The sequence below is a fragment of the Synchiropus splendidus genome, chromosome 4 (genome assembly GCF_027744825.2).
Source record: "Synchiropus splendidus isolate RoL2022-P1 chromosome 4, RoL_Sspl_1.0, whole genome shotgun sequence".
Lineage (NCBI taxonomy): Eukaryota > Metazoa > Chordata > Actinopteri > Syngnathiformes > Callionymidae > Synchiropus > Synchiropus splendidus.
In genome coordinates, this window is record NC_071337.1 from 35,113,592 (window position 1) to 35,185,680 (window position 72,089).

A 72,089-nucleotide genomic window follows, 5' to 3' on the forward strand; every position below is an offset into this window, starting at 1 on the left:
ACTAGAAAAACCCTTTCTGCTATAGTCGGAGGTTAAAATTTCATGTTCTGAAGCCTCCCTGCAAAGTTATGGCACAATGCAGAAAATGCGTTTTCAGCTTGAGATAAGGTGGGTTCCGGAACGCCAAACATAAAAATGTTGATAACTTTCGAAAAACACTTCAGACAGCTAAGATTTGATGTGCAACTACTAGAAAGACCCTTTCTGCTATAGTGGGAGGTGAACATTTCATGTTCTGAAACTTCTATGCAAAATTATGGCACAATGCAGAAAACGCGTTTTCAGCCTGAGATAAGGTCAATTCTGGAACGCGAAACATAAAAATGTTGGTAACTTTCGAAAAACACTACACACAGCTTAGATTTGATGTGAAACTACTAGAAAGACCCTTTCTGCTATAGTGGGAGGTGAACATTTCATGTTCTGAAGCTTCCATGCAAAGTTATGGCACAATGCAGACAACCCGTTTTCAACCTGAGATAAGGTTGATTCTGGAACGCCAAACATAAAAATGTTGATAACTTTCGAAAAACACTTCAGACAGCTTAGATTTGATGTGCAACTACTAGAAAGACCCTTTCTGCTATAGTGGGAGGTGAACATTTCATGTTCTGAAGCTTCCCTGCAAAGTTATGGCACAATGCAGAAAACGCGTTTTCAGCTTGAGATAAGGTCGATTTCGGAACGCCAAACATAAAAATGTTGATAACTTTCAAAAAACACTTCAGACAGCTTAGATTTGATGTGCAACCTCTAGAAAGACCCTTTCTGCTATAGTGGGACGTGAAAATTTCATGTTCTGAAGCTTCCCTGCAAAGTTATGGCACAATGCAGAAAACGCGTTTTCAGCTTGAGATAAGGTGGGTTCCGGAACGCCATACATAAAAATGTTGATAACTTTGGAAAAACACATCAGACAGCTTAGATTTGATGTGCAACTACTAGAAAGACCCTTTCTGCTACAGTGGGAGCTTAAAATTTCATGTTCGGAAGCTGCCATGCAAAGTAATGGCACAATGCGGACAACGCTTTTTTAGCCTGAAATAAGGTCGATTCTGGAACGGCAAACATAAAAATGTTGATAACTTTCGAAAAACATATCAGACTGCTTAGATTTGATGAGCAACTACTAGAAAGACCTATCTGCTATCGTGGGAGGTGAAAATTTCATTTTCTGAAGCTTCCTTGCAAAGTTTTGGCACAATGCAGAAAATGCGTTTTCAGCCTGAGATAAGGTTGATTCCGGAACGCCAAACATATAAATGTTGATAACTTTGGAAAAACACTTCAGACAGCTTAGATTTGATGTGCAACTACTAGAAAGACCCTTTCTGCGATAGTGGGAGGTTAAAATTTCATGTTCGGAAGCTTCCATGCAAAGTTATGGCACAATTCAGACAACGCGTTTTCAGCCTGAGATAAAGTCGATTCTGGAACGGCAAACATAAAAATGTTGATAACTTTCGAAAAACACTTCAGACAGCTTAGATTTGATGAGCAACTACTAGAAAGACCATTTCTGCTATAGTGGGAGGTCAAAATTTCATGTTCTGAAGCTTCCCTGGAAAGTTATGGGACAATGCAGAAAACGCATTTTCATCCTGAGATTAGGTCGATTCCGGAACGCCAATCATAAAAATGTTGATAACTTTGAAGAAACACTTCAGACAGCTTAGATTTTATGTGCAACTACTAGAAGGACCCTTTCTGCTATAGTGGCAGGTTAAAATTTCATGTTCTGAAGCTTCCATGCAAAATTATGGCACAATGCAGAAAACGCGTTTTCAGCCTGAGATAAGGTCAATTCTGGAACGCCAAACATAAAAATGTTGATAACTTTCGAAAAACACTTCAGACAGCTTAGATTTGATTTGCAACTACTAGAAAGACCCTTTCTGCTATAGTGGGACGGGAAAATTTCATGTTCTGAAGCTTCCCTGCAAAGTTATGTCACAATGCAGAAAACCTGTTTTCAGCCTGAGATAAGGTGGGTTCCGGAACGCCAAAGATAAAAATGTTGATAACTTTCGAAAAACACTTCAGACAGCTTAGATTTGATGTGCAACCTCTAGAAAGACCCTTTCTGCTATAGTGGGACGTGAAAATTTCATGTTCTGAAGCTTCCCTGCCAAGTTATGGCACAATGCAGAAAACCTGTTTTCAGCCTGAGATAAGGTGGGTTCCGGAACGCCAAAGATAAAAATGTTGATAACTTTCGAAAAACACTTCAGACAGCTAAGATTTGATGTGCAACTACTAGAAAGACCCTTTCTGCTATAGTGGGAGGTGAACATTTCATGTTCTGAAGCTTCTATGCAAAATTATGGCACAATGCAGAAAACGCGTTTTCAGCCTGAGATAAGGTTGATTCTGGAACGCCAAACATAAAAATGTTGATAACTTTCGAAAAACACTTCAGACAGCTTAGATTTGATGTGCAACTACTAGAAAGACCCTTTCTGCTATAGTGGGAGGTGAACATTTCATGTTCTGAAGCTTCCCTGCAAAGTTATGGCACAATGCAGAAAACGCGTTTTCAGCTTGAGATAAGGTCGATTCCGGAACGCCAAACATAAAAATGTTGATAACTTTCAAAAAACACTTCAGACAGCTTAGATTTGATGTGCAACCTCTAGAAAGACCCTTTCTGCTATAGTGGCACGTGAAAATTTCATGTTCTGAAGCTTCCCTGCAAAGTTATGGCACAATGCAGAAAACGCGTTTTCAGCTTGAGATAAGGTGGGTTCCGGAACGCCAAAGATAAAAATGTTGATAACTTTCGAAAAACACTTCAGACAGCCAAGATTTGATGTGCAAATACTAGAAAGACCCTTTCTGCTATAGTGGGAGGTGAACATTTCATGTTCTGAAGATTCCCTGCAAAGTTATGGCACAATGCAGAAAACGCGTTTTCAGCTTGAGATAAGGTCGATTCCGGAACGCCAAACATAAAAATGTTGATAACTTTCGAAAAACACTTCAGACAGCTTAGATTTGATTTGCAACTACTAGAAAGACCCTTTCTGCTATAGTGGGAGGTGAACATTTCATGTTCTGAAGATTCCCTGCCAAGTTATGGCACAATGCAGAAAACCTGTTTTCAGCCTGAGATAAGGTGGGTTCCGGAACGCCAAACATAAAAATGTTGATAACTTTCGAAAAACACTTCAGACAGCTTAGATTTGATGTGCAAGTACGAGAAAGACCCTTTCTGCCATAGTGGGAATTGAAAATTTCATGTTCTGAAGCTTTCCTCCAAAGTTATGGCACAATGCAGAAAACGCGCTCACAGCCTGAGATAAGGTGGGTTCCGGAACGCCAAACATAAAAATGTTGATAACTTTGGAAAAACACTACAGACAGCTTAGATTTGTTGTGCAACTACTAGAAAGACCCTTTCTGCTATAGTGGGAGGTTAAAATTTCATATTCTGAAGATTCCCTGCCAAGTTATGGCAAAATGCAGAAAACCTGTTTTCAGCCTGAGATAAGGTGGGTTCCGGAACGCCAAAGATAAAAATGTTGATAACTTTCGAAAAACACTTCAGACAGCTAAGATTTGATGTGCAACTACTAGAAAGACCCTTTCTGCTATAGTGGGAGGTGAACATTTCATGTTCTGAAGCTTCTATGCAAAATTATGGCACAATGCAGAAAACGCGTTTTCAGCCTGAGATAAGGTTGATTCTGGAACGCCAAACATAAAAATGTTGATAACTTTCGAAAAACACTTCAGACAGCTTAGATTTGATGTGCAACTACTAGAAAGACCCTTTCTGCTATAGTGGGAGGTGAACATTTCATGTTCTGAAGCTTCCCTGCAAAGTTATGGCACAATGCAGAAAACGCGTTTTCAGCTTGAGATAAGGTCGATTCCGGAACGCCAAACATAAAAATGTTGATAACTTTCAAAAAACACCTCAGACAGCTTAGATTTGATGTGCAACCTCTAGAAAGACCCTTTCTGCTATAGTGGGACGTGAAAATTTCATGTTCTGAAGCTTCCCTGCAAAGTTATGGCACAATGCAGAAAACGCGTTTTCAGCTTGAGATAAGGTGGGTTCCGGAACGCCAAAGATAAAAATGTTGATAACTTTCGAAAAACACTTCAGACAGCTAAGATTTGATGTGCAAATACTAGAAAGACCCTTTCTGCTATAGTGGGACGTGAAAATTTAATGTTCAGAATCTTCCATGCAAAGTTATGGGACAATGCAGGAAACAATTTTTCATCCTGAGATAAGGTCGATTCCGGAACGCCAAACATAAAAATGTTGATAACTTTCGAAAAACACTTCAGACAGATTAGATTTGATGTGCAACTACTAGAAAGACCCTTTCTGCTATAGTGGGAGGTGAACATTTCATGTTCTGAAGCTTCCATGCAAGGTTATGGCACAATGCAGAAAACGCATTTTCAGCTTGAGATAAGGTCAATTCTGGAACGCGAAACATGAAAATGTTGATAACTTTCGAAAAACACTTCAGACAGCTTAGATTTGATGTGAAACTACTAGAAAGACCCTTTCTGCTATAGTGGGAGGTGAACATTTCATGTTCTGAAGCTTCCATGCAAGGTTATGGCACAATGCAGAAAACGCGTTTTCAGCTTGAGATAAGGTCGATTCCGGAACGCCAAACATAAAAATGTGGACAACTTTGGAAAAAAACTTCAGACAGCTTAGATTTGATGTGCAACTACTAGAAAGACCCTTTCTGCTATAGTGGGACGTGAAAATTTCATTTTCTGAAGCTTCCCTGCAAAGTTATGGCACAATGCAGAAAACGCGTTTTCAGCTTGAGATAAGGTGGGTTGCGGAACGCCAAAGATAAAAATGTTGATAACTTTCGAAAAACACTTCAGACAGCTTAGATTTGATGTGAAACTACTAGAAAGACCCTTTCTGCTATAGTGGGAGGTGAACATTTCATGTTCTGAAGCTTCCCTGCAAAGTTATGGCACAATGCAGAAAACGCGTTTTCAGCTTGAGATAAGTTCGATTCCGGAACGCCAAACATAAAAATGTTGATAACTTTCGAAAAACACTTCAGACAGCTTAGATTTGATGTGCAACCTCTAGAAAGACCCTTTCTGCGATAGTGGCACGTGAAAATTTCATGTTCTGAAGCTTCCCTGCAAAGTTATGGCACAATGCAGAAAACGCGTTTTCAGCTTGAGATGAGGTGGGTTCCGGAACGCCAAACATAAAAATGTTGATAACTTTCGAAAAACACTTCAGACAGCTTAGATTTGATGTGCAACTACTAGAAAGACCCTTTCTGCTATAGTGGGAGGTGAACATTTCATGTTCTGAAGATTCCCTGCAAAGTTATGGCACAATGCAGAAAACGCGTTTTCAGCTTGAGATAAGGTCGATTCCGGAACGCCAAACATAAAAATGTTGATAACTTTCGAAAAACACTTCAGACAGCTTAGATTTGATTTGCAACTACTAGAAAGACCCTTTCTGCTATAGTGGGAGGTGAACATTTCATGTTCTGAAGATTCCCTGCCAAGTTATGGCACAATGCAGAAAACCTGTTTTCAGCCTGAGATAAGGTGGGTTCCGGAACGCCAAACATAAAAATGTTGATAACTTTCGAAAAACACTTCAGACAGCTTAGATTTGATGTGCAACCTCTAGAAAGACCCTTTCTGCTATAGTGGGACGTGAAAATTTCATGTTCTGAAGCTTCCCTGCAAAGTTATGGCACAATGCAGAAAACGCGTTTTCAGCTTGAGATAAGGTGGGTTCCGGAACGCCAAAGATAAAAATGTTGATAACTTTCGAAAAACACTTCAGACAGCTTAGATTTGATGTGAAACTACTAGAAAGACCCTTTCTGCTATAGTGGGAGGTGAACATTTCATGTTCTGAAGCTTCCATGCAAAGTTATGGCACAATGCAGACAACCCGTTTTCAACCTGAGATTAGGTCGATTCTGGAACGCCAAACATAAAAATGTTGATAACTTTCGAAAAACACTTCAGACAGCTTAGATTTGATGTGCAACTCCCAGAAAGACCCTTTCTGCTATAGTGGGAGGTGAACATTTCATGTTCTGAAGCTTCCCTGCAAAGTTATGGCACAATGCAGAAAACGCGTTTTCAGCTTGAGATAAGGTCGATTCCGGAACGCCAAACATAAAAATGTTGATAACTTTCGAAAAACACTTCAGACAGCTAAGATTTGATGGGCAAATACTAGAAAGACCCTTTCTGCTATAGTGGGACGTGAAAATTTCATGTTCAGAATCTTCCCTGCAAAGTTATGGGACAATGCAGGAAACAATTTTTCATCCTGAGATAAGGTCGATTCCGGAACGCCAAACATAAAAATGTTGATAACTTTGGAAAAACATATCAGACAGCTTAGATTTGATGTGCAACTACTAGAAAGACCCTTTCTGCTATAGTGGGACGTGAAAATTTCATTTTCTGAAGCTTCCCTGCAAAGTTATGGCACAATGCAGAAAACGCGTTTTCAGCTCGAGATAAGGTGGGTTCCGGAACGCCAAAGATAAAAATGTTGATAACTTTCGAAAAACACTTCAGACAGCTTAGATTTGATGTGAAACTACTAGAAAGACCCTTTCTGCTATAGTGGGAGGTGAACATTTCATGTTCTGAAGCTTCCCTGCAAAGTTATGGCACAATGCAGAAAACGCGTTTTCAGCTTGAGATAAGGTCGATTCCGGAACGCCAAACATAAAAATGTTGATAACTTTCGAAAAACACTTCAGACAGCTTAGATTTGATGTGCAACCTCTAGAAAGACCCTTTCTGCTATAGTGGCACGTGAAAATTTCATGTTCTGAAGCTTCCCTGCAAAGTTATGCCACAATGCAGAAAACGCGTTTTCAGCTTGAGATAAGGTGGGTTCCGGAACGCCAAACATAAAAATGTTGATAACTTTCGAAAAACACTTCAGACAGCTTAGATTTGATGTGCAACTACTAGAAAAACCCTTTCTGCTATAGTGGGAGGTGAACATTTCATGTTCTGAAGATTCCCTGCAAAGTTATGGCACAATGCAGAAAACGCGTTTTCAGCTTGAGAAAAGGTCGATTCCGGTACGCCAAAGATAAAAATGTTGATAACTTTCGAAAAACACTTCAGACAGCTTAGATTTGATGTGAAACTACTAGAAAGACCCTTTCTGCTATAGTGGGAGGTGAACATTTCATGTTCTGAAGCTTCCATGCAAAGTTATGGCACAATGCAGACAACCCGTTTTCAACCTGAGATAAGGTCGATTCTGGAACGCCAAACATAAAAATGTTGATAACTTTCGAAAAACACTTCAGACAGCTTAGATTTGATGTGCAACTACCAGAAAGACCCTTTCTGCTATAGTGGGAGGTGAACATTTCATGTTCTGAAGCTTCCCTGCAAAGTTATGGCACAATGCAGAAAACGCGTTTTCAGCTTGAGATAAGGTCGATTCCGGAACGCCAAACATAAAAATGTTGATAACTTTCAAAAAACACTTCAGACAGCTTAGATTTGATTTGCAACCTCTAGAAAGACCCTTTCTGCTATAGTGGGATGTGAAAATTTCATGTTCTGAAGCTTCCCTGCAAAGTTATGGCACAATGCAGAAAACGCGTTTTCAGCTTGAGATAAGGTGGGTTCGGGAACGCCAAAGATAAAAACGTTGATAACTTTCGAAAAACACTTCAGACAGCTAAGATTTGATGGGCAAATACTAGAAAGACCCTTTCTGCTATAGTGGGACGTGAAAATTTCATGTTCAGAATCTTCCCTGCAAAGTTATGGGACAATGGAGGAAACAATTTTTCATCCTGAGATAAGGTCGATTCCGGAACGCCAAACACAAAAATGTTGATAACTTTCGAAAAACACTTCAGACAGCTAAGATTTGATGTGCAAATACTAGAAAGACCCTTGCTGCTATAGTGGGACGTGAAAATTTCATGTTCAGAATCTTCCATGCAAAGTTATGGGACAATGCAGGAAACAATTTTTCATCCTGAGATAAGGTCGATTCCGGAACGCCAAACATAAAAATGTTCATAACTTTGGAAAAACATATCAGACAGCTTAGATTTGATGTGCAAATACTAGAAAGACCCTTTCTGCTTTCGTGGGACGTGAAAATTTCATGTTCAGAATCTTCCCTACAAAGTTATGGGACAATGCAGAAAACAATTTTTCATCCTGAGATAAGGTCAATTCCGGAACGCCAAACATAAAAATGTTGTTAACTTTCGAAAAACACTTCAGACAGCTTAGATTTGATGTGCAACTACTGGAAAGACCCTTTCTGCTATAGTGGGACATGAAAATTTCATGTTCTGAAGCTTCCCCGCAAAGTTATGGCACAATGCGTAAAACGCGTTTTCAGCCTGAGATAAGGTCGATTCCGGAACGCCAAACATAAAAATGTTGATAACTTTGGAAAAACACATCAGACAGCTTAGATTTAATGTGCAACTACTAGAAAGACTCTTTCTGCTATAGTGGGAGGTTAAAATTTCATGTTCGGAAGCTTCCATGCAAAGTTATGGCACAATGCAGACAACGCGTTTTCATCCTGAGATAAGGTCGATTCTGGAACGCCGAACATAAAAATGTTGATAACTTTCGACAAACACTTCAGACAGCTTAGATTTGATGTGCAACTACTGGAAAGACCCTTTCTGCTATAGTGGGACGTGAAAATTTCATGTTCTGAAGCTTCCCTGCGAAGTTATCGTACCATGCAGAAAACGCGTTTTCAGCTTGAGATAAGGTGGGTTCCGGAACGCCAAACATAAAAATGTTGATAAGTTTGGAAAAACACTTCAGACAGCTTAGATTTGATGTGAAACTACTAGAAAGACCCTTTCTGCTATAGTGGGAGGTGAACATTTCATGTTCTGAAGCTTCCATGCAAAGTTATGGCACAATGCAGACAACCCGTTTTCAACCTGAGATAAGGTCGATTCTGGAACGCCAAACATAAAAATGTTGATAACTTTCGAAAAACACTTCAGACAGCTTAGATTTGATGTGCAACTACTAGAAAGACCCTTTCTGCTATAGTGGGAGGTGAACATTTCATGTTCTGAAGCTTCCCTGCAAAGTTATGGCACAATGCAGAAAACGCGTTTTCAGCTTGAGATAAGGTCGATTCCGGAACGCCAAACATAAAAATGTTGATAACTTTCAAAAAACACTTCAGACAGCTTCGATTTGATTTGCAACTACTAGAAAGACCCTTTCTGCTATAGTGGGAGGTGAAAATTTCATGTTCTGAAGCTTCCCTGCAAAGTTATGTCACAATGCAGAAAACCTGTTTTCAGTCTGAGATAAGGTGGGTTCCGGAACGCCAAACATAAAAATGTTGATAACTTTCGAAAAACACTTCAGACAGCTTAGATTTGATGTGCAACCTCTAGAAAGACCCTTTCTGCTATAGTGGGACGTGAAAATTTCATGTTCTGAAGCTTCACTGCAAAGTTATGGCACAATGCAGAAAACGCGTTTTCAGCTTGAGATAAGATGGGTTCGGGAACGCCAAAGATAAAAATGTTGATAACTTTCGAAAAACACTTCAGACAGCTAAGATTTGATGGGCAAATACTAGAAAGACCCTTTCTGCTATAGTGGGACGTGAAAATTTCATGTTCAGAATCTTCCCTGCAAAGTTATGGGACAATGCAGGAAACAATTTTTCATCCTGAGATAAGGTCGATTCCGGAACGCCAAACATAAAAATGTTGATAACTTTCGAAAAACACTTCAGACAGCTAAGATTTGATGTGCAAATACTAGAAAGACCCTTTCTGCTATAGTGGGACGTGAAAATTTCATGTTCAGAATCTTCCCTGCAAAGTTATGGGACAATGCAGGAAACAATTTTTCATCCTGAGATAAGGTCGATTCCGCAACGCCAAACATAAAAATGTTCATAACTTTGGAAAAACATATCAGACAGCTTAGATTTGATGTGCAAATACTAGAAAGACCCTTTCTGCTATAGTGGGACGTGAAAATTTCATGTTCAGAATCTTCCCTGCAAAGTTATGGGACAATGCAGAAAACAATTTTTCATCCTGAGATAAGGTCAATTCCGGAACGCCAAACATAAAAATGTTGATAACTTTGGAAAAACACATCAGACAGCTTAGATTTAATGTGCAACTACCAGAAAGACCCTTTCTGCTATAGTGGGACGTGAAAATTTCATGTTCTGAAGCTTCCCTGCGAAGTTATCGTACAAAGCAGAAAACGCGTTTTCAGCTTGAGATAAGGTGGGTTCCGGAACGCCAAACATAAAAATGTTGATAACTTTGGAAAAACACATCAGACAGCTGAGATTTGATGTGCAACTACTAGAAAGACCCTTTCTGCTATAGTGGGAGGTGAAAATTTCATGTTCTGAAGCTTCCTTGCAAAGTTATGGCACAATGCAGAAAACGCGTTTTCAGCCTGAGATAAGGTTGATTCCGGAACGCCAAACATAAAAATGTTGATAACTTTGGAAAAACATTTCAGACAGCTTAGATTTGATGTGCAACTACTAGAAAAACCCTTTCTGCTATAGTGGGACGTGAAAATTTCATGTTCTGAAGCTTCCCTGCAAAGTTATGGCACAATGCGTAAAACGCGTTTTCAGCCTGAGATAAGGTCGATTCCGGAACGCCAAACATAATAATGTTGATAACTTTGGAAAAACACATCAGACAGCTTTGATTTGATGTGCAACTACTAGAAAGACCCTTTCTGCTATAGTGGGAGGTTAAAATTTCATTTTCTGAAGCTTCCCTGCAAAGTTATGGCACAATGCAGAAAACGCGTTTTCAGCCTGAGATAAGGTTGATTCCGGAACGCCAAACATAAAAATGTTGATAACTTTGGAAAAACACTTCAGACAGCTTAGATTTGATGTGCAACTACTTGAAAAACCCTTATTGCTATAGTGGGAGGTGAAAATTTCTTTTTCTGAAGCTTCTCTGCAAAGTTAAGGCACAATGCAGAAAACGCGTTTTCAGCCTGAGATAAGGTTGATTCCGGAACGCCAAACATAAAAATGTTGATAACTTCCGAAAAACACTTCAGACAGCTTAGATTTGATGTGCAACTACTAGAAAGACCCTTTCTGCTATAGTGGGAAGTGAACATTTCATGTTCTGAAGCCTCCCTGCAAAGTTATGGCACAATGCAGAAAACGCGTTTTCAGCTTGAGATAAGGTGGGTTCCGGAACGCCAAAAAAAAAATGTTGATAACTTTTGTAAAACACTTCAGACAGCTTAGATTTCATGTGCAACTACTAGAAAAACCCTTTCTGCTATAGTGGGAGGTGAAAATTTCATTTTCTGATGCTTCCCTGCAAAGTTATGGCACAATGCGTAAAACGCGTTTTCAGCCTGAGATAAGGTCGATTCTGGAACGCCAAACATAAAAATGTTGATAACTTTGGAAAAACACTTCAGACAGCTTAGATTTGATGTGCAACTACTAGAAAAACCCTTTCTGCTATAGTGGGAGGTGAAAATTTCATGTTCTGAAGCTTCCTTGCAAAGTTATGGCACAATGCAGAAAACGCGTTTTCAGCCTGAGATAAGGTTGATTCCGGAACGCCAAACATAAAAATGTTGATAACTTTGGAAAAACATTTCAGACAGCTTAGATTTGATGTGCAACTACTAGAAAAACCCTTTCTGCAATAGTGGGACGTGAAAATTTCATGTTCTGAAGCTTCCCTGCAAAGTTATGGCACAATGCCGACAACGCGTTTTCAGCCTGAGATAAGGTGGGTTCCGGAACGCCAAACATAAAAATGTTGATAACTTTGGAAAAACACTTCAGACAGCTTTGATTTGATGTGCAACTACTAGAAAGACCCTTTCTGCTATAGTGGGAGGTTAAAATTTCATTTTCTGAAGCTTCCCTGCAAAGTTATGGCACAATGCGTAAAACGCGTTTTCAGCCTGAGATAAGGTCGATTCCGGAACGCCAAACATAATAATGTTGATAACTTTGGAAAAACACATCAGACAGCTTTGATTTGATGTGCAACTTCTAGAAAGACCCTTTCTGGTATAGCGGGAGGTGAAAATTTCATGTTCTGAAGCTTCCCTGCAAAGTTATGGCACAATGAGTAAAACGCCTTTTCAGCTTGAGATAAGGTCGATTCCGGAACGCCAGACATAAAAATGTTCATAACTTGGGAAAAACACATCAGACAGCTTTGATTTGATGTGCAACTACTAGAAAGACCCTTTCTGCTATAGTGGGAGGTTAAAATTTCATGTTCTGAAGCTTCCCTGCAAAGTTATGGCACAATGCAGAAAACGCGTTTTCAGCCTGAGATAAGGTTGATTCCGGAACGCCAAACATAAAAATGTTGATAACTTTGGAAAAACACTTCAGACAGCTTAGATTTGATGTGCAACTACTTGAAAAACCCTTATTGCTATAGTGGGAGGTGAAAATTTCTTTTTCTGAAGCTTCTCTGCAAAGTTATGGCACAATGCAGAAAACGCGTTTTCAGCTTGAGATAAGGTGGGTTCCGGAACGCCAAAAAAAAAATGTTGATAACATTTGTAAAACACTTCAGACAGCTTAGATTTCATGTGCAACTACTAGAAAAACCCTTTCTGCTATAGTGGGAGGTGAAAATTTCATTTTCTGATGCTTCCCTGCAAAGTTATGGCACAATGCGTAAAACGCGTTTTCAGCCTGACATAAGGTCGATTCTGGAACGCCAAACATAAAAATGTTGATAACTTTGGAAAAACACTTCAGACAGCTTAGATTTGATGTGCAACTACTAGAAAAACCCTTTCTGCTACAGTGGGAGGTGAAAATTTCATGTTCTGAAGCTTCCTTGCAAAGTTATGGCACAATGCAGAAAACGCGTTTTCAGCCTGAGATAAGGTTGATTCCGGAACGCCAAACTTAAAAATGTTGATAACTTTCGAAAAACACTTCAGACAGCTTAGATTTGATGTGCAGCTACTAGAAAAACCCTTTCTGCTATAGTGGGAGGTGAAAATATCATTTTCTGAAGCTTCCTTGCAAAGTTATGGCACAATACAGAAAACGCGTTTTCAGCCTGAGATAAGGCTGATTCCAGAACGCCAAACATAAAAATGTTGATAACTTTCGAAAAACACTTCAGACGGCTTAAATTTGATGTGCAACTACTAGAAAAACCCTTTCTGCTATAGTGGGAGGTGAAAATTTCATTTTCTGAAGCTTCCTTGCAAAGTTATGGCACAATACAGAAAACGCGTTTTCAGCCTGAGATAAGGCTGATTCCGGAACGCCAAACATAAAAATGTTGATAACTTTCGAAAAACACTTCAGACAGCTTAAATTTGATGTGCAACTACTAGAAAAACCCTTTCTGCTACAGTGGGAGTTGAAAATTTCATTTTCTGAAGCTTCCCTGCAAAGTTATGGCACAAAGCGTAAAAACCGTTTTCTGCCTGAGATAAGGTCGATACCGGAACGCCAAACATAAAAATGTTGATAACTTTCGGAAAACAATTCAGACAGCTTTGATTTGATGTGCAACTTCTAGAAAGACCCGTTCTGGTATAGTGGGAGGTGAAAATTTCATTTTCTGATGCTTCCCTGAGAAGTTATGGCACAATGCAGAAAACGCGTTTTCAGCCTGAGATAAGGTGGGTTCCGAAACGCCAAACGTAAAAATGTTGATAACTATCGAAAAACACTTCAGACAGCTTAGATTTGATGTGCAACTACTATAAAGACCTTTTCTGCTATTGTGGAACTTTAAAATGTCATTTTCTGATGCATCCCTGCACAGTTATGGCACAATGCAGGAAACGCGTTTTCAGCCTGAGATATGGTCGATTCCGGAACGCCAAACATAAAAATGTTGAAAACTTTGGAAAAACACTTCAGACAACTTAGATTTGATGTGCAACTACAAGAGAGACCCTTTCTGCAACAGTGGGAGGTTAAAATTTCTTATTCTGAAGTTTCCTGCAAAGTTATGGCACAATGCAGAAAACGCGTTTTCAGCTTGAGATAAGGTGTGTTCCCGAACGCCAAACATAAAAATGTTGAAAACTTTGGAAAAACACTTCAGACAGCTTAGATGTGATGTGCAACTACTAGAAGGATCCTTTCTGATATAGTGGGAGGTGAAAATTTCATGTTCTGAAGCTTCCCTGCAAAGTGTTGGCACAATGCAGAAAACACGATTTCAGCCTGAGATGAGGTGGGTTCCGGAACGCCAAACATATAAATGTTGAAAACTTTGGAAAAACACTTCAGACAGCTTAGATTTGACGTGCAACTACTAGAAAGACCCTTTCTGCTATAGTGGGAGGTGAAAATTTCATGTTCTGAAGCTTCCCTGCAAAGTTATGCCACAATGCAGGAAACGCATTTTCAGCCTGAGATAAGGTGGGTTCCGGAACGCCAAATATAAAAATGTTGATAACTTTCGAAAAACACTTCAGACAGCTTAGATTTGAAGTGCAACTACTAGAAAGACCCTTTCTGCTATAGTGGGAGGTGAAAATTTCATGTTCTGAAGCTTTATGCAAAGTTATGGCACAATGCGTAAAACGCGTTTACAGCCTGAGATAAGGTGGGTTTCGGAACGCCAAACATAAAAGTGTTGATAACTTTGGAAAAACACTTCAGACAGCTTAGATTTGATGTGCAACTACTAGAAAGACCCTTTCTGCTACAGTGGGAGGTGAAAATTGCATGTTCTGAAGCTTCCCTGCAAAGTTATGCCACAATGCAGGAAACGCGTTTTCAGCCTGAGATAAGGTCGATTCCGGAACGCCAAACATAAAAATATTGATAACTTTGGAAAAACACTTCAGACAGCTTAGATTTGATGTGCAACTACTAGAAAGACCCTTTCTGCTATAGTGGGAGTTGAACATTTCATTGTCTGAAGCTTCCCTGCAAAGTTATGGCACAATGTAGAAAACGAGTTTTCAGCCTGAGATAAGGTGGGTTCCAGAACGGCAAACATAAAAATGTTGATAACTTTGGAAAAACTCTTCAGACAGCTTAGATTTGATGTGCAACTACTAGAAAGACCCTATCTGCTATAGTGGGAGGCGAATATTTCATGTTCTGAAGCTTCCCTGAAAAGTTATGGCACAATGCAGAAAACGCGTTTTCAGCCTTAGATAAGGTCGATTCCGGAACGCCAAACATAAAAATGTTGATAACTTTGGAAAAACACTTCAGACAGCTTAGATTTGATGTGAGACTACTAGAAAGACCCTTTCTGCTACAGTGGGATATGAAAATTTCATGTTCTGAAGCTTCCCTGCAAAGTTATGGCAGAATGCGTAAATCGTGTTTTCAGTCTGAGATAAGGTCGATTCCGGAACACCAAACATAAAAATGTTGAAAACTTTCGAAAAACACTTCAGACAGCTTAGATTTGATGTGCAACTACGAGAAAGACCCTTTCTGCTATAGTGGGAGTTGAAAATATCATGTTCTGAAGCTTCCCTGCAAAGTTATGGCACAATGCGTAAAACGCGTTTTCAGCCTGAGATTAGGTTGATTTCAGAACCCCAAACATAAAAATGTTGATAACTCAGGAAAAACTCTACAGACAGCTTAGATTTGATGTGCAACTACTAGAAAGACCCTTTCTGCTACAGTGTGGGGTGAAATTTTCATGTTCTGAAGTCTCCTTGCAAAGTTATGGCACTATCCAGAAAACGCGTTTTCAGCCTGAGATAAGGTCGATTCCAGAACGCCAAACTTAAAAATGTTGATAACTTTTGAAAAAAACTTCAGACAGCTTAGATTTGATGTGAGACTACTAGAAAGACCCTTTCTGCTATAGTGGGATATGAAAATTTCATGTTCTGAAGCTTCCCTGCAAAGTTATGGCAGAATGCGTAAATCGTGTATTCAGCCTGAGATAAGGTCGATTCCGGAACGCCAAACATAAAAGTGTTGATAACTTTGGAAAAACACTTCAGACAGCTTCGATTTGATGTGCACCTACTAGAAAGACCCTTTCTGCTATAGTGGGAGGTGAAAATTTCATGTTCATGAGCTTACCTACAAAGTTTTGGCACAATGCAGAAAACACGTTTTCAGCCTGAGATAAGGTGGGTTCCAGAACGCAAACATAAAAATGTTGATAACTTTGGAAAAACACTTCAGACAGCTTAGATTTGATGTGCAACTACTAGAAAGACCCTTTCTGCTACAGTGGGAGGTGAAAATTTCATGTTCTGAGGCTTCCCTGCAAAGTTACGGCACAATGCAGAAAACACATTTTCAGACTGAGATACGGTGGGTTCCGGAACGCCAAACATAAAAATGTAGATAACTTTGGAAAAACACTTCAGACAGCTTAGATGTGATGTGCCACTACTCGAAAGACAGTTTCTGCTATAGTGGGAGGTGAAAATTCGATGTTCTGAAGGTTCCCTGCAAAGTTATGGCACCATGCGTAAAACGCGTTTACAGCCTGAGATAAGGTCGATTCCGGAATGCCAAACATAAAACTGTTGATAATTTTGGAAAAACACTTCAGACAGCTTAGATTTGATGTGCAACTACTAGAAAGACCCTTTCTGCCATTGTGGGAGGTGAAAAATTCATGTTCTAAAGCTTCCTTGCAAAGTTATGGCACCATGCGTAAAACGCGTTTTCAGCCTGAGATAAGGTCGATTCCAGAACGCCAAACATTAAAATGTGGATAACTTTGGAAAAACACTTCAGACAGCATAAATTTGATGTACAACTACTAGAAAGACATTTTCTGCTATAGCACAAGTTTAAAATTTCATGTTCTGAAGCTTCCCTGCAAAGTTATGGCACAATGCAGAAAACGCGTTTTCAGCCTGAGATAAGGTCGATTCCGGAACGCCAAACATAAGAATGTTGATAACTTTGGAAAAACACTTCAAACAGCTTAGATTTGATGTGCAACTTCTAGAAAGACCCTTTCTGCTATAGTGGGATATGAAAATTTCATGTTCTGAAGATTCCCTGCAAAGTTATGGCAGAATGCGTAAATCGTGTTTTCAGCCTGAGATAAGGTCGATTCCTGAACGCCAAACATAAAAATGTTGATAACTTTGGAAAAACACTTCAAACAGCTTAGATTTGATGTGCAACTACTAGAAAGACCCTTTCTGCTATCGTGGCATGTGAAAATGTCATGTTCTGAAGCTTCCCTGCAAAGTTATGGCACAAGGCAGAAAAAGCGTTTTCAGCCTGAGATAAGGTGGGTTCCGGAATGCAAAACAAAAAATTGTTGATAACTTTCGAAAAACCCATCAGACAGCTTAGATTTGATGTGCAACTACTCGAAAGACGCTTTCTGCTATAGTGGGAGGAGAAAATGTCATGTTCTGAAGTCTCCCTGCAAAGTTATGGCAAAATGCAGAAAACGCGTTTTCAGCCTCAAAAAAGGTGGGTTCCGGAACGCCAAACATAAAAATGTTGATAACTTTGGAAAACCACTTCAGACAGCTTAGATTGGATGTGCAACTACTAGAAAGACAATTTCTGCTATAGTGGTAGGTGAAACTTTTGTGTTCTGAAGCTTTCCTTCAAAGTTATGGCACAATGCAGAAAACGCGTTTTCAGCCTGAGATAAGATGTTTTCCGGAACGCCAAAAATAAAAATGTTGATAACTTTGGAAAAACACTTCAGACAGCTTAGATTTGAGGTGCAACTACTGCAAAGACCCTGTCTGTTATAGTGGGAGTTGAAACTTTCATGTTCTGAAGCTTCCCTGCAAAGTTTAGGAACAATGCAGAAAACGCGTTTTCAGCCTGAGGTAAGGTGGGTTCCGGAACGCCAAACATAAAAATGTTGATAACGTTGGGAAAAACATTTCAGACAGCTTAGATTTGAAGTGCAACTACTAGAAAGACCCTTTCTGCTGAAGTGGGAGGTGAAAATTTCATGTTCTGAAGCTTCCTTGCAAAGTTATGGCACAATGCAAAAAACGCGTTTTCAGCCTGAGATAAGGTCGATTCCGGAAAGCCAAACATAAAAATGTTGATAACTCGGAAAAACTCTACAGACAGCTTAGATTTGATGTGCAACTACTAGAAATACCCTTTCTGCTGAAGTGGGAGGTGAAAATTTCATGTTCTGAAGCTTCCCTGCAAAGTTATGGCACAATGCAGAAAATGCGTTTTCAGCCTGAGATAAGGAGGGTTCCGGAACGCCAAACATAAAAATGTTTATAACTTTGGAAAAAACATTTCAGACGGCTCAGATTTGATGTGCAACTACTAGAAAGTTCCTTTCTGCGATAGTGGGAGGTCAAAATTTCATTTTCTGAAGCTTCACTGCAAAGTTATGGCACAATGCGTAATACACGTTTTCAGCCTGAGATAAGGTCGATTCCAGAACGCCAAACATAAAAATGTTGATAACTTTGGAAAAACACTTCAAACAGCTTATATTTGATGTGCAACTACTAGAAAGACCCTTTCTGCTATAGTGGGAGGTGAAAATTTCATTTTCTGAAGCTTCCCTGAGAAGTTATGGCACAATGCAGAAAACGCATTTTCATCCTGAGATTAGGTCGATTCTGGAACGCCAAACATAAAAATGTTGATAACTTTCGAAAAACACTTCAGACAGATTAGATTTGATGAGCAACTACTAGAAAGACCCTTTCTGCTATATTGGGAGGTCAAAATTTCATGTTCTGAAGCTTCCCTGCAAAGTTATGGGACAATGCAGAAAACGATTTTTCATCCTGTGATAAGGTCGATTCCGGAACGCCAAACATAAAAATGTTGATAACTTTCGAAAAACACTTCAGACAGCTTAGATTTGATGTGCAACTACTAGAAATACCCTTTCTGCTCTAGTGGGACGTGAAAATTTCATGTTCTAAAGCTTCCCTGCAAAGTTATGGCACAATGCAGAAAACGCGTTTTCAGCCTGAGAAAAGGTCGATTCCGGAACGCCAAACATAAGAATGTTGATAACTTTGGAAAAACACTTCAAACAGCTTAGATTTGATGTGCAACTAATAGAAAGACCCTTTCTGCTATAGTGGGAGGTGAAATTTTCATGTTCTGAAGCTTCCCTGCAAAGTTATGGCACAATGCAGGAAATGCGTTTTCAGCCTGAGATAAGGTTGATTCCGGAACGCCAAACATAAAAATGTTGATAACTTTGGAAATACACTTCAGACAGCTTAGATTTGATGTGCAACTACTAGAAAGACCCTTTCTGGTATAGTGGGAGGTGAAAATTTCATGTTCTGAAGCTTTCCTGCAGAGTTATGGCAAATTGCGTAAAAGGCGTTTTCAGCCTGAGATAAGGTTGTTTCTGGAACGCCAAACATAAAAATGGGGTTAACTTTGGAAAAACTCTTTAAACAGCTTAGATGTGATGTGCAACTACTAGAAAGACCCTTTCTGCTATAGTCGGAGGTGAAAATTTCATGTTCTGAAGTTTCCATGCAAAGTTATGGCACAATGCAGAAAACGATTTTTCATCCTGAGATTAGGTCGATTCCGGAATGCCAAACATAAAAATGTTGATAACTTTGGAAAAACACTTCAGACAGCTTAGATTTGATGTGCAACTGCTGGAAAGAGCCTTTCTGCTATAGTGGAAGTTGAAAATTTCATGTTCTGAAGCTTCCCTGCAAAGTTATGGCAAGTTGCAGAAAACGCGTTTTCAGCCTGAGATAAGGTCGATTCCGGAAAGCCAAACATAAAAATGTTGATAACTCAGGAAAAACTCTACAGACAGCTTAGATTTGATGTGCAACTACTAGAAATACCCTTTCTGCTGAAGTGGGAGGTTAAAATTTCATGTTCTAGAGCTTCCCTGCAAAGTTATGGCACAATGCAGAAAACGCGTTTAAAGCGTGAGATAAGGTGAGTTCCGGAACACCAAACATAAAAATGTTGAAAACTTTCGAAAAACACTTCAGACAGCTTAGATTTGATGTGCAACTACGAGAAAGACCCTTTCTGCTATAGTGGGAGGAGAAAATTTCATGTTCTGAAGTCTCCCTGCAAAGTTATGGCACAATGCAGAAAACGCGTTTTCAGCCTGAGATAAGGTGGGTTCCAGAACGCCAAACATAAAAATGTTGATAACTTTGGAAAAACACTTCAGACAGCTTAGATTTGATGCGCAACTACTAGAAAGACCCTTTCTGCTATATTGGGAGGTCAGAATTTCATGTTCTAAAGCTTCCCTGCAAAGTTATGGCACAATGCAGAAAACGCGTTTTAAGCGTGAGATAAGGAGAGTTCCGGAACGCCAAACATAAAAATGTTGATAACTTTGGAAAAACACTTCAGACAGCTTAGATTTGATGTGCAACTACTAGAAAGACCCAATCCGCTATAGTGGTAGGCGAACATTTCATGTTCTGAAGCTTCCCTGAAAAGTTATGGCACAATGCAGAAAACGCGTTTTCAGCCTGAGATAAGGTTGTTTCTGGAACGCCAAACATAAAAATGGGGTTAACTTTGGAAAAACTCTTTAAACAGCTTAGATGTGATGTGCAACTACTAGAAAGACCCTTTCTGCTATAGTCGGAGGTGAAAATTTCATGTTCTGAAGTTTCCATGCAAAGTTATGGCACAATGCAGAAAACGATTTTTCATCCTGAGATTAGGTCGATTCCGGAATGCCAAACATAAAAATGTTGATAACTTTGGAAAAACACTTCAGACAGCTTAGATTTGATGTGCAACTGCTGGAAAGAGCCTTTCTGCTATAGTGGCAGTTTAAAATTTCATGTTCTGAAGCTTCCCTGCAAAGTTATGGCAAGTTGCAGAAAACGTGTTTTCAGCCTGAGACAAGGTCGATTCTGGAACGCCAAACATAAGAATGTTGATAACTTTGGAAAAACACTTCAGACAGGTTAGATTTGATGTGCAACTACTAGAAGGACCCTTTCTGCTATAGTGGCAGTTAAAAATTTCATGTTCTGAAGCTTCCCTGCAAAGTTATGGCAAAATGCAGAAAACGGTTTTACAGCGTGAGATAAGGTGGGTTCCGGAACGCCAAACATAAAAATGTTGAAAAATTTGGAAAAACACTTCAGACAGCTTAGATTTGATGTGCAACTACTAGAAAGACCCTATCCGCTACAGTGGTAGGCGAACATTTCATGTTCTGAAGCTTCCCTGAAAAGTTATGGCACAATGCAGGAAATGCGTTTTCAGCCTGAGATTAGGTGGGTTCCAGGACGCCAAACATAAAAATGTTGATAACTTTGGAAAAACACTTCAGACAGCTTAGATTTGATGTGCAACTACTAGAAAGATCCTTTCTGCTACAGTGGGAGGTGAAAATTTCATGTTCTGAAGCATCCCTGCAAAGTTATGCCACAATGCAGGAAACGCGTTTTCAGCCTGAGATAAGGTCGATTCCGGAAAGCCAAACATAAAAATGTTGACAACTTTGGAAAAACACTTCAGACAGTTTAGATTTGATGTGCAACTACTAGAAAGACCCTTTCTGCTATAGTGGGAAGTTAAAATTTCATGTTCTGAAGCTTCCCTGCAAAGTTATGGCAAAATATGTAAAACGCGTTTTCAGGCTGAGATAACGTGGGTTCCGGAACGCCAAACATAAAAATGTTAATAACTTTGGAAAAACACTTCAGACAGCTTAGATTTGATGTGCAACTACCAGAAAGACCCGTTCTGCTATAGTGGGAGGTAAAAATTTCATGTTCTGAAGCTTTCCTGCAAAGTTATGGCAAATTGTGTAAAACACGTTTTCAGCCTGAGATAAGGTTGTTTCTGGAACGCCAAACATAAAAATGGTGTTAACTTTGGAAAAACACTTCAAACAGCTTAGATTTGATGTGCAACTACTAGAAAGAACCTTTCTGCCATAGTTGGAGGTGAAAATTTCATGTTCTGAAGTTTCCCTCCAAAGTTATGGCACAATGCAGAAAACACGTTTTCAGTCTGAGATAAGGTTGATTCCGGAACGCCAAACATAAGAATGTTGATAACTTTGGAAAAACACTTCAGACAACTTAGATTTGATGTGCAACTACTAGAAATACCCTTTCTGCTATAGTGGGAGGAGAAAATTTCATGTTCTGAAGTCTCCCTGCAAAGTTATGGCACAATGCAGAAAATGCGTTTTCAGCCTGAGATAAGGTGGGTTCCAGAACGCCAAACATAAAAATGTTGATAACTTTGGAAAAACACTTCAGACAGCTTAGATTTGATGTGCAACTACTAGAAAGACACTTTCTGCTATAGTGGGAGGTGAAAATTTCATGTTCTGAAGCATTCCTGCAAAGTTAGGGCAAATTGCGTAACACGCGTTCTCAACCTGAGATAAGGTTGTTTCTGGAACGCCAAACATAAAAATGGTGTTAACTTTGGAAAAACACTTCAAACAGCTTAGATTTGATGTGCAACTACTAGAAAGACCCTTTCTGCTATAGTGGGAGGTGAAAATTTAATGTTCTGAAGCTTCCCTGCAAAGTTATGGCACAATGCAGAAAACGCGTTTTCAGCCGGAGATTAGGTGGGTTCCAGGACGCCAAACATAAAAATGTTGATAACTTTGGAAAAACACTTCAGACAGCTTAGATTTGATGTGCAAGAACTAGAAAGAGCCTTTCTGCTACAGTGGGAGGTGAAAATTTCATGTTCTGAAGCATCCCTGCAAAGTTATGCCACAATGCAGGAAACGCGTTTTCAGCCTGAGATAAGGTCGATTCCGGAAAGCCAAACATAAAAATGTTGACAACTTTGGAAAAACACTTCAGACAGCTTAGATTTGATGTGCAACTACTAGAAAGACCCTTTCTGCTATAGTGGGATGTTAAAATTTCATGTTCTGAAGCTTCCCTGCAAAGTTATGGCAAAATATGTAAAACGCGTTTTCAGCCTGAGATAAGGTCGATTCCGGAACGCCAAACATAAAAATGTTGACAACTTTGAAAAAACACTTCAGGCAGCTTAGATTTGATGTGCAACTACTAGAAAGACCCTTTCTGCTATAGTGGGAGGTAAAAATTTCATGTTCTGAAGATTTCCTGCAAAGTTATGGCAAATTGTGTAAAACGCGTTTTCAGCCTGAGATAAGGTTGTATCTGGAACGCCAAACATAAAAATGCTGTTAACTTTGGAAAAACACTTCAAACAGCTTAGATTTGATGTGCAACTACTAGAAAGAACCTTTCTGCTATAGTTGGAGGTGAAAATTTCATGTTCTGAAGTTTCCCTCCAAAGTTATGGCACAATGCAGAAAACACGTTTTCAGTCTGAGATAAGGTTGATTCCGGAACGCCAAACGTAAAAATGTTGAAAAGTTTGGAAAAACACTTCAGACAGCTTAGATTTGATGTGCAACTATTAGAAAAACCCTTTCTGCTATAGTGGGAGGTGAAAATTTCATGTTCTGAAGCTTCCCTGCAAAGTTATGGCACAATGCAGAAAACGCGTTTTCAGCCTGAGATAAGGTCCATTCCGGAAAGCCAAACATAAAAATGTTGATAACTTTGGAAAAACACTTCAGACAGCTTAGATTTGATGTGCAACTACTGGAAAAAGCCTTTCTGCAAAAGTGGGAGTTGAAAATTTCATGTTCTGAAGCTTCCCTGCAAAGTTATGGCACAATGCAGAAAACGCGTTTTCAGCATGAGACAAGGTCAATTACGGAACGCCAAACATAAAAATATGATAACTATGAAAAAACACTTCAGACAGCTTAGATTTGATGTGCAACTACTAGAAAGACCTATTCTGCTACAGTGGGAGGTTAAAATTTCATGTTCTGAAGCTTCCCTGAAAAGTTATGGCACAATGCACAAAAGCGCTTTTCAGCCTGAGATAAGGTGGGTTCCGGAACGCCAAACATGAAAATATTGATAACTTTGGAAAAACACTTCAAACAGCTTAGATTTGATGTGCAACTATTAGAAAAACCCTTTCTGCTATAGTGGGAGGTGAAAATTTCATGTTCTGAAGCTTCCCTGCAAAGTTATGGCACAATGCAGAAAACGCGTTTTCAGCCTGAGATAAGGTCGATTCCGGAAAGCCTAACATAAAAATGTTGATAACTGTGGAAAAACACTTCAGACAGCTTAGATTTGATGTGCAGGTAGGAGAAAAACCCTTTGTGCTTTAGTGGGAATTGAAAATTTCATGTTCTGAAGCTTTCCTGCAAAGTTATGGTACAATGCGTAAAACGCGTTTTCAGCCTGAGATAAGGTTGATTCCGGAACGCCAAACATAAAAATGTTGATAACTTCGGAAAAACACATCAGTCAGCTTAGATTTGACGTGCAACTACAAGAAAGACCCTTTCTGCTATGGTGGGATGTCAAAATGTAATGTTCTGAAGCTTTATGCAAAGTTATGGCACAATGCGTAAAACGCGTTTTCAGCCTGAGATAAGGTCGATTCCTGAACGCCAAACATAAAAATGTTGATAACTTTGGAAAAACACTTCAGACAGCTTAGATTTGATGTGCAAGTAGGAGAAAAACCCTTTCTGCTTTAGTGGGAATTGAAAATTTCATGTTCTGAAGCTTTCCTGCAAAGTTATGGCACAATGCAGAAAACACGTTTTCAGACTGAGATAAGGTGGGTTCCAGAACGGCAAACATAAAAATGTTGATAACTTTGGAAAAACATTTCAGACAGCTTAGATTTGATCTGCACCTACTAGAAAGACCCTTTCTGCTATAGTGGGAGGTGAAAATTTCATGTTCTGAAGCTTTATGCAAAGTTATGGCACAATGCGTATAACGCGTTTTCAGCCTGAGATAAGGTCGATTCCGGAACGCCAAACATGAAAATGTAGATAACTTTGGAAAAACTCTTCAGACAGCTTAGATTTGATGTGCAACTACTAGAAAGACCCTTTCTGCAATAGTGGGAGGTTAAAATTTCATGTTCTGAAGTTTCGTGCAAAGTTATGGCACAATGCAGAAAACGCGTTTTCAGCTTGAGATAAGATGGGTTCCAGAACGCCAAACGTAAAAATGTTGAAAAGTTAGGAAAACCACTTCAGACTGCTTAGATTTGATTTGCAATTACTAAAAAAACCCTTTCTGCCATTGTGGGAGGTGAAAATTTCATGTTTTGAAGCTTCACGGCAAAGTTATGGAACAATGCGTAAAACGCGTTTTCAGCCTGTGATAAGGTCGATTCAGGAACGTCAAACATAAAAAAGTTGATAACTTTTGAAATACACTTCAGACCGCTTAGATTTGATGTGCAACTACTAGAAAGACCCTTTCTGCTATAGTGGGAGGTGAAAATTTCATGTTCTGAAGCTTCCCTGCAAAGTCATGGCACAATGCAGAAAACGCGTTTTCAGCCTGAGATAAGGTCGATTCCGGAACGCCAAACATAAAAATATTGATAACTTTGGAAAAACTCTTTAGACAGCTTAGATTTGATGTGCAACTACTAGAAAGACCCTTTCTGCTATCGTGGGAGGTGAAAAGTTCATGTTCTGAAGCTTCCCTGAGTAGTTGTGGCACAATGAAGAAAATGCGTATTCAGCCTGAGATAAGATCGATTTCGGAACGCCATACATAAAAGTGTTAATAACTTTCGAAAAACACTTCAGACAGCTTTGATTTGATGTGCAACTACTAGAAAGACCTTTTCTGCTATAGTGGGAGGTGAAAATTTCATGTTCTGAAGCTTCCCTGAAAAGTTATGGCACAAAGCAGAAAACACGTTTTCAGCCTGGGATAAGGTGGGTTTCGGAGCGCCACTGATAAAAATGTTGATAACTTTCAAAAAACACTTCAGACAGCATAGATTTGATGTGCAACTACTAGAAAGACCCTTTCTGCTATAGTGGGAGATGAAAATTTCATGTTCTGAAAATTCCCTGCAAAGTTATGGCACAATGCAGAAAATACGTTTTCAGCCTGAGATAAGGTGGGTGCCAGAACGCCAAACATAAAAATGTTGATAACTTTCGAAAAACACTTCAGACAGCTTAGATTTGTTGTGCAACTACTAGAAAGACCCTTTCTGCTATAGTGGGAGGTGAAAATTTCATATTCTGCAGCTTTCCTGCAAAGTGATGGCACAATGCAGAAAATGCGTTTTCAGCCTGAGATAAGGTCGATTCCGGAACGCCAAGCATAAAAATGTTCAGAACTTTGGAAAAACACTTCAGACTGCTAAGATTTGATGTGCAACTACTAGAAATACCCTTTCTGCTATAGTGGGAAGAGAAAATTTCATGTTCTGAAGTCTCCCTGCAAAGTTACGGCACAATGCAGAAAACGCGTTTTCAGCCTGAGATAAGGTGGGTTCCAGAACACCAAACATAAAAATGTTGATAACTTTGGAAAAACACTTCAGACAGCTTAGATTTGATGTGCAACTCCTCGAAAGACCCTATCTGCTATCGTGGGAGGCGAACATTTCATGTTCTGAAGCTTCCCTGCAAATTTATGGAACAATGCGTTAAACGCGTTTTCAGCCTGAGATAAGGTTGATTCAGGAACGCCAAACATAAAAAAGTTGATAACTTTTGAAATACACTTCAGACAGCTTAGATTTGATGTGCAACTACTAGAAAGACCCTTTCTGCTATAGTGGGAGGTGAAAATTTCATGTTCTGAAGCTTCCCTGCAAAGTTATGGCACAATGGAGAAAACGCGTTTTCAGCCTGAGATAAGGTGGGTTCCGGAACGCCAAACATAAAAATGTTGATAACTTTGGAAAAACATTTCAGACAGCTTAGATTTGATGTGCAACTACTAGAAAGACCCTTTCTGCCATTGTGGGAGGTGAAAATTTGATGTTCTGAAGCTTCCCTGCAAAGTTATGGCACCATGCGTAAAACGCGTTTTCAGGCTGAGATAAGGTCGATTCTGGAACGCCAAACATAAAAGTGTTGATAACTTCGAAAAGACACTTAAGACAGCTTAGATTCGATGAGCAACTACTAGAAAGACCCTTTCTACTATAGCGGCAAGTGGAAATTTCATGTTCTGAGGCTTCCCTGCAAAGTTATGGCACAATGCAAAAAACACGTTTTCAGACTGAGATAAGGTGGGGTCCAGAACGCCAAACATAAAAATGTTGATAACTTTGGAAAAACATTTCAGACAGCTTAGATTTGATCTGCAACTACTTGAAAGACCCTTTCTGCTATAGTGGGAGTTGAAAATTCGATGTTCTGAAGCTTCCAAGCAAAGTTATGGCACAATGCGTAAAACACATTTTCAGCCTGAGATAAGGTCGATTCCGGAACGCCAAATATGAAAATGTTGATAATTTTGGAAAAACTCTTCAGACAGCTTAGATTTGATGTGCAACTACTAGAAAGACCCTTTCTGCTGTAGTCGGAGGTGAAAATTTCATGTTCTGAAGCTTCCCTGCAAAGTTATGGAACAATGCGTTAAACACGTTTTCAGCCTGAGATAAGGTCGATTCCGGAACGCCAAACATAAAAATGTTGATAACTTTGGAAAAACACTTCAGACAGCTTAGATTTGATGTGCAACTATTAGAAAGACCCTATATGCTATTGTGGGAGGTGAAAATTTCATGTTCTGAAGTTTCCCTGCAAAGTTGTGGCACAATGCAGAAAACGCGTTTTCAGCCAGAGATAAGGTCGAATCAGGAATGCCAAACATAAAAATGTTGATAACTTATTAAACACACTTCAGACAGCTTCGATTTCATGTGCAACTACTAGAAAGGCCCTTTCTACTATAGCGGTAGGTGAAAATTTCTTGTTCTGACGCTTCCCTGCAAAGTTATGGCACAATGCAGAAAACACGTTTTCAGACTGAGATAAGGTGGGTTCCAGAACGGCAAACATAAAAATGTTGATAACTTTGGAAAAACATTTCAGACAGCTTAGATTTGATCTGCAACTACTCGAAAGACCCTTTCTGCTATAGTGGGAGGTGAAAATTTCATGTTCTGAAGCTTTATGCAAAGTTATGGCACAATGCGTAAAACGCGTTTTCAGCCTGAGATAAGGTCGATTCCGGAACGCCAAACATGAAAATGTTGATAACTTTGGAAAAACACATCAGACAGCTTAGATTTGATGTGCAACAACAAGACAGACCCTTTCTGCAATAGTGGGAGGTTAAAATTTCATATTCTGAAGTTTCCTGCAAAGTTATGGCACAATGCAGAAAACGCGTTTTCAGCTTGAGATAAGGTGGGTTTCCGAACGCCAAACATAAAAATGTTGAAAAGTTTGGAAAAACACTTCAGACAGCTTAGATTTGATGTGCAACTACCAGAAAGACCTTTTCTGCAATGGTGGAAGTTTAAAATTTCATGTTCTGAATCTTCCTTGCAAAGTTATGGCACAATGCGCAAAACACGTTTTCAGCCTGAGATAAAGTCGATTCCGGAACGCCAAACATAAAAATGTTGATAACTTTGGAAAAACACTTCAGACAGCTTAGATTTGAAGTGCAACTACTAGAAAAACCGTTTCTGCTATTGTGGGAGGTGAAAATTTGATGTTCTGAATCTTCCCAGCAAAGTTATGGCACCATGCGTAAAACGCGTTTACAGCCTGAGATAAGGTCGATTCCGGAATGCCAAGCATAAAACTGTTGATAACTTTGGAAAAACATTTCAGACTGCTTAGATTTGATGTGCAACTACTAGAAAGACCCTTTCTGCCATTGTGGGAGGTGAAAATTTGATGTTCTGAAGCTTCCCTGCAAAGTTATGGCACCATGCGTAAAATGCGTTTTCAGGCTGAGATAAGGTCGATTCTGGAACGCCAAACATAAAAGTGTTGATAACTTCGAAAAGACACTTAAGACAGCTTAGATTTGATGTGCAACTACTAGAAAGACCCTTTCTGCCATTGTGGGAGGTGAAAATTTCATGTTCTGAAGCTTCCCTGCAAAGTTATGGAACAATGCGTTAAACACGTTTTCAGCCTGAGATAAGGTCGATTCCGGAACGCCAAACATAAAAATGTTGATAACTTTGGAAAAACACTTCAGACAGCTTAGATTTGATGTGCAACTATTAGAAAGACCCTATATGCTATTGTGGGAGGTGAAAATTTCATGTTCTGAAGTTTCCCTGCAAAGTTGTGGCACAATGCAGAAAACGCGTTTTCAGCCAGAGATAAGGTCGATTCTGGAATGCCAAACATAAAAATGTTGATAACTTTGGAAAAACACTTCAGACAGCTTAGATTTGATGTGCAACTACAAGAAAGACCCTTTCTGCAATAGCGGGAGGTTAAAATATCATATTCTGAAGCTTCCCTGCAAAGGTATGGCACAATGCAGAAAACGCGTTTTCAGCCTGAGATAAGGTGGGTTCCAGAACGCCAAACATAAAAATGTTGATAACTTTGGAAAAACACTTCAGACAGCTTAGATTTGATGTGCAACTACTAGAAAGACCCAGTTTGTCATAGTGGGAGCTGAAAATTTCATGTTCTGATGCTTCCCTGCAAAGTTAAGGAACAATGCAGAAAACGCGTTTTCAGCCTGCGATAAGGTGGGTTCCGGAACGCCAAAATTAAAAATGTTGATAACTTTGGAAAAACACTTCAGACAGCTTAGATTTGATGTGCAACTACTAGAAAGACCCTTTCTGCTACAGTGGGAGGTTAAAATTTCATGTTCTGAAGCTTCCCTGCAAAGTTATGGCACAATGCAGAAAACGCGTTTTCAGCCCGAGATAATGTGGGTTCCGGAGCGGCAAACGTAAAAATGTTGATAACTTTGGAAAAACATATCAGAAAGCTTAGATTTAATGTGCAACGACTAGAAAGACCCTATCTGCTATGGTGGGAGGTGAAAATTTCATGTTCTGAAGCTTCCCCGCAAAGTTAAGGAACAATGCAGAAACCGTGTTTTCTGCCTGAGATAAGGTGGGTTCCAGAACGCCAAACATAAAAATGTTTATAACTTTGGAAAAACACTTCAGACAGCTTAGATTTGATGTGCAACTACTAGAAAGACTCTTTCTGCTACAGTGGGAGGTTAAAATTTCATGTTCTGAAGCTTCCCTGCAAAGTTATGGCACAATGCAGAAACCGCGTTTTCAGCCTGAGATAAGGTGGGTTCCGGAACGCCAAGCATAAAAATGTTTATAACTTTGGAAAAACGCTTCAGACAGCTTAGATTTGATGTGCAACTACTAGAAAGACCCTTTCTGCTATAGTGGGAGGTGAAAATTTCATGTTCTGAAGCTTCCCTTCAAAGTTATGGCACAATGCAGAAAACGCCTTTTCAGCCTGAAAAAAGGTGGGTTCCGGAACGCCAAACATAAAAATGTTGATAACTTTGGGAAACCACTTCAGACAGCTTAGATTTGATGTGCAACTACAAGAAAGACCCTTTATGCTATTGTGGTAGGTTAAAATTTCATGTTCTAAAGATTCCCAGCAAAGTTATGGCACAAAGCAGAAAATGCGTTTTCAGTCTGAGATAAGGTGGGGCCCGGAAAGCCAAACATAAAAATGTTGATAACTTTGGAAAAAACATTTCAGACAGCTTAGATTTGATGTGCAACTACTAGAAAGACCCTTTCTGCTATAGTGGGAGGTGAAAATTTCATGTTCTGAAGCTTCCTGGGAAGTTATGGCACAATGCAGAAAACGCGTTTTCAGCCAGAGATAAGGTGGGTTCCGGAACGCCAAACATAAAAATGTTGATAACTTTGGAAAAAACATTTCAGACAGCTTAGATTTGATGTGCAACTACTAGAAAGACCCTTTCTGCTATAGTGGGAGGTGAAAATTTCATGTTCGGAAGCTTCCTGCAAAGTTATGGCACAATGCAGAAAACGCGTTTTCAGCCTGAGATAAGGTGGGTTCCGGAAAGCCAAACATAAAATTGTTGATAACTTTCGAAAAACACTTCAGACAGATTAGATTTGATGTGCAACTATTAGAAAGACCCTGTTTGTCATAGTGGGAGTTGAAAATTTCATGTTCTGATGCTTCCCTGCAAAGTTAAGGAACAATGCAGAAAACGCGTTTTCAGCCTGAGATAAGGTGGGTTCCGGAACACCAAACTTAAAAATGTTGATAACTTTGGAAAAACACTTCAGACAGCTTAGATTTGATGTGCAACTAATAGAAAGACCCTTTCTGCTACAGTGGGAGGTTAAAATTTCATGTTCTGAAGCTTCCCTGCAAAGTTATGGCACAATTCAGAAAAAGCCATTTCAGCCTGAAAAAAGGTGGGTTCCGGAAAGCCAAACATAAAAATGTTGATAACTTTGGAAAAAACATTTCAGACAGCTTAGATTTCATGTGCAACTACGAGAAATACCGTTTCTGCTATAGTGGGAGGTGAAAATTTCATGTTCTGAAGCTTCCCTGCAAAGTTATGGCACAATGCAGAAAAGGCGTTTTCAGCCTGAGATAAGGTGGGTTCCGGAACGCCAAACATAAAATTGTTGATAACTTTCGAAAAACACTTCAGACAGATTAGATTTGATGTGCAACTATTAGAAAGACCCTGTTTGTCATAGTGGGAGTTGAAAATTTCATGTTCTGATGCTTCCCTGCAAAGTTATGGCACAATGCAGAAAACGCGCTTACAGAGTGCGATAAGGTGGGTTTCGGAACGCCAAACATAAAAATGTTGATAACTTTGGAAAAACACTTCAGACAGCTTATATTTGACCTGCAACTACTAGAAAGACCCTTTCTGCTATAGTGGGAGTTGAAAATTTCATGTTCTGAAGCTTTCCTGCAAAGTTATGGCACAATGCAGAAAACGCGTTTTCAGCTTGAGATAAGGTGGGTTCCGGAACGCCAAACAAAAAAATATGATAACTTTGGAAAAACACTTCAGACAGCTTAGATTTGATGTGCAACTATTAGAAAGACCCTGTTTGTCATAGTGGGAGTTGAAAATTTCATGTTCTGATGCTTCCCTGCAAAGTTATGGCACAATGCAGAAAACGCGCTTACAGAGTGCGATAAGGTGGGTTTCGGAACGCCAAACATAAAAATGTTGATAACTTTGGAAAAACACTTCAGACAGCTTATATTTGACCTGCAACTACTAGAAAGACCCTTTCTGCTATAGTGGGATTTGAAAATTTCATGTTCTGCAGCTTTCCTGCAAAGTGATGGCATAATGCAGAAAACGCGTTTTCAGCCTGAGATAAGGTTGATTCCAGAACGCCAAACATAAGAATGTTGAAAACTTTGGAAAAACACTTCAGACAGGTTAGATTTGATGTGCAACTACTAGAAGGACCCTTTCTGCTATAGTGGCAGGTTAAAATTTCATTTTCTGAAGCTTCCCTGCAAAGTTATATCACAATGCAGAAAACGCGTTTTCAGCCTGAGATAAGGTGGGTTCCGGAACGCCAAACAAAAAAAATATGATAACTTTGGGAAAACACTTCAGACAGCTTAGATTTGATGTGCAATTACTAGAAATACCCTTTCTGCTATAGTGGGATGTGAAAATTTCATGTTCTGAACCTTCCCTGCAAAGTTATATCACAATGCAGAAAACGCGTATTGAGCCTGAGATAAGGTCGATTCCGGACCTCGAAACATAAAAATGGTGCTAACTTTGGAAAAAGACTGCAGACAACTTAGATTTGATGTGCAACTACTAGAAAGACCATTTCTGCAATAGTGGCAGGTGAAAATTTCATGTTCTGAAGCTTCCTTGCATAGTTATGGCACAATGCGTAAAACGCGTTTTCAGCCTGAGATAAGGTCGATTCCGAAACGCGAAACATAAAAATGTTGATAACTTTGGAAAAAGACTGGAGACAGCTTAGATTTGATGTGCAACTACTAGAAAGACCATTTCTACTATAGTGGCAGGTGAAAATTCCATGTTCTGAAGCTTCCCTGCAAATTTATGGCACAATGCGTAAAACGCGTTTTCAGCCTGAGATAAGGTCGATTCCAGAACGCCAAACAAAAAAAAGTTGATAACTTTGGAAAAAAACTTCAGACAGCTTAGATTTGATGTGCAACTACTAGAGAGACCCTTTCTGCTATAGTGGGAGGTGAAAACTTCATGTTTTGAAGCTTCCCTGCAAAGTTATGGCACAATGCAGAAAACGCGTTTTCTGCCTGAGATATGGTCGATTCCGGAACGCCAAACATAAAAATGTTGATACCTTTGGAAAAACACTTCAGACAGCTTAGATTTGATGTGCAGCTGCTAGAAAGACCCTTTCTGCTATAGTGGGAGGTCAAATTTTCATGTTCTGAAGCTTCCCTGCAAAGTTATGGCACAATGCAGAAAACCCATTTTCAGCCTGAGATAAGGTCGATTCCAGAACGCCAAACATAAAAATGTTGATAACGTAGGAAATACACTTCAGACAGCTTAGAGTTGATGTGCAAATACTGGAAAGACCCTTTCTGCTATAGTTGGTAGTGAAAATTCCATGGTCAGAAGCTTCCCTGCAAATTCATGCAAAAGGCGTAAAACGCGTTTTCAGCCTGAGATAAGGTCGATTCCGGAACGCCAAACATAAAAATGTTGATAACTTTGGAAAAAGACTGGAGACAGCTTAGATTTGATGTGCAACTACTAGAAAGACCATTTCTGCTATAGTGGCAGGTGAAAATTTCATGTTCTGAAGCTTCCCTACAAAGTTTTGGCACAATGCGTAAAACGCGTTTTCAGCCTGAGATAATGTCGATTCCGGTACGCCAAACATAAAAATGTTGATAACTTTGGAAAAAGACTGGAGACAGCTTAGATTTGATGTGCAACTACTAGAAAGACCATTTCTGCTATAGTGGCAGGTAAAAATTTCATATTCTGAAGCTTCCCTGCAAAGTTTTGGCACAATGCGTAAAACGCGTTTTCAGCCTGAGATAATGTCGATTCCGGTACGCCAAACATAAAAATGTTGATAACTTTGGAAAGACACTTCAGACAGCTTAGAGTTGATGTGCAAATACTAGAAAGACCCTTTCTGCTATAGTTGGTAGTGAAAATTCCATGTTCTGAAGCTTCCCTGCAAATTTATGCAAAAGGCGTAAAACGCGTTTTCAGCCTGAGATAATGTCGATTCCGGTACGCCAAACATAAAAATGTTGATAACTTTGGAAAAAGACTGGAGACAGCGTAGATTTGATGTGCAACTACTAGAAAGACCATTTCTGCTATAGTGGCAGGTGAAAATTTCATGTTCTGAAGCTTCCCTGCAAAGTTTTGGCACATTGCGTAAAACGCGTTTTCAGCCTGAGATAAGGTCGATTCCGGAACGCCAAACATAAAAATGTTGATAACTTTGGAAAGACACTTCAGACAGCTTAGAGTTGATGTGCAAATACTAGAAAGACCCTTTCTGCTATAGTTGGTAGTGAAAATTCCATGTTCTGAAGCTTCCCTGCAAATTTATGCAAAAGGCGTAAAACGCGTTTTCAGCCTGAGATAAGGTCGATTCCGGAACGCCAAACATAAAAATGTTGATAACTTTGGAAAAACACATCAGACAGCTTAGATTTGATGTGCAACTACTGGAAAGACCCTTTCTGCTATAGTGGGAGGTGAAAATTTCATGTTCTGAAGCTGCCCTGCAAAGTTATGGCACACAACAGAAAACGCGTTTTCAGCCTGAGATAAGGTGGGTTCCGGAACGCCAAACATAAAAATGTTGATAACTTTGGAAAACCTATTCAGACAGCTTAGATTTGATGTGCAACTACTCGAAAGACCCTGTCTGTTATAGTGGGGGTTGAAAATTGCATGTTCTGAAGCTTCCCTGCAAAGTTATGGCACAATGCAAAAAACGTGTTTTCATCCCGAGATAATGTCGTTTCCGGAACGCCAAACATGAAAATGTTGATAGCTTTCGAAAAACACTTCAGACAACTTAGATTTGATGTGCAACTACGAGAAAGACCCTTTCTGCTATAGTGGGAGGTGAAAATTTCAAGTTCTGAAGCTTCCCTGCAAAGTTATGGCACACAACAGAAAACGCGTTTTCAGCCTGAGATAAGGTCGATTACGGAACGCCAAACATAAAAATGTTGATAACTTTGGAAAAACTATTCAGACAGCTTTGATTTGATGTGCAACTACTAGAAAGACCCTTTCTGCTATAGTGGGAGGTGAAAATTTCATGATCTGAAGCTTCCCTGCAAAGTTATGGCACAATGCAGAAAACGCGTTTTCAGCCTGAGATAAGGTGGGTTCCGGAACGCCAATCATAAAAATGTTGATATCTTTGGAAAAACACTTCAGACAGCTTAGATTTGATGTGCAACTATTAGGAAGACACTTTCTGCTATAGTGGGAATTGAAAATGTCATTTTCTGAAGCTTCGCTGCAAAGTTATGGCACAATGCGTAAAACGCGTCTTCAGCCTGAGATAAGGTCGATTCCAAAACGCCAAACATAAAAATGTTGATAACTTTGGAAAAACACTTCAGACAACTTAGATTTGATGTGCAACTACGATAAAAGACCCTTTCTGCTATAGTGGGAAGTGAAAACTTCAAGTTCTGAAGCTTCCCTGCAAAGTTATGGCACACAACAGAAAACGCGTTTTCAGCCTGAGATAAGGTGGGTTCCGGAACGCCAAACATAAAAATGTTGATAACTTTGGAAAAACTATTCAGACAGCTTAGATTTGATGTGCAACTACTAGAAAGACCCTTTCTGCTATAGTGGGAGGTGAACATTTCATGTTCTGAACCTTCCCTGAGAAGTTATGGCACAATGCAGAAAACGCGTTTTCAGCCTGAGATGAGGTGGGTTCCGGAACGGCAAACATAAAAATGTTGATAACTTTCGAAAAACACATCAGACAGCTTAGATTTGATGTGCAACTACTAGAAAGACCCTTTCTGCCATATTGGGAGGTCAGAATTTCATGTTCTGAAGCTTCCCTGGAAAGTAATGGGACAATGCAGAAAACGCATTTTAATCCTGAGATTAGGTCGATTCCGGAACGCCAAACATAAAAATGTTGATAACTTTCGAAAAACACTTCAGACAGCTTAGATTTGATGTGCAACTACTAGAAAGACCCTTTCTGCTATAGTGGGAGGTGAAAATTTCATGTTCTGAAGCTTCCTTGCAAAGTTATAGCACAATGAAGAAAATGCATGTTCAGCCTGAGATAAGGTTGATTCTGGAACGCCAAAACTAAAAATGTTGATAACTTTGGAACAACACTTCAGACAGCTTCGATTTGATGTGCAACTACTAGAAAGACCCTTTCTGCTATAGTGGGAGGTGAAAATTTCATGTTCTGAAGTTTCCCTGCAAAGTTATGGCACAATGCGTGAAACGCGTTTTCAGCCTGAGATAAGGTCGATTCCGGAACGCCATACATAAAAATGTTGATAACTTTGGAAAAACACATTAGACAGCTTTGATTTGATGAGCAACTACTAGAAAGACCCTTTCTGCTAAAGTGGGAGGTGAAAATTTCATATTCTAAAGGATCCCTGCAAAGTTATGGCAGAATGCGTGAAACGCGTTTTCAGCCTGAGATAAGGTGGGTTCCAGAACGCCAAAATAAAAATGTTGATAACTTTGGAAAAACACTTCAGACAGCTGAGATTTGATGTGCAACTACTAGAAAGACCCTTTCTGCTATAGTTGGAGGTGAAAATTTCATGTTCTGAAGTTTCCCTGCAAAGTTATGGCACAATGCAGAAAACACGTTTTCAGTCTGAGATAAGGTTGATTCCGGAACGCCAAACATAAGAATGTTGATAACTTTGGAAAAACACTTCAGACAACTTAGATTTTATGTGAAACTACTAGAAATACCCTTTCTGCTATAGTGGGACGTGAAAATTTCATATTCTGAAGCTTCCCTGAAAAGTTTTGGCACAATGCAGAAAACGCGTTTTCAGCTTGAGATTAGGTAGGTTCCAGAACGGCAAACATAAAAATGTTGATAACTTTGGAAAAACACATCAGACAGCTTAGATTTGATGTGCAACTACTAGAAAGACCCTTTCTGCCATATTGGGAGGTCAGAATTTCATGTTCTGAAGCTTCCCTGCAAAGTTATGGGACAATGCAGAAAACGATTTTTCATCCTGAGATAAGGTCGATTCCGGAACGCCAAACATAAAATTGTTGATAACTTTCGAAAAACACTTCAGACAGCTTAGTTTGTTGTGCAACTACTACAAGTACCCTTTCTGCTCTAGTGGGAGGTGAAAATTTCATGTTCTAAAGCTTCCCTGCAAAGTTATGGCACAATGCAGAAAACGCGTTTTCAGCCTGAGATAAGGTCGATTCCGGAACGCCAAACTTAAAAATGTTGATAACTGAGGAAAAACTCTACAGACAGCTTAGATTTGATGTGCAACTACTGAAAAGACCCTTTCTGCTATAGTGGGAGGTGAAAATTTCATGTTCTGAAGCTGCCCTGCAAAGTTACGGCACAATGCAGAAAACGCGTTTTAGGCCTGAGATAAGGTCGATTCAGGAACACCAAACAAAAAAATGTTGAAAACTTTCGAAAAACACTTCAGTCAGCTTAGATTTGATGTGCAACTACGAGAAAGACCCTTTCTGCTCTAGTGGGATGTTAAAATTTCATGTTCTGAAGCTTCCCTGCAAAGTTATGGCAAAATATGTAAAACGCGTTTTCAGGCTGAGATAAGGTGGGTTCCGGAACGCCAAACATAAAAATGTTGATAACTTTCGAAAAACACTTCAGACAGCTTAGATTTGATGTGCAACTATTAGAAAGACCCTTTCTGCTATAGTGGGAGGAGAAAATTTCATGTTCTGAAATCTCCCTGCAAAGTTATGGCACAAGGCAGAAAACGCGTTTTCAGCCTGAGATAAGGTCGATTCCGGAGCGCCAAACATAAAAATGTTGATAACTTTGAAAAAACACTTCAGACAGCTTAGATTTGATGTGCATCGACTAGAAAGACACTTTCTGCTATAGTGGGAAGTGAAAATTTCATGTTCTGAAGCTTCCCTGCAAAGTTAAGGAACAATGCAGAAACCGCGTTTTCAGCCTGAGATAAGGTGGGTTCCGGAACGCCAAACATAAAAATGTTTATAACTTTGGAAAAACACTTCAGACAGCTTAGATTTGATGTGCAGCTACTAGAAAGACCCTTTTACCTACAGTGGGAGTAGAAAATTTCATGTTCTGAAGCTTCCCTGCAAAGTGATGCCACAATGCAGGAAATGCGTTTTCAGCCTGAGATAAGGTCGATTCCGGAACGCCAAACATAAAAATATTGATAACTTTGGAAAAACACTTCAGACAGCTTAGATTTGATGTGCAACTACTAGAAAGACCCTTTCTGCCATATTGGGATGTTAAAATTTCATGTTCTGAAGCTTCCCTGCAAAGTTATGGCAAAATATGTAAAACGCGTTTTCAGGCTGAGATAAGGTGGGTTCCGGAACGCCAAACATAAAAATGTTGATAACTTCAGAAAAACACTTCAAGACAGCTTAGATTTGATGTGCAACTTCTCGAATGACCTTTTCTGCTATAGTGGGAGGTTAAAATTTCATGTTCTGAAGCTTCCCTGCAAAGTTATGGCACAATGCAGAAAACGCGTTTTCATCCGGAGATAAGTTCGCTTCCGAAACACCAAACACAAAAATGTTGATAACTTTGGAAAAACACTTTCGACAGCTTAGATTTGATGTGCAACTACTAGAAAGACCCTTTCTGCTATAGTGGGAGGTTAAAATCTCATCTTCTGAAGCTTCCCTGCAAAGTTATGGCACAGTGCGTAAAACGCGTTTTCAGCCTGAGATAAGATTGGTTTCAGAACGCCAAACATAAAAATGTTCAGAACTTTGGAAAAACACTTCAGACTGCTAAGATTTGATGTGCAACTACTAGAAATACCCTTTCTGCTATGGTGGGAGGAGAAAATTTCATGTTCTGAAGTCTCCCTCCAAAGTTACGGCACAATGCAGAAAACTGTTTTCAGCCTGAGATAAGGTGGGTTCCAGGACGCCAAACATAAAAATGTTGATAACTTTGGAAAAACACTTCAGACAGCTTAGATTTGATGTGCAACTGCTAGAAAGGCCCTATCTGCTATAGTGGGAGGCGAACATTTCATGTTCTGAAGCTTCCCTGAAAAGTTTTGGCATAATGCATAAAACGCGTTTTCAGCCTGAGATTAGGTGGGTTCCAGAACGCCAAACATAAAAATGTTGATAACTTTGGAAAAACACTTCAGACAGCTTAGATTTGATGTGCAACTACTAGAAAGACCCTTTCTGCTACAGTGGGAGTAGAAAATTTCATGTTCTGAAGCTTCCCTGCAAAGTTATGGCAAAATATGTAAAACGCGTTTTCAGGCTGAGATAAGGTGGGTTCCGGAACGCCAAACATAAAAATGTTGATAACTTCAGAAAAACACTTCAAGACAGCTTAGATTTGATGTGCAACTACTAGAATGACCTTTTCTGCTGTAGTGGGAGGTTAAAACTTCATGTTCTCAAGCTTCCCTGCAAAGTTATGGCACAATGCAGAAAACGCATTTTCAGCCGGACATAAGGTCGATTCCGAAACGCCAAACATTAAAATGTTGATAACTTTGGGAAAACACTTCAAACAGCTTAGATTTGATGTGCAACTACTAGAAAGACCCTTTCTGCTATAGTGGGATGTAAAAATTTCATGTTCTGGAGCTTACCTATAAAGTTTTAGCACAATGCAGGAAACGCGTTTTCAGCCTGAGATAAGGTCGATTCCCGAACGCCAAACATAAAAATATTGATAACTTTGGAAAAACACTTCAGACAGCTTAGATTTGATGTGCAACTACTAGAAAGACCCTATCTGCTATAGTGGGAGGCGAACATTTCATGTTCTGAAGCTTCCCTGAAAAGTTATGGCACAATGCAGAAAACGCGTTTTCAGCCTGAGATTAGGTGGGTTCCAGAACGCCAAACATAAAAATGTTGATAACTTCAGAAAAACACTTCAATACAGCTTAGATTTGATGTGCAACTACTAGAATGGCCTTTTCTGCTATAGTGGGAGGTTAAAACTTCATGTTCTGAAGCTTCCCTGAAAAGTTAAGGCACAATGCAGAAAACGGGTTTTCAGCCTGAGATAAGGTCGATTCCTGAACGGCAAACATAAAAATGTTGATAACTTTCGAAAATCATTTCAGACAGCTTAGATTTGATGTGCAAGTAGGAGAAAAACCCTTTCTGCTTTAGTGGGAATTGAAAATTTCATGTTCTGAAGCTTCCCTGCAAAGTTATGGCAAAATATGTAAAACGCTTTTTCAGGCTGAGATAAGGTGGGTTCCGGAACGCCAAACATAAAAATGTTGATAACTTCAGAAAAACACTTCAGACAGCTTAGATTTGATGTGCAACTACTATAAAGACCCTTTCTGCTATAGTGGGATGTAAAAATGTCATGTTCTGAAGCTTCCCTCCAAAGTTATGGCAAAATATGTAAAACGCGTTTTCAGGCTGAGATTAGGTGGGTTCCAGAACGCCAAACATAAAAATATTGATAACTTTGGAAAAACACTTCAGACAGCTTAGATTTGATGTGCAACTACTATAAAGACCCTTTCTGCTATAGTGGGATGTAAAAATGTCATGTTCTGAAGCTTCCCTCCAAAGTTATGGCAAAATATGTAAAACGCGTTTTCAGGCTGAGATAAGGTGGGTTCCGGAACGCCAAACATAAAAATGTTGATAACTTTGGAAAAACACTTCAAACAGCTTAGATTTGATGTGCAACTACTAGAAAGACCCTTTCTGCTACAGTGGGAGGTCAAAATTTCATGTTCTGAAGCTTCCCTGCAAAGTTATGGCACAATGCAGAAAACGCATTTTCAGCCGGAGATAAGGTCGATTCCGAAACGCCAAACATAAAAATGTTGATAACTTTGGAAAAACACTTCAAACAGCTTAGATTGGATGTGCAACTACTACAAAGAACCTTTCTGCTATAGTGGGAGGTGAAAATTTCATGTTCTGAAGCTTCCCTGCAAAGTTAAGGAACAATGCAGAAACCGCGTTTTCAGCCTGAGATAAGGTGGGTTCCGGAACGCCAAACATAAAAATGTTTATAACTTTGGAAAACACTTCAGACAGCTTAGATTTGATGTGCAACTACTAGAAAGACCCTTTCTGCTACAGTGGGAGGTTAAAATTTCATGTTCTGAAGCTTCCCTGCAAAGTTATGGCACAATGCAGAAAACGCTTTTTCAGCCTGAGATAAGGAGGGTTCCGGAACGCCAAACATAAAAATATGATAACTTTGAAAAAACACTTCAGACAGCTTAGATTTGATGTGCAACTACTAGAAAGACCCTTTCTGCAATAGTGGGAGGTGAACATTTCATGTTCTGAAGTTTCCCTGCAAAGTTAAGGCACAATGCAGAAAACGGGTTTTCAGCCTGAGATATGGTCGATTCCTGAACGGCAAACATAAAAATGTTGATAACTTTCGAAAATAATTTCAGACAGCTTAGATTTGATGTGCAAGTAGGAGAAAAACCCTTTCTGCTTTAGTGGGAATTGAAAATTTCATGTTCTGAAGCTTTCCTGCAAAGTTATGGCGCAATGCGTAAAACGCGTTTTCAGCCTGAGATAAGGTTGATTCCGGAACGCCAAACATAAAAATGTTGATAACTTTGGAAAAACACTTCAAACTGCTTAGATTTGATGTGCAACTACTAGAAAGACCCTTTCTGCTATAGTGGGAGGTGAAAATTTCATGTTCTGAAGCTTCCCTGCAAAGTTGTGGCACAATGCAGAAAACGCATTTTCAGCCTGAGAAAAGGTGGGTTCCGGAATGCCAAACATAAAAATGTTGATAACTTTGGAAAAACACTTCAGACAGCTTAGATTTGATGTGCAACTACTAGAGAGACCCTTTCTGCTATAGTGGGAGGTGAACATTTCATGTTCTGAAGCTTCCCTGCAAAGTTATGGCACAATGCAGAAAACGCGTTTTCAGCATGAGACAAGGTCAATTACGGAACGCCAAACATAAAAATATGATAACTTTGAAAAAACACTTCAGACAGCTTAGATTTGATGTGCAACTACTAGAAAGACCCTTTCTGCAATAGTGGGAGGTGAACATTTCATGTTCTGAAGTTTCCCTGCAAAGTTAAGGCACAATGCAGAAAACGCGTTTTCAGCCAGAGATAAGGTCGATTCTGGAATGCCAAACATAAAAATGTTGATAACTTTGGAAAAACACTTCAGACAGCTTAGATTTGACGTGCAACTAATAGAAAGACCATTTCTGCTGTAGAGGGAGTTGAAAATTTCATGTTCTGATGCTTCCCTGCAAAGTTAAGGAACAATGCAGAAAACGCGTTTTCAGCCTGCGAATAGGTGGGTTCAGGAACGCCAAACTTAAAAATGTTGATAACTTTGGAAAAACACTTCAGACAGCTTAGATTTGATGTGCAACTACTAGAAAGACCCTTTCTGCTACAGTGGGAGGTTAAAATTTCATGTTCTGAAGCTTCCCTGCAAAGTTATGGCACAATGCAGAAAACGCGTTTTCAGCCCGAGATAATGTGGGTTCCGGAGCGGCAAACGTAAAAATGTTGATAACCTTGGAAAAACATATCAGAAAGCTTAGATTTAATGTGCAACGACTAGAAAGACCCTTTCTGCTATTGTGGGAGGTTAAAATTTCATGTTCTGAAGCTTCCCTGCAAAGTTAAGGAACAATGCAGAAACCGCGTTTTCAGCCTGAGATAAGGTGGGTTCCGGAACGCCAAACATAAAAATGTTTATAACTTTGGAAAACACTTCAGACAGCTTAGATTTGATGTGCAACTACTAGAAAGACCCTTTCTGCTACAGTGGGAGGTTAAAATTTCATGTTCTGAAGCTTCCCTGCAAAGTTATGGCACAATGCAGAAAACGCTTTTTCAGCCTGAGATAAGGAGGGTTCCGGAACGCCAAACATAAAAATATGATAACTTTGAAAAAACACTTCAGACAGCTTAGATTTGATGTGCAACTACTAGAAAGACCCTTTCTGCAATAGTGGGAGGTGAACATTTCATGTTCTGAAGTTTCCCTGCAAAGTTAAGGCACAATGCAGAAAACGCGTTTTCAGCCAGAGATAAGGTCGATTCTGGAATGCCAAACATAAAAATGTTGATAACTTTGGAAAAACACTTCAGACAGCTTAGATTTGACGTGCAACTACTAGAAAGACCCTTTCTGCTGTAGAGGGAGTTGAAAATTTCATGTTCTGATGCTTCCCTGCAAAGTTAAGGAACAATGCAGAAAACGCGTTTTCAGCCTGCGAATAGGTGGGTTCAGGAACGCCAAACTTAAAAATGTTGATAACTTTGGAAAAACACTTCAGACAGCTTAGATTTGATGTGCAACTACTAGAAAGACCCTTTCTGCTACAGTGGGAGGTTAAAATTTCATGTTCTGAAGCTTCCCTGCAAAGTTATGGCACAATGCAGAAAACGCGTTTTCAGCCCGAGATAATGTGGGTTCCGGAGCGGCAAACGTAAAAATGTTGATAACCTTGGAAAAACATATCAGAAAGCTTAGATTTAATGTGCAACGACTAGAAAGACCCTTTCTGCTATTGTGGGAGGTTAAAATTTCATGTTCTGAAGCTTCCCTGCAAAGTTAAGGAACAATGCAGAAACCGCGTTTTCAGCCTGAGATAAGGTGGGTTCCGGAACGCCAAACATAAAAATGTTTATAACTTTGGAAAAACACTTCAGACAGCTTAGATTTGATGTGCAACTACTAGAAAGACCCTTTCTGCTACAGTGGGAGGTTAAAATTTCATGTTCTGAAGCTTCCCTGCAAATATATGGCACAAAGCAGAAAATGCGTTTTCAGCCAGAGATAAGGTGGGTTCCGGAACGCCAAACATAAAAATGTTGATAACTTTGGAAAACCACTTCAGACAGCTTAGATTTGATGTGCAACTACATTAAAGACCCTTTATGCTGTTGTGGGAGGTTAAAATTTCATGTTCTAAAGATTCCCAGCAAAGTTATGCCACAAAGCAGAAAATGCGTTTTCAGCCAGAGATGAGGTGGGTTCCGGAACGCCAAACATAAAAATGTTGATAACTTTCGAAAAACACTTCAGACAGCTTAGATTTGATGTGCAACTACTACAAAGACCTTGTCTGTTGTAGTGGGAGTTGAAAATTTCATGTTCTGAAGCTTCCCTGCAAAGTTATGGCACAATGCAGAAAACGCGTTTTCAGTCCGAGATAAGGTCGTTTCCGGAACACCAACCTAAAAAATGTTGATAGCTTTCGAAAAACACTTCAAACAACATAGATTTGATGTGCAACTACTAGAAAGACCCTTTCTGCTATAGTGGGAGGTGAAAATTTCATGTTCTGAAGCTTCCTGCAAAGTTATGGCACAATGCAGAAAACGCGTTTTCAGCCTGAGATAAGGTGGGTTCCGGAACGCCAAACATAAAAATGTTGATAACTTTCGAAAAACACTTCAGACAGCTTATATTTCATGTGCAACTACGAGAAATACCCTTTCTGCTATAGTGGGAGGTGAAAATTTCATGTTCTGAAGCTTCCCTGCAAATTTATGGCATAATGCAGAAAAGGCGTTTTCAGCCTGAGATAAGGTGGGTTCCGGAACGCCAAACATAAAATTGTTGATAACTTTCGAAAAACACTTCAGACAGATTAGATTTGATGTGCAACTATTAGAAAGACCCTGTTTGTCATAGTGGGAGTTGAAAATTTCATGTTCTGATGCTTCCCTGCAAAGATAAGGAACAATGCATAAAACGCGTTTTCAGCCTGAGATAAGGTGGGTTACGGAACACCAAACTTAAAAATGTTGATAACTTTGGAAAAACACTTCAGACAGCTTAGATTTGATGTGCAACTAATAGAAAGACCCTTTCTGCTATAGTGGGAGCTGAAAATTTCATGTTCTAAAGCTTTATGCAAAGTTATTGCACAATGATGAAAACGCGTTTTCAGCCTGAGATAAGGTGGGTTCCGGAACGCCAAACATAAAAATGTTGAAAACTTTGGAAAAACATTTCAGACAGCTTAGGTTTGATCTGCAACTACTAGAAAGACCCTTTCTGCTATAGTGGGAGGTGAAAATTTCATGTTCTGAAGCTTTATGCAAAGTTATGGCACAATGCGTAAAACGCGTTTTCAGCCTGAGATAAGGTCGATTCCGGAACGGCAAACATTAAAATGTTGATAACTTTGGAAAAACACTTCAGACAGCTTAGATTTGATGTACAACTACTAGAAAGACCCTTTCTGCTATAGCGCAAGTTTAAAATTTCATGTTCTGAAGCTTCCCTGCAAAGTTATGGCAAAATTCCGAAAACGCGTTTTCAGCCTGAGATAAGGTGGGTTCCGGAACGCCAAACAAAAAAATATGATAACTTTGGAACAACACTTCAGACACCTTAGATTTGATGTGCAACTACTAGAAAGACCCTTTCTGCTATAGTGGGAGGTGAAAATTTCATGTTCTGAATCTTCTCTGCAAAGTTATGACACAATGCAGAAAACGCGTTTTCAGCCTGAGATAAGGTGGGTTTCGGAACGCCAAGCATAAAAATGTTGATAACTTTGGAAAAAGACTTCAAACAGCTTAGATTTGATGTGCAACTACTAAAAAGACCCTTTCTGCTATTATGGGAGGTGAAAATTTCATGTTCTGAAGATTCCCTGCAAAGTTACGGCACAATGCAGAAAACGCGTATTCAGCCTGAGATAAGGTCGATTCCGTAACGCCAAAGATAAAAATGTTTATAACTTTGGAAAAACACTTCAGACAGCTTAGATTTGATGTGCAACTACTAGAAAGACCCTTTCTGCTATAGCGGAATATGAAAATTTCATGTTCTGAAGATTCCCTGCAAAGTTATGGCAGAATGCGTAAATCGTGTTTTCAGCCTGAGATAAGGTCGATTCCTGAGCGCCAAACATAAAAATGTTGATAACTTTGGAAAAACACTTCAAACAGCTTAGATTTGATGTGCAACTACTAGAAAGACCCTTTCTGCTATAGTGGCATGTGAATATTTCATGTTCTGAAGCTTGCCTGCAAAGTTGTGGCACAATGCAGAAAATGCGTTTTCAGCCTGAGATAAGGTCGATTCAGGAATGCCAAACATAAAAATGTTGATAACTTTGGAAAAACACTTCAGACAGCTTAGATTTGATGTGCAACTACTAGAAAGTCCCTTTCTGCTATCGTGGGTGGTGAAAATTCGATGTTCTGAAGCTTCCCTGGAAAGTTATTGCACAATGCGTAAAACGCGTTTTCAGCCTGAGATAAGGTCGATTCCGGAACGCCAAACATAAAAATGTTGATAACTTTGGAAAAACACTTCAGACAGCTTAGATTTGATGTGCAACGACTAGAAAGACCCTTTCCACTATAGTGGGAGGTGAAAATTTCATGTTCTGAGGCTTCCCTGCAAAGTTATGGCACAATCCAGAAAAGACGTTTTCAGACTGAGATAAGGTGGGTTCCGGAACGCCAAACATAAAAATGTTGACAACTTTGGAAAAACACTTCAGACAGCTTAGATTTCACGTGAAACTACTATAAAGACCCTTTCTGCTATAGTGGAAGTTTAAAATTTCATGTTCTGAAGCTTCCTTGCAAAGTTATGGCACAATGCGGAAAACACGTTTTCAGTCTGAGATAAAGTCGATTCCGGAACGCCAAACATAAAAATGTTGATAACTTTGGAAAAACACTTCAGACAGCTTATATTTCACGTGAAACTACTAGAAAGACCCTTTCTGCTATAGTGGGAGGTGAAAATTTCATGTTCTGAAGCTTCCCTGCAAAGTTGTGGCACAATGCGTAAAACGCGTTTTCAGCCTGAGATAAGGTCGATTCCGGAACTCCAGACATAAAAATGTTGATGACTTTGGAAAAACACTTCAGACAGCTTAGATTTGATGTCCAACTACTAGATAGACCATTTCTGCCATTGTGGGAGGTGAAAATTTCATGTTCTGAAGCTACTACGGCAAAGTAATTGAACAATGCGTAAAACGCGTTTTCAGCCTGTGATAAGGTCGATTCAGGAACGTCAAACATAAAAAAGTTGATAACTTTTGAAATACACTTCAGACCGCTTACATTTGATGTGCAACTACTAGAAAGACCCTTTCTGCCATTGTGGGAAGTGAAAATTTGATGTTCTGATGGTTCCCTGCAAAGTTTCGGCACAATGCGTAAAACGCGTTTTCAGCATGAGACAAGGTCAATTCCGGAACGCCAAACATAAAAATATGATAACATTGAAAAAACACTTCAGACATCTTAGATTTGATGTGCAACTACTAGAAAGACCCTTTCTGCTATAGTGGGAGGTGAAAATTTCATGTTCTGAAGTTTCCCTGCAAAGTTATGGCACAATGCAGAAAACGCGTTTTCAGCCTGAGATAAGGTCGATTCAGGAATGCCAAACATAAAAATGTTGATAACTTTGGAAAAACACTTCAGACAGCTTAGATTTGCTGTGCAACTCCTAGAAAGACCCCTTATGCTATAGTGGGAGTTGAAAATTTCATGTTCTGAAGCTTCCCTGCAAAGTTATGGCACATTGCAGAAAACGCGTTTTCAGCCTGAGATAAGATCGATTCAGGAATGCCAAACTAAAAATGTTGAAAACTTTCAAAAAACACTTCAGACAGCTTAGATTTGATGTGCAAGCATGAGAAAGACCCTTTCTGCTATAGTGGGATTTGAAAATTTCATGTTCTGAAGCTTCCCTGCAAAGTTATGCCACAATGCGTAAAACGCGTTTTCAGCCTGAGATAAGGTCGATTCCGGAACGCCAAACATAAAAATGTTGATAACTTTGGAAAAACACTTCAGACAGCTTAGATTTGATGTGGAACTATTAGAAAGGCCCTATATGCTATTGTGGGAGGTGAAAATTTCATGTACTGATGCATCCCTGCAAAGTTATGGCACAATGCGTAAAACGCGTTTTCAGTCTGAGATAAGGTCGATTCCGGAACGCCAAACAGAAAAAAGTAGATAACTTTGGAAAAACATATCAGACAGCTTAGATTTGATGTGCACCTACTAGAAAGACCCTTTCTGCTATTGTGGAACTTTAAAATGGAATTTTCTGATGTATCCCTGCAAAGTTATGGCACAATGCAGAAAACGGGTGTTCAGCCTGAGATAAGGTGGGTTCCAGAACGCCAAACATAAAAAAGTTGAAAACTTTGGAAAAACATTTCAGACAGCTTAGATTTAATCTGCGACTACTAGAAAGACCCTTTCTGCTATAGTGGGAGGTGAAAATTTCATGTTCTAAAGTTTTATGCAAAGTTATGGCACAATGATGAAAACGCGTTTTCAGCCTGAGATAAGGTGGGTTCCGGAACGCCAAACAAAAAAATATGATAACTTTGGAACAACACTTCAGACAGCTTAGATTTGATGTGCAACTACTAGAAAGACCCATTCTACTATAGCGGCAGGTGAAAATTTCATGTCCTGTGGCTTCCCTGCAAAGTTATGGCACAATGCAAAAAACACGTTTTCAGACTGAGATAAGGTGGGTTCCAGAACGCCAAACATAAAAAAGTTGAAAACTTTGGAAAAACATTTCAGACAGCTTAGATTTAATCTGCGACTACTAGAAAGACCCTTTCTGCTATAGTGGGAGGTGAAAATTTCATGTTCTAAAGTTTTATGCAAAGTTATGGCACAATGATGAAAACGCGTTTTCAGCTTGAGATAAGGTGGGTTCCGGAACGCCAAACATAAAAATGTTGATAACTTTGGAAAAACACTTCAGACAGCTTAGGTTTGATCTGCAACTACGAGAAAGACCCTTTCTGCTATAGTGGGAGGTGAAAATTTCATGTTCTGAAGCTTTATGCAAAGTTATGGCACAATGCGTAAAACGCGTTTTCAGCCTGAGATAAGGTCGATTCCGGAACGGCAAACATTAAAATGTTGATAACTTTGGAAAAACACTTCAGACAGCTTAGATTTGATGTACAACTACTAGAAAGACCCTTTCTGCTATAGCGCAAGTTTAAAATTTCATGTTCTGAAGCTTCCCTGCAAAGTTATGGCACAATTCCGAAAACGCGTTTTCAGCCTGAGATAAGGTGGGTTCCGGAACGCCAAACAAAAAAATATGATAACTTTGGAACAACACTTCAGACAGCTTAGATTTGATGTGCAACTACTAGAAAGACCGTTTCTGCTGTACTGGGAGGTGAAAATTTCATGTTCTGAATCTTCTCTGCAAAGTTATGGCACAATGCAGAAATCGCGTTTTCAGCCTGAGATAAGGTGGGTTTCGGAAAGCCAAGCATAAAAATGTTGATAACTTTGGAATAAGACTTCAAACAGCTTAGATTTGATGTGCAACTAGTAAAAAGACCCTTTCTGCGATAGCGCAAGTTTAAAATTTCATGTTCTGAAGCTTCCCTGCAAAGTTATGGCACAATTCCGAAAACGCGTTTTCAGCCTGAGATAAGGTGGGTTCCGGAACGCCAAACCAAAAAATATGATAACTTTGGAACAACACTTCAGACATCTTAGATTTGATGTGCAACTACTAGAAAGACCCTTTCTGCTATAGTGGGAGGTGAAAATTTCATGTTCTGAAGATTCCCTGCAAAGTTATGGCACAATGCAGAAAACGCGTATTCAGCCTGAGATAAGGGCGATTCCGTAACGCCAAAGATAAAAATGTTTATAACTTTGGAAAAACACTTCAGACAGCTTAGATTTGATGTGCAACTACTAGAAAGACCCTTTCTGCTATAGTGGCATGTGAATATTTCATGTTCTGAAGCTTGCCTGCAAAGTTATGGCACAATGCGTAAAACGCGTTTTCAGCCTGAGATAAGGTCGATTCCGGAACGCCAAACATAAAAAGTTGATAACTTTGGAAAAACACTTCAGACAGCTTAGATTTGACGTGCAACTACTAGAAAGACCCTTTCTGCTATAGTGTGAGGTGAAAATTTCATGTTCTGAAGCTTCCCTGGAAAGTTATGGGACAATGCAGAAAACGCATTTTAATCCTGAGATTAGGTCGATTCCGGAACGCCAAACATAAAAATGTTGATAACTTTCGAAAAACACTTCAGACAGCTTAGATTTGATGTGCAACTACTAGAAAGACCCTTTCTGCTATAGTGGGAGGTGAAAATTTCATGTTCTGAAGCTTCCTTGCAAAGTTATGGCACAATGAAGAAAATGCGTGTTCAGCCTGAGATAAGGTTGATTCTGGAACGCCAAAACTAAAAATGTTGATAACTTTCGAACAACACTTCAGACAGCTTCGATTTGATGTGCAACTACTAGAAAGACCCTTTCTGCTATAGTGGGAGGTGAAAATTTCATGTTCTGAAGTTTCCCTGCAAAGTTATGGCACAATGCGTGAAACGCGTTTTCAGCCTGAGATAAGGTGGGTTCCAGAACGCCAAAATAAAAATGTTGATAACTTTGGAAAAACACTTCAGACAGCTGAGATTTTATGTGCAACTACTAGAAAGACCCTTTCTGCTATAGTTGGAGGTGAAAATTTCATGTTCTGAAGTTTCCCTGCAAAGTTATGGCACAATGCAGAAAACACGTTTTCAGTCTGAGATAAGGTTGATTCCGGAACGCCAAACATAAGAATGTTGATAACTTTGGAAAAACACTTCAGACAACTTAGATTTTATGTGCAACTACTAGAAATACCCTTTCTGCTATAGTGGGACGTGAAAATTTCATATTCTGAAGCTTCCCTGAAAAGTTTTGGCACAATGCAGAAAACGCGTTGTCAGCTTGAGATTAGGTAGGTTCCAGAACGGCAAACATAAAAATGTTGATAACTTTGGAAAAACACATCAGACAGCTTAGATTTGATGTGCAACTACTAGAAAGACCCTTTCTGCTATAGTGGGAGGTTAAAATTTCATGTTCTGAAGCTTCGCTGCAAAGTTATGGCACAATGCAGAAAACGCGTTTTCATCCGGAGATAAGTTCGCTTCCGAAACGCCAAACATAAAAATGTTGATAACTTTGGAAAAACACTTTCGACAGCTTAGATTTGATGTGCAACTACTAGAAAGACCCTTTCTGCTATAGTGGGAGGTTAAAATCTCATCTTCTGAAGCTTCCCTGCAAAGTTATGGCACAGTGCGTAAAACGCGTTTTCAGCCTGAGATAAGATTGGTATCAGAACGCCAAACATAAAAATGTTCAGAACTTTGGAAAAACACTTCAGACTGCTAAGATTTGATGTGCAACTACTAGAAATACCCTTTCTGCTATAGTGGGAGGAGAAAATTTCATGTTCTGAAGTCTCCCTCCAAAGTTACGGCACAATGCAGAAAACTGTTTTCAGCCTGAGATAAGGTGGGTTCCAGGACGCCAAACATAAAAATGTTGATAACTTTGGAAAAACACTTCAGACAGCTTAGATTTGATGTGCAACTACTAGAAAGGCCCTATCTGCTATAGTGGGAGGCGAACATTTCATGTTCTGAAGCTTCCCTGCAAAGTTATGGCAAAATATGTAAAACGCGTTTTCAGGCTGAGATAAGGTGGGTTCCGGAACGCCAAACATAAAAATGTTGATAACTTCAGAAAAACACTTCAAGACAGCTTAGATTTGATGTGCAACTACTAGAATGACCTTTTCTGCTATAGTGGGAGGTTAAAACTTCATGTTCTCAAGCTTCCCTGCAAAGTTATGGCACAATGCAGAAAACGCATTTTCAGCCGGACATAAGGTCGATTCCGAAACGCCAAACATTAAAATGTTGATAACTTTGGAAAAACACTTCAGAGAGCTTAGATTTGATGTGCAACTCCTCGAAAGACCCTATCTGCTATAGTGGGAGGCGAACATTTTATGTTCTGATGCATCCCTGCAAAGTTATGCAACAATGCAGGAAACGCGTTTTCAGCCTGGAATTAGGTGGGTTCCAGAACGCCAAACATAAAAATATTGATAACTTTGGAAAAACACTTCAGACAGCTTAGATTTGATGTGCAACTACTAGAAATACCCTTTTAACTACAGTGGGAGGTGAAAATTTCATGTTCTGAAGCTTCCCTGCAAAGTTATGCCACAATGCAGGAACCGCGTTTTCAGCCTGAGAAAAGGTCGATTCCGGATCGCCAAACATAAAAATATTGATAACTTTGGAAAAACACTTCAGACAGCTTAGATTTGATGTGCAACTACTAGAAAGACCCTTTCTGCTATAGTGGGATGTAAAAATTTCATGTTGTGAAGCTTCCCTGCAAAGTTATGGCAAAATATGTAAAACGCGTTTTCAGGCTGAGATAAGGTGGGTTCCGGAACGCCAAACATAAAAATATTGATAACTTTGGAAAGACACTTCAGACAGCTTAGATTTGATGTGCGACTACTAGAAAGACCCTATCTGCTATAGTGGGAGGCGAACATTTCATGTTCTGAAGCTTCCCTGAAAAGTTATGGCACAATGCAGAAAACGCGTTTTCAGCCTGAGATTAGGTGGGTTCCAGAACGCCAAACATAAAAATATTGATAACTTTGGAAAGACACTTCAGACAGCTTAGATTTGATGTGCGACTACTAGAAAGACCCTATCTGCTATAGTGGGTGGCGAACATTTCATGTTCTGAAGCTTCCCTGAAAAGTTATGGCACAATGCAGAAAACGCGTTTTCAGCCTGAGATTAGGTGGGTTCCAGAACGCCAAACATAAAAATGTTGATAACTTCAGAAAAACACTTCAATACAGCTTAGATTTGATGTGCAACTACTAGAATGGCCTTTTCTGCTATAGTGGGAGGTTAAAACTTCATGTTCTGAAGCTTCCCTGAAAAGTTATGGCACAATGCAGAAAACGCGTTTTCAGCCTGAGATTAGGTGGGTTCCAGAACGCCAAACATAAAAATGTTGATAACTTTGGAAAAACACTTCAGACAGCTTAGATTTGATGTGCAACTACTAGAAAGACCCTTTCTGCTATAGTGGGAGGTGAAAATTTCATGTTCTGAAGCTTCCCTGCAAAGTTATGGCAAAATATGTAAAACGCGTTTTCAGGCTGAGATAAGGTGGGTTCCGGAATGCCAAACATAAAAATGTTGATAACATCAGAAAAACACTTCAAGACAGCTTAGATTTGATGTGCAACTGCTAGAATGACCTTTTCTGCTATAGTGGGAGGTAAAAACTTCATGTTCTCAAGCTTCCCTGCAAAGTTATGGCAGAATGCAGAAAACGCATTTTCAGCCGGAGATAAGGTCGATTCCGAAACGCCAAACATAAAAATGTTGATAACTTTGGAAAAACACTTCAAACAGCTTAGATTGGATGTGCAACTACTAGAAAGACCCTTTCTGCTATAGTGGGAGGTGAAAATTTCTTGTTCTGGAGCTTACCTATAAAGTTTTGGCACAATGCAGGAAACGCGTTTTCATCCTTAGATAAGGTCGATTCCGAAACGCCAAACATCAAAATGTTGATAACTTTGGAAAAAAAACTTCAGACAGCTTAGATTTGATGTGCAACTACTAGAAAGACCCTTTTTGCTTTAGTGGGAATTGAAAATTTCATGTTCTGAAGCTTTCCTGCAAAGTTATGGCGCAATGCGTGAAACGCGTTTTCAGCCTGAGATAAGATTGATTCCGGAACGCCAAACATAAAAATGTTGATAACTTTGAAAAAACACTTCAGACAGATTAGATTTGATGTGCAACTACTAGAAAGACCCTTTCTGCCATAGTGGGATGTTAAAATTTCATGTCCTGAAGCTTCCCTGCAAAGTTATGGCAAAATATGTAAAACGCTTTTTCAGGCTGAGATAAGGTGGGTTCCGGAACGCCAAACATAAAAATGTTGATAACTTCAGAAAAACACTTCAGACAGCTTAGATTTGATGTGCAACTACTAGAAAGACCCTTTCTGCTATAGTGGGATGTAAAAATGTCATGTTCTGAAGCTTCCCTCCAAAGTTATGGCAAAATATGTAAAACGCGTTTTCAGGCTGAGATTAGGTGGGTTCCAGAACGCCAAACATAAAAATATTGATAACTTTGGAAAAACACTTCAGACAACTTAGATTTGATGTGCAACTACTAGAAAGACCCTTTCTGCTATAGTGGGATGTAAAAATGTCATGTTCTGAAGCTTCCCTCCAAAGTTATGGCAAAATATGTAAAACGCGTTTTCAGCGCAAGATAAGGTGGGTTCCGGAACGCCAAACATAAAAATGTTGATAACTTTCGAAAAACACTTCAAACAGCTTAGATTGGATGTGCAACTACTAGAAAGACCCTTTTTGCTATAGTGGGAGGTGAAAATTTCATGTTCTGAAGCTTCCCTGCAAAGTTAAGGCAAAATGCAGAAAACGGGTTTTCAGCCTGAGATATGGTCGATTCCTGAACGGCAAACATAAAAATGTTGATAACTTTCGAAAATCATTTCAGACAGCTTAGATTTGATGTGCAACTACTAGAAAGACCCTTTCTGCTATAGTAGGAGGTGAAAATTTTATATTCTGCAGCTTTCCTGCAAAGTGATGGCACAATGCTGAAAACGCGTTTTCAGCCTGAGATAAGGTTGATTCCGAAACGCCAAACATAAAAATGTTGATGACTTTGAAAAAACACTTCAGACAGCTTAGATTTGATGTGCAACTACTAGAAAGACCCTTTCTGCTATAGTAGGAGGTGAAAATTTTATATTCTGCAGCTTTCCTGCAAAGTGATGGCACAATGCTGAAAACGCGTTTTCAGCCTGAGATAAGGTTGATTCCGAAACGCCAAACATAAGAATGTTGATAACTTTGGAAAAACACTTCAGACAGCTTAGATTTGATGTGCAACTACTGGAAAAAGCCTTTCTGCTATAGTGTGAGTTGAAAATTTCAAGTTCTGAAGCTTCCCTGCAAAGTTATGGCACATTGCAGAAAACACGTTTTCAGCCTGAGATAAGGTCGATTCCGGAACGCCAAACATAAAAATATGATAACTTTGAAAAAAACACTTCAGACAGCTTAGATTTGATGTGCAACTACTAGAAAGACCCTTTCTGCTATGGTGGGAGGTGAAAATTTCATGTTCTGAAGTTTCCCTGCAAAGTTGTGGCACAATGCAGAAAAAGCGTTTTCAGCCTGAGATAAGGTCGATTCTGGAATGCCAAACATAAAAATGTTGATAACTTTGGAAAAACACTTCAGACAGCTTAGATTTGATGTGCAACTACTAGAAAGACCCTTTCTGCTATAGTGGGAGTTGAAAATTTCAAGTTCTGAAGCTTCCCTGCAAAGTTATGGCACATTGCAGAAAACACGTTTTCAGCCTGAGATAAGGTCGATTCCGGAACGCCAAACATAAAAATATGATAATTTTGAAAAAACACTTCAGACAGCTTAGATTTGATGTGCAACTACTAGAAAGACCCTTTCTGCTATAGTGGGAGGTGAAAATTTCATGTTCTGAAGTTTCCCTGCAAAGTTGTGGCACAATGCAGAAAACGCGTTTTCAGCCTGAGATAAGGTCGATTCAGGAACGCCAAATATAAAAATGTTGAAAACTATCGAAAAACACTTCAGACAGCTTAGATTTGATGTGCAAGTAGGAGAAAAACCCTTTCTGCTTTTGTGGGAATTGAAAATTTCATGTTCTGAAGCTTTCCTGCAAAGTTATGGCACAATGCGTCAAACGCGTTTTCAGCGTGAGATAAGGTTGATTCCGGAACGCCAAACATAAAACTGTTGATAATTTTGGAAAAACACTTCAAACAGCTTAGATTTGATGTGCAACTACTAGAAAGACCCTTTCTGCGATAGTGGGAGGTGAAAATTTCATGTTCTGAAGATTCCCTGCAAAGTTATGGCACAATGCAGAAAACGCGTATTCAGCCTGAGATAAGGTCGATTCCGGAACGCCAAACATTAAAATGTTTATAACTTTGGAAATACACTTCAGACAGCTTAGATTTGATGTGCAACTACTAGAAAGACCCTTTCTGCGATAGTGGGAGGTGAAAATTTCATGTTCTGAAGATTCCCTGCAAAGTTATGGCACAATGCAGAAAACGCGTTTTCAGCCAGAGATAAGGTCGATTCTGGAATACCAAACATAAAAATATGATAACTTTGAAAAAACACTTCAGACAGCTTAGATTTGATGTGCAACTCCTCGAAAGACCCTATCTGCTATAGTGGGAGGCGAACATTTCATGTTCTGAAGCATCCCTGCAAAGTTATGCAACAATGCAGGAAACGCGTTTTCAGCCTGAGATTAGGTGGGTTCCAGAACGCCAAACATAAAAATGTTGATAACTTTGGAAAAACACTTCAGACAGCTTAGATTTGATGTGCAACTACTAGAAAGACCCTTTTAGCTACAGTGGGAGGTGAAAATTTCATGTTCTGAAGCTTCCCTGCAAAGTTATGCCACAATGCAGGAAATGCGTTTTCAGCCTGAGATAAGGTCGATTCCGAAACGCCAAACATAAAAATATTGATAACTTTGGAAAAACACTTCAGACAGCTTAGATTTGATGTGCAACTACTAGAAAGACCCTTTCTGCCATAGTAGGATGTTAAAATTTCATGTTCTGAAGCTTCCCTGCAAAGTTATGGCACAGTACGTAAAACGCGTTTTCAGCCTGAGATAAGATTGATTTCAGAACGCCAAACATAAAAATGTTCAGAACTTAGGAAAAACACTTCAGACTGCTAATATTTGATGTGCAACTCCTCGAAAGACCCTATCTGCTATAGTGGGAGCCGAACATTTCATGTTCTGAAGCATCCCTGCAAAGTTATGCAACAATGCAGGAAACGCGTTTTCAGGCTGAGATAAGGTGGGTTCTGGAACGCCAAACATAAAAATGTTGATAACTTCAGAAAAAAACTTCAAGACAGCTTAGATTTTATGTGCAACTTCTCGAATGACCTTTTCTGCTATAGTGGGAGGTTAAAATTTCATGCTCTGAACCTTCCCTGCAAAGTTATGGCACAATGCAGAAAATGCGTTTTCATCCGGAGATAAGTTCGCTTCCGAAACGCCAAAAATAAAAATGTTGATAACTTTGGAAAAACACTTTCGACAGCTTAGATTTGATGTGCAACTACTAGAAAGACCCTTTCTGCTATAGTGGGAGGTTAAAATTCCATGTTCTGAAGCTTCCCTGCAAAGTTATGGCACAGTACGTAAAACGTGTTTTCAGCCTGAGATAAGATTGATTTCAGAACGCCAAACATAAAAATGATGATAACTTTGGAAAAACACTTCAGACAGCTTAGATTTGATGTGCAACTACTAGAAAGACCCTTTCTGCTATAGTGGGAGGTGAAAATTTCATGTTCTGAAGCTTCCCTCCAAAGTTATGGCAAAATATGTAAAACGCGTTTTCAGGCTGAGATAAGGTGGGTTCCGGAACGCCAAACATAAAAATGTTGATAACTTTGGAAAAACACTTCAGACAGCTTAGATTTGATGTGCAACTACGTGAGAGACCCTTTCTGCTATAGTGGGAGGTGAACATTTCATGTTCTGAAGCTTCCCTGCAAAGTTATGGCACAATGCAGAAAACGCGTTTTCAGCCTGAGATAAGGTTGATTCCGGAACGCCAAACATAAAAATGTTGATAACTTTGGAAAAACACTTCAAACAGCTTAGATTTGATGTGCAACTACTAGAAAGACCCTTTCTGCTATAGTGGGATTTGAAAATTTCATGTTCAGAAGCTTCCCTGCAAAGTTATGGCAGAATGCGTAAATCGCGTTATCAGCCTGAGATAAGGTCGATTCCGGAACGCCAAACATAAAAATGTTGATAACTTTGGAAAAACACTTCAGACAGCTTAGATTTGACGTGCAACTACTAGAAAGACCCTTTCTGCTGTAGAGGGAGTTGAAAATTTCATGTTCTGAAGCTTCCCTGCAAAGTTATGGCACAATGCAGAAAACGTGTTTTCAGCCTGAGATAAGGTCGATTCAGGAACGCCAAATATAAAAATGTTGAAAACTATCGAAAAACACTTCAGACAGCTTAGATTTGATGTGCAAGTAGGAGAAAAACCCTTTCTGCTTTACTGGGAATTGAAAATTTCATGTTCTGAAGCTTTCCTGCAAATTTATGGCGCAATGCGTAAAACGCGTTTTCAGCCTGAGATAAGGTTGATTCATGAACGCCAAACATAAAAATGTTTATAACTTTGGAAAAACACTTCAGACAGCTTAGATTTTATGTGCAACTACTAGAAAGACCCTTTCTGCTATAGTGGGATATGAAAATTTCGTGTTCTGAAGATTCCCTGCAAAGTTATGGCAGAATGCGTAAATCGCGTATTCAGCTTGAGATAAGATCGATTCCGGCACGCCAAACATAAAAATGTTGATAACTTTGAAAAAACACTTCAGACAGCTTAGATTTGATGTGCAACTACTAGAAAGACCCTTTCTGCTATAGTGGGAGGTGAAAATTTTATATTCTGCAGCTTTCCTACAAAGTGATGGCACAATGCTGAAAACGCGTTTTCAGCCTGAGATAAGGTTGATTCCGAAACGCCAAAAATAAGAATGTTGATAACTTTGGAAAAACACTTCAGACAGCTTAGATTTGATGTGCAACTATTAGAAAAACCCTTTCAGCTATAGAGGGAGGTGAACATTTCATGTTCTGAAGTTTCCCTGCAAAGTTATGGCACAATGCAGAAAACGCGTTTTCAGCCAGAGATAAGGTCGATTCTGGAATGCCAAACATAAAAATGTTGATAACTTTGGAAAAACACTTCAGACAGCTTAGGTTTGACGTGCAACTACTAGAAAGACCCTTTCTGCTATAGTGGGAGTTGAAAATTTCATGTTCTGAAGCTTCCCAGCAAAGTTATGGCACAATGCGTAAAACGCGTTAACAGCCTGAGATAAGGTCGATTCCGGAATGCCAAGCATAAAACTGTTGATAACTTTGGAAAAACATTTCAGACAGCTTAGATTTGATGTGCAACTACTCGAAAGACCCTTTCTGCTATCGTGGGAGGTGAAAATGTCAGATTCTGAAGCTTCCCTGCAAAGTTATGGCACAATGCAGAAAACGAGTTTTCAGCATCACATAAGGTCGATTCCGGAACGCCAAACATAAAAATGTTGATATCTTTGGAAAAACACTTCAGACAGCTTAGATTTGATGTGCAACTACTAGAAAGACCCTTTCTGCTATAGTGGGAGGTGAACATTTCATGTTCTGAAGCCTCCCTGCAAAGTTATGGCACAATGCAGAAAACGCGTTTTCAGCCTGAGATAAGGTTGATTCCGGAACGCCAAACATAAAAATGATGATAACTTTGGAAAAACACTTCAGACAGCTTAGATTTGATGTGCAACTACTAGAAAGACCCTTTCTGCTATAGTGGGAGGTGAAAATTTCATGTTCTGAAGCTTCCCTGCAAAGTTGTGGCACAATGCAGAAAACGCATTTTCAGCCTGAGAAAAGGTGGGTTCCGGAACGCCAAACATAAAAATGTTGATAACTTTGGAAAAACACTTCAAACAGCTTAGATTTGATGTGCAACTACTAGAATGACCCTTTCTGCTATAGTGGGAGGTTAAAACTTCATGTTCTGAAGCTGCCCTGCAAAGTTATGGCACATTGCAGAAAACGCGTTTTCAGCCTGAGATAAAGTGGGTTCCAGAACGCCAAACATAAAAATGTTGATAACTTTGGAAAAACACTTCAGACAGCTTAGATTTGATGTGCAACTCCTCGAAAGACCCTGTCTGCTACAGTGGGAGGCGAACATTTCATGTTCTGATGCATCCCTGCAAAGTTATGCAACAATGCAGGAAACGCGTTTTCAGCCTGGAATTAGGTGGGTTCCAGAACGCCAAACATAAAAATATTGATAACTTTGGAAAAACACTTCAGACAGCTTAGATTTGATGTGCAACTACTAGAAAGACCCTTTTAGCTACAGTGGGAGGTGAAAATTTCATGTTCTGAAGCTTCCCTGCAAAGTTATGCCACAATGCAGGAAACGCGTTTTCAGCCTGAGATAAGGTCGATTCCGGAACGCCAAACATAAAAATATTGATAACTTTGGAAAAACACATCAGACAGCTTAGATTTGATGTGCAACTACTAGAAAGACCCTATCTGCTATAGTGGGAGGCGAACATTTCATGTTCTGAAGCTTCCCTGAAAAGTTATGGCACAATGCAGAAAACGCGTTTTCAGCCTGAGATTAGGTGGGTTCCAGAACGCCAAACATAAAAATGTTGTTAACTTTGGAAAAACACTTCAGACAGCTTAGATTTGATGTGCAACTACTAGAAAGACCCTTTCTGCTATAGTGGGATGTAAAAATTTCATGTTCTGAAGCTTCCCTGCAAAGTTATGGCAAAATATGTAAAACGCGTTTTCAGGCTGAGATAAGGTGGGTTCCGGAACGCCAAACATAAAAATGTTGATAACTTCAGAAAAACACTTCAAGACAGCTTAGATTCGATGTGCAACTACTAGAATGACCTTTTCTGCTATAGTGGGAGGTTAAAACTTCATGTTCTGAAGCTTCCCTGCAAAGTTATGGCACATTGCAGAAAACGCGTTTTCAGCCTGAGATAAGGTGGGTTCCAGAACGCCAAACATAAAAATGTTGATAACTTTGGAAAAACACTTCAGACAGCTTAGATTTGATGTGCAACTCCTCGAAATACCCTATCTGCTATAGTGGGAGGCGAACATTTCATGTTCTGATGCATCCCTGCAAAGTTATGCAACAATGCAGGAAACGCGTTTTCAGCCTGAGATTAGGTGGGTTCCAGAACGCCAAACATAAAAATGTTGATAACTTTGGAAAAACACTTCAGACAGCTTAGATTTGATGTGCAACTACTAGAAAGACCCTTTCTGCCATAGTGGGATGTTAAAATTTCATGTTCTGAAGCTTCCCTGCAAAGTTATGGCAAAATATGTAAAACGCGTTTTCAGGGTGAGATAAGGTGGGTTCCGGAACGCCAAACATAAAAATGTTGATAACTTCAGAAAAACACTTCAGACAGCTTACATTTGATGTGCAACTACTAGAAAGACCCTATCTGCTATAGTGGGAGGCGAACATTTCATGTTCTGAAGCTTCCCTGAAAAGTTGTGGCACAATGCAGAAAACGCGTTTTCAGCCTGAGATTAGATGGGTTCCAGAACGCCAAACATAGAAATGTTGATAACTTTGGAAAAACACTTCAGACAGCTTAGATTTGATGTGCAACTACTAGAAAGACCCTTTCTGCTATAGTGGGATGTAAAAATGTCATGTTCTGAAGCTTCCCTCCAAAGTTATGGCAAAATATGTAAAACGCGTTTTCAGGCTGAGATAAGGTGGGTTCCGGAACGCCAAACATAAAAATGTTGATAACTTCAGAAAAACACTTCAAGACAGCTTAGATTTGATGTGCAACTGCTAGAATGACCTTTTCTGCTAAAGTGGGAGGTGAAAATTTCATGTTCTGGAGCTTACCTACAAAGTTTTGGCACAATGCAGGAAACGCGTTTCCATCATTAGATAAGGTCGATTCCGAAACGCCAAACATCAAAATGTTGATAACTTTGGAAAAAAAACTTCAGACAGCTTAGATTTGATGTGCAACTACTAGAAAAACCCTTTCTGCTTTAGTGGGAATTGAAAATTTCATGTTCTGAAGCTTTCCTGCAAAGTTATGGCGCAATGCGTAAAACGCGTTTTCAGCCTGAGATAAGGTTGATTCCGGAACGTCAAACATAAAAATGTTGATAACTTTGGAAAAACACTTCAAACTGCTTAGATTTGATGTGCAACTACTAGAAAGACCCTTTCTGCTATAGTGGGAGGTGAAAATTTCATTTTCAGAAGCTTCCCTGCAAAGTTGTGGCACAATGCAGAAAACGCATTTTCAGCCTGAGAAAAGGTGGGTTCCGGAACGCCAAACATAAAAATGTTGATAACTTTGGAAAAACACTTCAGACAGCTTAGATTTGACGTGCAACTACTAGAAAGACCCTTTCTGCTAGAGTGGGAGGATAAAATTTCATGTTCTGAAGCTTCCCTGCAAAGTTATGGCACAATGCAGAAAACACGTTTTCAGCCTGAGATAAGGTGGGTTCCGGAATGCCAAACATAAAAATGTTGATAATTTGGAAAAAACATTTCAGACAACTTAGATTTGATGTGCAACTACTAGAAAGACCCTTTCTGCTATAGTGGCAGCTGAAAATTTCATGTTCTGAAGCTTCCCTGCAAAGTTATGGCACAATGCAGAAAACGCCTTTTCAGCCTGAAAAAAGGTGGGTTCCGGAACGCCAAACATAAAAATGTTGATAACTTTGGGAAACCACTTCAGACAGCTTAGATTTGATGTGCAACTACAAGAAAGACCCTTTCTGCTATTGTGGTAGGTTAAAATTTCATGTTCTAAAGATTCCCAGCAAAGTTATGGCACAAAAGCAGAAAGTGCGTTTTCAGTCTGAGATAAGGTGGGGCCGGGAAAGCCAAACATAAAAATGTTGATAACTTTGGAAAAAACATTTCAGACAGATTAGATTTGATGTGCAACTACTAGAAAGACCCTTTCTGCTATAGTGGGAGGTGAAAATTTCATGTTCTGAAGCTTCCTGGAAAGTTATGGCACAATGCAGAAAACGCGTTTTCAGCCAGAGATAAGGTGGGTTCCGGAACGCCAAACATAAAAATGTTGATAACTTTGGGAAAAACATTTCAGACAGCTTAGATTTGATGTGCAACTACTAGAAAGACCCTTTCTGCAAAAGTGGGAGGTGAAAATTTCATGTTCTGAAGCTTCCTGCAAAGTTATGGCACAATGCAGAAAACGCGTTTTCAGCCTGAGATAAGGTGGGTTCCGGAACGCCAAACATAAAAATGTTGATAACTTTCGAAAAACACTTCAGACAGATTAGATTTGATGTGCAACTATTAGAAAGACCCTTTCTGCTACAGTGGGAGGTTAAAATTTCATGTTCTGAAGCTTCCCTGCAAAGTTATGGCACAATGCAGAAAACGCCTTTTCAGCCTGAAAAAAGGTGGGTTCCGGAACGCCAAACATAAAAATGTTGATCACTTTGGGAAACCACTTCAGACAGCTTAGATTTGATGTGCAACTACAAGAAAGACCCTTTATGCTATTGTGGGAGGTTAAAATTTCATGTTCTAAATATTCCCAGCAAAGTTATGGCACAAAGCAGAAAACGCTTTTTCAGCCAGAGATGAGGTGGGTTCCGGAACGCCAAACATAAAAATGTTGATAACTTTGGATAAACACTTCAGATAGCTTAGATTTGAGGTGCAACTACAAGAAAGACCCTTTATGCTATTGTGGGAGGTTAAAATTTCATGTTCTAAAGATTCCCAGCAAAGTTATGGCTCAATGCAGAAAACACGTTTTCAGCCTGAGATAAGGTGGTTTCCGGAACGCCAAACATAAAAATGTTGATAACTTTGGAAAAACACTTCAGACAGCTTATATTTCATGTGCAACTACGAGAAAGACCCTTTCTGCTATAGTGGGAGGTGAAAATTTCATGTTCTGAAGCTTCCCTGCAAAGTTAAGGAACAATGCAGAAAACGCGTTTTCAGCCTGAGATAAGGTGGGTTCCGGAACACCAAACTTAAAAATGTTGATAACTTTGGAAAAACACTTCAGACAGCTCAGATTTGATGTGCAACTAATAGAAAGACCCTTTCTGCTACAGTGGGAGGTTAAAATTTCATGTTCTGAAGCTTCCCTGCAAAGTTATGGCACAATGTAGAAAACGCCTTTTCAGCCTGAAAAAAGGTGGGTTCCGGAACGCCAAACATAAAAATGTTGATAACTTTAGGAAACCACTTCAGACAGCTTAGATTTGATGTGCAACTACAAGAAAGACCCTTTATGCTATAGTGGGAAGTGAAAATTTCATGTTCTGAAGTTTCCCTGCAAAGTTATGGGACAATGCAGAAAACGCGTTTTCAGCCTGAGATAAGGTGGGTTCCGGAACGCCAAACATAAAAATGTTGATAACTTTGGAAAAACACTTTAGATAGCTTAGATTTGATGTGTAACTACTAGAAAGACCCTTTCTGCTATAGTGGGAGGTGAAACTTTCATGTTCTGAAGCTTTCCTTCAAAGTTATGCCACAATGCAGAAAACGCGTTTTCAGCCTGAGACAAGGTGGGTTCCGGAACTTCAAACATAAAAATGTTGATAACTTTCGAAAAACACTTCAGACAGCTTAGATTTGATGTGCAACTACTAGAAAGACCCTGTCTGTTATAGTGGGAGGTTAAATTTTCATGTTCTGAAGCTTCCCTGCAAAGTTATGGCACAATGCAGAAAAAGCGTTTTCAGCCCGAGATAAGGTGGGTTCCGGAACGCCAAACATAAAAATGTTGATAACTTTGGAAAAACACTTCAAACAGCTTAGATTTGATGTACAACGACTAGAAAGACCCTTTCTGCTATAGTGGGAGGTGAAAATTCGATGTTCTGAAGCTTCCCTGCAAAGTTATGGCACAATGCAGAAAAAGCGTTTTCAGCCCGAGATAAGGTCGTTTCTGGAACGCCAACCTAAAAAATGTTGATAGCTTTTAAAAAACACTTCAGACAACTTAGATTTGATGTGCAACTACTAGAAAGACCCTGTCTGTTATAGTGGGAGGTGAAAATTTCATGTTCTGACGCTTCCCTGCAAAGTTATGGCACAATGCAGAAAACGCGTTTTCAGCCCGAGATATGGTCGTTTCCGTAACGCCAAACATAAAAATGTTGACAGCTTTCGAGAAACACTTCAGACAACTTATATTTGATGTGCAACTAGTCGAAAGACCCAGTCTGTTATAGTGGGAGTTGAAAATTTCATGTTCTGAAGCTTCTCTGCAAAGTTAAGGAACAATGCAGAAAACGCGTTTTCAGCCTGAGATAAGGTGAGTTCCGGAACGCCAAACATAAAAATGTTGATAACTTTGGAAAAACTCTTCAGACAGCTTAGATTTGATGTGCAACTACTAGAAAGACCCTTTCTGCGATAGTGGGAGGTGAACATTTCATGTTCTGAAGCTTCCCTGCAAAGTTATGGCACAATGCAGAAAATACGTTTTCAGCCTGAGATAAGGTGGGTTCCGGAACGCCAAACGTAAAAATGTTGATAACTTTGGAACAACACTTCAGACAGCTTAGATTTGATGTGCAACTACTAGAAAGACCCTTTCTGCTACAGTGGGAGGTGAAAATTTCAAGTTCTGAAGCTTCCCTGCAAAGTTATGGCACACAACAGAAAACGCGTTTTCAGCCTGAGATAAGGTGGGTTCCGGAACGCCAAACATAAAAATGTTGATAATTTTGGAAAAAACATTTCAGACAGATTAGATTTGATGTGCAACTACTAGAAAGACCCTTTCTGCTATAGTGGGAGGTGAAAATTTCATGTTCTGAAGCTTCCTGGAAAGTTATGGCACAATGCAGAAAACGCGTTTTCAGCCAGAGATAAGGTGGGTTCCGGAACGCCAAACATAAAAATGTTGATAACTTTGGGAAAAACATTTCAGACAGCTTAGATTTGATGTGCAACTACTAGAAAGACCCTTTCTGCTATAGTGGGAGGTGAAAATTTCATGTTCTGAAGCTTCCTGCAAAGTTATGGCACAATGCAGAAAACGCGTTTTCAGCCTGAGATAAGGTGGGTTCCGGAACGCCAAACATAAAAATGTTGATAACTTTCGAAAAACACTTCAGACAGATTAGATTTGATGTGCAACTATTAGAAAGACCCTTTCTGCTACAGTGGGAGGTTAAAATTTCATGTTCTGAAGCTTCCCTGCAAAGTTATGGCACAATGCAGAAAACGCCTTTTCAGCCTGAAAAAAGGTGGGTTCCGGAACGCCAAACATAAAAATGTTGATCACTTTGGGAAACCACTTCAGACAGCTTAGATTTGATGTGCAACTACAAGAAAGACCCTTTATGCTATTGTGGGAGGTTAAAATTTCATGTTCTAAATATTCCCAGCAAAGTTATGGCACAAAGCAGAAAACGCTTTTTCAGCCAGAGATGAGGTGGGTTCCGGAACGCCAAACATAAAAATGTTGATAACTTTGGATAAACACTTCAGATAGCTTAGATTTGAGGTGCAACTACAAGAAAGACCCTTAATGCTATTGTGGGAGGTTAAAATTTCAAGTTCTGAAGCTTCCCTGCAAAGTTATGGCACAATGCAGAAAAGGCGTTTTCAGCCTGAGATAAGGTTGATTCCGGAACGCCAAACATGAAAATGTTGATAACTTTGGAAAAACACTTCAGAGAGCTTAGATTTGATGTGCAACTACTAGAAAGACCCTTTCTGTTATAGTGGGAGGTGAACATTTCATGTTCTGAAGCTTCCCTGCAAAGTTATGACGCAATGCGGAAAACGCGTTTTCAGCCTAAGATAAGGTCGGTTCCGGAACGCCAAACGTAAAAATGTTGATAACTTTGGAACAACACTTCAGAGAGCTTAGCTTTGATGTGCAACTACTAGAAAGACCCTTTCTGCAATAGTGGGAGGTCAAAATTTCATGTTCTGAAGCTTCCCTCCAAAGTTATGGCAAAATGCGTAAAACGCGTTTTCAGCCTCAGATAAGGTCGATTCTGGAACGCCAAACATAAAATGTTGATAACTTTGGAAAAACACTTCAGACAGCTTAGATTTGACGTGCAACTACTAGAAAGACCCTTTCAGCTATAGTATGAGGTGAAAATTTCATGTTCTGAAGCTACCCTGTAAAGTTATGGCACAATGCACAAAACGAGTTTTCAGCCTGAGATAAGGTGGGTTCCGGAACGCCAAACGTAAAAATGTTGATAACTTTGGAACAACACTTCAGACAGCTTAGATTTGATGTGCAACTACTAGAAAGACCCTTTCTGCTACAGTGGGAGGTTAAAATTTCATTTTCTGAAGCTTCCCTGCAAAGTTATGGCACAATGCAGAAAACGCGTTTTCAGCCTGAGATAAGCCGAGTTCCGGAACGCCAAACATAAAAATGTTGATAACTTTGGAAAAACACTTCAGAGAACTTAGATTTGATGTGCGACTACGAGAAAGACCCTTTCTGCTATAGTGGGAGGTGAAAATTTCAAGTTCTGAAGCTTCCCTGCAAAGTTATGGCACACAACAGAAAACGCGTTTTCAGCCTGAGATAAGGTGGGTTCCGGAACGCCAAACATAAAAATGTTGATAATTTTGGAAAAAGTATTCAGACAGCTTAGATTTGATGTGCAACTACTAGAAAAACCCTCTCTGCTATAGTGGGAGGTGAAAATTTCGTGATCTGAAGCTTCCCTGAGAAGTTATGGCACAATGCAGAAAATACGTTTTCAGCCTGAGATAAGGTGGGTTCCGGAACGCCAAACGTAAAAATGTTGATAACTTTGGAACAACACTTCAGACAGCTTAGATTTGATGTGCAACTACTAGAAAGACCCTTTCTGCTACAGTGGGAGGTGAAAATTTCATGATCTGAAGCTTCCCACAAAAGTTATGGCACATTTCAGAAAATAGGTTTTCAGCCTGAGATAAGGTGGGTTCCGGAACGCCAAACATAAAAATGTTGATAATTTTGGAAAAAGTATTCAGACAGCTTAGATTTGATGTGCAACTACTAGAAAGACCCTTTCTGCAATAGTGGGAGGTCAAAATTTCATGTTCTGAAGCTTCCCTCCAAAGTTATGGCAAAATGCGTAAAACGCGTTTTCAGCCTCAGATAAGGTCGATTCTGGAACGCCAAACGTAAAAATGTTGATAACTTTGGAACAACACTTCAGACAGCTTAGATTTGATGTGCAACTACTAGAAAGACCCTTTCTGCTATAGTGGGAGGTGAAAATGTCATGTTCTAAAGGTTCCCTGCAATGTTATGGCGCAATGCGTAAAACGCACTTTCAGCCTCAGATAAGGTCGATTCCGGAACGCCAAACATAAAAATGTTGATAACTTTGGAAAAACACTTCAGACAGCTTAGATTTGATGTGCAACTACTGGAAAGACCCTATCTGCAATAGTGGGAGGTCAAAATTTCATGTTCTGAAGCTTCTCTGGAAAGTTATCGGACAATGCAGAATACGCATTTTCATCCTGAGATTAGGGCAATTCCGGAACGCCAAACATAAAAATGTTGATAACTTTGGAAAAACACTTCAGACAGCTTAGATTTGATGTGCAACTACTAGAAAGACCCTTTCTGCTATTATGGGAGGTGAAAATTTCATTTTCTGAAGCTTCCCTCCAAAGTTATGGCAAAATGCGTAAAACGCGTTTTCAGTGTCAGATAAGGTCGATTCTGGAACGCCAAACATAAAAATGTTGATAACTTTGGAAAAACACTTTAGACAGCTTAGATTTGATGTGCAACTACGAGAAAGACCCTTTCTGCTATAGTGGGAAGTGAACATTTCATGTTCTGAAGCTTCCCTGAGAAGTTAAGGCACAATGCAGAAAACGCGTTTTCAGCCTGAGATAAGGTGGGTTCCGGAACGCAAAACATAAAAATGTTGATAACTTTGGAAAAACACTTCAGACAGCTTAGATTTGATGTGCAACTACTAGAAAGACCCTTTCTGCTATAGTGGGATGTCAAAATTTCATGTTATGAAGCATCCCTCGAAAGTTATGGGACAATGCAGAAAACGCATTTTCATCCTGAGATTAGGTCGATTCCGGAACGCCAAACATAAAAAATATTATAACTTTCGAAAAACACTTCAGACAGCTTAGATTTGATGTGCAACTACTAGAAAGACCCTTTCTGCTATAGTGGGAGGTGAAAATTTCATGTTGTGAAGCTTCCCTGCAAAGTTATGGCACAATGCAGAAAATGCGTTTTCAGCCTGAGATAAGGTTGATTCCGGAACGCCAAACATAGAAATGTTGATAACTTTGGAAAAACACTTCAGACAGCTGAGATTTGATATGCAACTACGAGAAAATCCCTTTTCTACTATCGTGGGAGGTGAAAATTTCATTTTCTGAAGCTTCCCTGCAAAGTTATGGCACAAAGCGTAAAAAGCGTTTTCAGCCTGAGATAAGGTAGATTCCGGAACGCCAAACATAAAAATGTTGATAACTTTGGAAAAACACTTCAGACAGCTTAGATTTGATGTGCAACTACTAGAAGGACCCTTTCTGCTATAGTGGGAGGTTAAAATTTCATGTTCCGAAGCTTCCCTGCAAAGTTATGGCACAATGCAGAAAACGCGTTTTCAGCTTGAGATAAGGTGGGTTCCGGATCGCCAAACATATAAATGATGATAACTTTGGAAAAACACTTCAGACAGCTTAGATTTGCTCTGCAACTACTAGAAAGACCCTTTCTGCTGTCGTGGGAGGTGAAAATTTCATGTTCTGAAGCTTCCCTGGAAAGTTATGGGACAATGCAGAAAACGATTTTTCATCCTGAGATAAGGTCGATTCCGGAACACCAAACATAAAAATGTTGATAACTTTGGAAAAACACTTCAGACAGCTTAGATTTGATGTGCAACTACTAGAAAGACCCTTTCTGCTATAGTGGGAGGTGAACATTTCATGTTCTAAAGATTCCCAGCAAAGTTATGGCACAATGCAGAAAACGCCTTTTCAGCCTGAAAAAAGGTGGGTTCCGGAACGCCAAATATAAAAATGTTGATAACTTTGGGAAACCACTTCAGACAGCTTAGATTTGATGTGCAACTACAAGAAAGACCCTTTATGCTATAGTTGGAGGTTAAAATTTCATGTTCTAAAGATTCCCAGCAAAGTTATGGCACAAAGCAGAAAATGCGTTTTCAGCCTGAGATAAGGTGGGTTCCGGAACGCCAAACATAAAAATGTTGATAACTTTGGGAAACCACTTCAGACAGCTTAGATTTGATGTGCAACTACAAGAAAGACCCTTTATGCTATTGTGGGAGGTTAAAATTTCATGTTCTAAAGATTCCCAGCAAAGTCATGGCACATTGCAGAAAACGCGTTTTCAGCCAGACTTAATGTGGGTTCCGGAGCGCCAAACGTAAAAATGTTGATAACTTTGGAAAAACACTTCAGACAGCTTAGATTTGATGTGCAACTACAAGAAAGACCCTTTATGCTATTGTGGGAGGTTAAAATTTCATGTTCTAAATATTCACAGCAAAGTTATGGCACAAAGCAGAAAACGCTTTTTCAGCCAGAGATGAGGTGGGTTCCGGAAAGCCAAACATAAAAATGTTGATAACTTTGGAAGAACACTTCAGACAGCTTATATTTCATGTGCAACTACGAGAAAGACCCTTTCTGCTATAGTGGGAGGTGAAAATTTCATGTTCTGAAGCTTCCCTGCAAAGTTATGGCACAATGCAGAAAACGCGTTTTCAGCCTGAGATAAGGTGGGTTCCGGAACGCCAAACATAAAAATGTTGATAACTTTCGAAAAACACTTCAGACAGATTAGATTAGATGAGCAACTATTAGAAAGACCCTGTTTGTCATAGTGGGAGTTGAAAATTTCATGTTCTGATGCTTCCCTGCAAAGTTAAGGAACAATGCAGAAAACGCGTTTTCAGCCTGAGATAAGGTGGGTTCCGGAACACCAAACTTAAAAATGTTGATAACTTTGGAAAAACACTTCAGACAGCTTAGATTTGATGTGCAACTAATAGAAAGACCCTTTCTGCTACAGTGGGAGGTTAAAATTTCATGTTCTGAAGCTTCCCTGCAAAGTTATGGCACAATGCAGAAAACGCCTTTTCAGGCTGAAAAAAGGTGGGTTCCGGAACGCCAAACATAAAAATGTTGATAACTTTGGGAAACCACTTCAGACAGCTTAGATTTGATGTGCAACTACAAGAAAGACCCTTTATGCTATAGTTGGAGGTTAAAATTTCATGTTCTAAAGATTCCCTGCAAAGTTATGGCACAAGGCAGAAAATGCGTTTTCAGCCTGAGATATGGTGGGTTCCGGAACGCTAAACAAAAAAATTTTGATAACTTTCGAAAAACACATCAGACAGCTTAGATTTGATGTGCAACTACTAGAAAGACCCTTTCTGCTATAGTGAGAGGTGAAAATTTCATATTCTGCAGCTTTCCTGCAAAGTGATGGCACAATGCAGAAAACGCGTTTTCAGCCTGAGATAAGGTTGATTCCGGAACGCCAAACATAAGAATGTTGATAACTTTGGAAAAACACTTCAGACAGGTTAGATTTGATGTGCAACTACTAGAAGGACCCTTTCTGCTATATTGGCAGGTTAAAATTTCATGTTCTGAAGCTTCCCTCCAAAGTTATGGCACAATGCAGAAAACGCGTTTTCAGCCTGAGATGAGGTCGATTGAGGAACGCCAAACATAAAAATGTTGATGACTTTGGAAAAACACTTCAGACAGCTTAGATTTGATGTGCAACTACTAGAAAGACCCTTTCTGCTATAGTGGGAAATGAACATTTCATGATCTGAAGGTTCCCTGCAAAGTTATGGCACAATGCAGAAAACGCGTTTTCAGCCTGAGATAAGGTCGATTCAGGAACACCAAATATAAAAATATTGAAAACTTGCCAAAAACACTTCAGACTGCTTAGATTTGATGTGCAACTACGAGAAAGACCCTTTCTGGTGTAGTGGGAGTTGAAAATTTCATGTTCTGAAGCTTCGCTGCAAAGTTATGGCACAATGCGTAAAACTCGTTTTCAGCCTGAGATAAGGTGGGTTCCGGAACGCCAAACATAAAAATGTTGATAACTTTGGAAAAACACTTCAGACAGCTTTGATTTGATGTGCAACTACTAGAAAGACCCTTTCTGCTATAATGGGAATTGAAAATTTCATGTTCTGAAGCTTCCCTGCAAAGTTATGGCACAATGCAGAAAACGCGTTTTCAGCCTGAGATAAGGTCGATTCCGGAATGCCAAACATAAATATGTTGATAACTTTGGAAAAACACTTCAGACAGCTTAGATTTGATGTGCAACTACTAGAAAGACCATTTCTGCTATAGTGGGAGTTAAAAATTTCATGTTCTGAAGCTTCCCTGCAAAGTTATGGCACAATGCATAAAACGCGTTTTAGCCTGAGATAAGGTCGATTCCGGAACGCCAAACATAAAAATGTTGATAACTTTGGAAGAACACTTCAGACAGCTTAGATTTGATGTGCAACTACTAGAATGACCTTTTCTGCTATAGTGGGAGGTTAAAATTTCATGTTCTGAAGCTTCCCTGCAAAGTTATGTCACAATGCAGAAAACTCGTTTTCAGCCTCACATAAGGTC